Consider the following 72,089-nt stretch of genomic DNA (forward strand, 5'->3'; position numbering starts at 1 on the left):
ATTTATTTTTTGGATATTGTAAAAAATATATTCCCAGCGACTTAAAACCTGTTTTGTGGTCCAGGATCACATATAATATAATGTTCTTATTAGTATCTATTGTATCTAATTAGCTGTTCTTAATGGGTGAAAATATGTATATATATATTTAACATAAGCCTATTTTTAAAATGGCAAAAAGTGTAAGAATATTGTATGAACTACATTTCATGGTAAAACTGTACAAAGTCCTTGAGATGCTTCAAAGGTTGTGTACATTTTTCAGTTCCCAATGCTAGTGAATGGGGAAAAAATCAAAAAGTACAAAAGTTAAAACTTTCTGCTCACGCACACTTTCGCTTTTAGTGAGGTTCATCATCTGAGTCAAACTGAGAGCTGCTATCTTTAAAATGGGCATGTGTGATCTAGTCCGTTAAAATGCAGGAACCAGACACTGATATCTTTCACATAATAATGGGTGAGTCAAACAGTAAACGTAAAACAAAATCCCATGTCATTCCCATAAAATGACAGCAGCACAGTGTACATGGCCTGTTTTTAATTGACTATGCCATTCTTAGACACTGTCATCTAGCTCTATTTGAGTTGGTAATTGTTGAAAGAGGCACCAGGAGGCAGCACGATGATCAAGCAGACATTGTGTGTTCAGTATGGATCTATAGCGCACCCTGTCGCTAAAAGTAGTTCTGTTATTAGAGATGTGAAATTTTGCTTTGGCCACCAGCAGGGCGATGATGAGCTTGTGCTACTTTTGCTAACAACAGAACAAACCGTGATACAGGAACAGTAAATGGCAGGTAAATGACAGAAGGTGTAATGAGGTAAATTCCCATGTGATAAGATAAAGAAAGAACATTTACTTGAGTTTTTGGATGATATGCTGCTATTGGTAAATCACTAATTTAATTCAAATAACATTTTAGAAATTACAGTAACGCCAAATGATATGATACAGACAAAACAGTGACATCCTAGAAGATAATGAATGTGAATGAAAAGGTGAGGTATTGTCCAGTATGAGCTCTAACAGCACAAATCCAGTAGATACAGTCTTTTTGATCACCGCTTTTTGGGGACATTTTCATACACAGCGTCAGTCTTTGATTTCTGCAAGGAAACACAAAATCGATCAATCAGGAACCTTGCTGATGTAACAGAACTACTTTATAACTGACTTCAGTAGGACTACTTGTAAAATCCTCAGTAGAGTACGATTTTAGTTAATCTCGTACGTTAAGATGATTTTTAATGTGCAAACAACATAAGCTAACATAGACCAGTAAGAGCATATGAAGTCAAAAAATCTTAAGGTTTCTTACAACAGCGAAATGGCTTTGAATGATTGTTTTTCACACAAACGCAACACCAAAGATACTTGCTGCAGCTCGTCTACACATCAGCCAATGCCTGCTGAAGCTGCTTTTGACCTCAGATGATCATGAACCGCAGAGCAACTGCAGCTTGTGTCAATGCAGCAGGTTACAGCTTTGTGTTCTTCTTTCCTTAATGTGCAAATCTAATGGTATAAAACTGATTTTGTAAAGGAAAGTTCAGAATGACAAACTAATTTATTTATAAGTAGAACTGTTTAGAAACCATGATTTAAATTAGTGGGCCACAGACACATCAGGAGCTGGCTTTGTAGCGGTTTTACATGTACAGTAGGTTACTAGTTACATAATTAATGATGTGTGTAAATAAATCCCCTCTTGGTGAGACAGCAGCAGGTCAAAAATATAACTGGGCTATCCAGAAACTAAAGATGGCAAACTACACAACACACTGATTATAATGGAAAAACTTAGACCGAGGAACAAAGTACACAGGCTTAGTGTACACAGCACAAAACAAAACAAAAAAACCCTTTCTTAAACTATTCTTTTGATGTGCTCTCTGTCTTCTGCAGGTAACGGTCGGCTGATAGTCCACCCACGTCTGCTCACTGACCGTCTGATGCTGCAAACTTCAATCAGATTGACTGCAACACGTACTTTTTGCAACACATAATGTTCTTACCGTTTTTCCTTTTGCTGGTTTACACAATGCTGAATCAGTTCTGTCTTCCTCTTGGGTCTGGGCTGAATTAACAATAAAACAGACATGTTAAAATGACAGTTGTATCAAAATTTGTGTCTTAAAGATAAATATTCATGCAGCTTGTTCTCCTGACCTGTTTTTTTACATTTCCTGCAAATGCAGCAGATCACGACTGAAAAAATCAACAGAGATCCAGCAGCAGAAGGAATCAGCACTGTGTAAACTAAAGGAAGGCCCTGATCTGTATCAGAAACAGATAACATGTTTTGTAACTTGGCAATGTTTCTAAGATGGAAAAATGCTGTTTTTGTAACATAGGAAATATGGTTTTCAAGAGACAAGTTGCTGTCTAATATAACACCCAGATTTCTGACTGTAGAGGAAGTAACAGTACATCCGTTTAGTTGCAAATTGTAATCTACAAGATTCGGTGTAGTGTTTTTTCGGTCAAATAATATCTCTGTCTTATCCGAATTTAATTGGATAAAATTGTTGGTCATCCAATCTTTTACATTTTTACACACTCTGTTAGCTTAGATAATTTAGAAGTTTAATCTGGTCTCGATGATATATATAGCTATCATCAGCATAACAGTGGAAACTAATCCTGTATTTTCTAATAATATTACCAAGGTGCAACATTTATTTTGAAAATAGAAGGGGATCTAGGACGGATCCTTGAGGCATTCCATATTTTACTGATTATAATTGAGATGACTCCCCATTTCAATAAACAAAATGCTACCGATCAGACAGGTAGGATCTAAACCTTGATGATCTATGGTGTTGAACGCAGCACTAAGATCAAGTAAAACTAGCAATGAGATACAGCCTTGTTCTGATGCAATAAGCAAGTCATTTGTAATTTTAACAAGTGCAGTTTCTGCGCTATGGTGGGCCCTGAAACCTGACTGAAATTCTTTATACAGATAATTTTTTGCCTGAAGCAGCTCAATTGAGCAGACACAAGTTTTTATAAAATTTTAGACATAAATGGAAGATTTGAAATAGGCCTATAATTTGCCAGTTCACAATGATCTAGTTGTGGTTTCTTAATAAGAGGCTTAATAACCGCCAGCTTGAATGGTTTTGGGATGTGACCTAAAGACAAAGACGAGTTAATAATATTGAGAAGCGGTTCATCGGCTACAGGTAACAACTCTTTCAGTAATTTAGTGGATACACGAGCTAATAAACATGTTGTTGGTTTAGATACAGTGATAAGTTTGTTTAGTTCTTCCTGTCCTATATTTGTAAAGCACTGCAGTTTATCTTTGGGTACGATGGATGAAACTGAAGTGTTAGACGCTGTAGAATCTACATTCACTATTGTATTTCTGATGTTATCTATTTTATCAGTGAAGAAATTCATATAGTCCTTACTATTAAATGTTGATGGAATATTTGAATAAGGTGGTGTCTGCTATTAATTAATTAATTAATTAATTTAGTCACTGTGGTAAATAGTTGGATTGTTTTGGTTATTTTCAATGAGTTATGCATCAATACTGTATAACTAAGAGATAATCTTAATCACCAACATACCTGGATATGGCAGACAGAGTTCACTTATATTCAGGTGTTGAGTCTTGTTGCTGATGGGATTGTAGATCACACAGCTGTAGCTGTTTTTCTCCTGATATTCCACCTCCAGAGGTAGAGAGAGACTGATGCTGAGATCAGACACACTGATGCTGGACAATAAACTGTTTCCTTTGTACCAGGAGAGAGTCACATGACCCACATTCACCACTGAACACAACAATGAACAATATGATGATGAAGAAGAAGAGCTTTCTCTGGTAATGTTGGGAGTGGGCAGAAGAGCTAAAAAACATTAGTGAAAGAAAAATTCTAAAATTCAGTTTTTGCTTTGGTGTAGTGTGTTTATAATCTGTGAGTTTTATATTTCAGGCATAATGCTGAAATATGACATATAACATACATGAAATATAAAAGAGTCTGGGTACCAGGGTGACTAGTAAATGTTAACATACAGTAAAAACTGTTTAAAAAGTAGCTAGAGTAAACCTGTTGTGTGTGAAGTTGTATATAATTGTACAACTTATTTGCCCCGACTAATTATTTTGTGTTAATCAACAAAGCCACAAATATTAATCGAGTTTAACTTCTAAATATGTTCAGGATGAGACAAATGATCGCCACCTACCATAGACAGAAACACTGAATGTTTTTGATGTCAGTTTTGCTCCATTTATCTCTAGTTGATATTCTCCAGCATGTTCAGTTCTGATGTCTGAGATGGTCAGGGAACCAGTTTGATTATCCAGCTTCAGTCTGTCTCTGAATCTCCCATCAGGAACATCAAATGTTGAAAAGATTTTTTTCTCATTGCTGATTTTAACTATGAGAGACTTTTCAGCTCCAAATGTCCACAGTATATCATCGTCATATTGTATATCAGTTTCACCAGTCTGTAAAGTGACAGAATCTCCCTCCATCACAGACACTGACTGGATTTTATTTTTTTCAGCGGCAAACACACCTGATGAATATACAATAATAGATTAAGACTTCTATTGGTTTACTGAAATCAGCTGTAGTTGGAAATTATACATTATTTGCTTTTTGAATAATACATTTGTATTTTGTTGTTGTTCAATTATTTTTCATATATAAATCAGGTTAAACCCTGACATGCAACATTTCTTTGATGTTTTCAGGCCTGTAAATCACAATGCAAAGTAGATCTTAATTATTACTTTGATTTGAAAGCAATCTTTGATCTATCAGTAGCTTGTAATGCTGTAATTAATTATTAAGCTATAAAAAAAGTTTTCATAACTTACCAGTCAGACTCCACCAGCACAAAGAGAGTAAAATACACATGTGAAACATTTTCTTCAGTTGTTTGGTGAAAGGTCTGAACTAAGAAGACTATCCACTGATAACAGTCAGACTGGTGTGAATCCTCCCACGACAGAGTTTGAACCTCCTATTTTTCATGATCTGAACACATGTTATTTAGTTACATAAAACATTGTTCTGGCTCTTATTAAGACTTTAACCATTTTAATAGTGTTTTATTATTTATATTCTTTAACATTAATAATGTAGTTGTCTGATGTTATGTAATGTTAATTAAATATGTAAATGCAGAAGAACATTGTGTGAATCTTTAATGAATAAATCGTAGAAATTATCTTTTTTGTTTGAACATTTAAATTAATTATCTATATATCGATCAGTGTATGTATGTAAAAACTAAACAGAAACAAAGTTAAAGCAATCTGCAATCTCTCATTGCCAGTCTTACTGAGGTGTGAAACAAGCAGCTCATCTTCTGAGTCAAACTGAAACCTGCTGTGGTGGGTTTTCTTCAGAAGAGTGGATTGATCTGCAGGGCAGACAAGCAGCTTGTATGTGGCCAATTGTTTGATATGTGTTTAGCTTGTAGGTGGAGGGCTTTTTCCTTTCCTTCTGTTATGAACCTCACAGTCTGACGTCCTCTCTACATAAAACTGAGTGTATAAACCAGCCCGTGCCCCACCCCTCTCCTTTTTTTTTTTTTTTTTTTTTTTATACATAGCATTGGCTTCATTGAAAAAAGATGATAATTAGCATCTTATACACAGATACTGTAAACTTTCACTAGCACTTGGGAAACTCGTCCTCCACTCTTAAACCATCTCTGTCTTTCTAAACAACCGGGATAATGGTTTTGGCCAAAATCACACTACACACTAAATCTTACAGTCATTATTTAAGGAAGCCATAAATTCAACATAGTACTATAAAGCTAAAAGTAATTATTCCTTGTAAAAACAGCATTAATGATATTAACATATTATTATAAATTACTTTTGAAAACACTTTTGAAAGTACCTTTTGATGACATTCAGTCAAGGTGAGGAGAGGTGAGTTGTCCAAGTCACAACGTCTAACTACTGGGGTGCCTCAGGGCTCAGTTCTTGGACCACTTCTCTTCTCTGTCTACATGGCATCATTAGGTTCTGTCATTCAGAAACATGGCTTTTCATACCACAGCTATGCTGATGACACTCAACTCTACCTCTCATTCAATCCTGATGATCTGATGGTAGCTATACACATCTCAGCTTGTCTAACAGACATTTCTAGCTGGATGATGGACCATCACCTTCAACTCAACCTTGCCAAACGGAACTGTTTCTGGTTCCAGCAAACCCACCGTTTCATCACAATTCCACCATCAAGTTAGGCACATCAACCATAACTCCTTCAAAAACAGCTAGAAGCCTTGGAGTTATGATTGATGATTAGCTGACTTTCTCAGACCACATTGCTAAAACTGTCCGATCCTGCAGATTTGCTATATTCAACATCAATCAAGCCCTTTCTTTCGGAACATGCTGCACAACTCCTTGTTCAAGCTCTTGAGGGCTGGACTATTGCAATGCTCTCTTGGCAGGTCTTCCAGCCAGTTCTATCAAACATTTACAATTAATCCAGAATGCGGCAGCAATATACATTTTTAATGAGACAAAAAGAATACATGTCACACCTCTGTTTATCAATTTGCACTGGCTACCAATAGCTGCTCACACAAAATTCAAGGCATTGATGTTTGCCTACAAAACTACCACTGGCTCTGCACCCATTTACCTAAATTTGTTACTTCAGACTTATGTGCCTCTAGAAGCCTACATTCTGCAAGTGAACGTTGCTTGATTGTGCCATCCCAAAGAAGCACAAAGTCTCTTTTACTGACTTTTAAATTAAATATTCCTTCCTGGTGGAATGACCTCCCCAACTCAATCTGAGCAGCTGAGTCCTTAGCTATCTTCAAGAATCTGCTTAAAACCCATCTCTTCCACCTTTATTTGAGCCTCTATCTTTAACACTCACTATTCTAATTCTATTCTTAAAAAAAAAAAAAAAAAAAAAAAAAAAAAAATCTAACTACCTTTCTAATCTTTTTAATTCTATTTTCTTCCCATTTATTGTGCAATTATGTGTGTGTATACACACACACACACACACACCTTTTTATTGTATTATTTAAAATCCCATGCTGCGTGTACTGTGTTAACCTGAGACTTGTTATAGCACTTATATATCATTGCTCTTTTTGTTGTTTTTGATTGTTTCCACTGTCTTCATTTGTAAGTTGCTTTGGATAAAAGCGTCTGCTAAATGAAAAAAATGTAAATGTAAGTACCTTCAAAACTTCATGGCGCTGGTTACTGACGTCATCACTGCCGCAAGTTTAGGTCTTGATTTATCAATAATCAATAATCAAATATAAATTACAATTATTTTTCAAGAATACAAACTTCTCTTAACACAGTTAACACTAGCTGTTCTTAAGTTAAAGTCAAAAGTTGTATTTGTTAACAGTAGTTAATGCACTAGTGTCTGTGTTAATGGATGGCGCAGAAGCAGTGGCTTTGATTATTAACCATAGACAGTAAAAGAAATGGACACATGCAACCCCATTGGATTCAACGGACTCAAACTGAGCTTGATGACATACATGTCACGTGAGCAACCTGTCTGACAACTGCAAGTCTTCTAATAGCTTTGCCAAGGGAAATCTGAAACTTGCACCCACAGAAAAAAGTGTCTGCTAAATGCATAAATTTAATTTACCTTTTTAAAGCTTCTATGACATCATCTATTATTCAGTTTGAATATAAGAGCCACAACGAGTTTGTGTGCAGCAATGCCCACTGCTCTGTGTGTGTGTTTGTGTGTTCGTGTGTGTGTACACACACACACACACACACACACATACACACACACACTTTGAATGGGTTAAATGCAGAGTACAACTTCTGAGTATGGGTCACCACACTTGGCTGTACAGTATGTCACTTTAATCAAGTAAATAAAATACAGTGTACATGCCATGTTATATTTTAGATACTCTTTGAGTATGGTACAATTTTTTTTTTTGTTTCCACAAAACATTTTACATACTCTTGAAGATTTATTTAGGTCTTGTCTCAGACCCAATCTCTCTGGTCTCGTTCTTGACTCGGACTAAACCCTTTCTGAACTCGGTTTTGCCTGAGAGAGAAAAATAAATATTTGACTAAACCACTAAATTATCAAATTAAAAAATGAGTCAGAAGTGTTTAGTAACCTTATTTTAAGTGACATTAACCAGTTAAGCAAACAGACAACATTTATTTAGCTTTCAGTTTCAGTCACCAATTCAAGTAAAAAAAAAAAAATAGATGGCTAGATAGATAGATCTTGGTCTGAATAGAAAGCTGTGAAGACGCCCTTCTTTCCAAGACCATAGTATCTACAGCCATCACACATCTGCTGAGCTCCAACCTCACATCTGGACTGACAGACTTCCAGTCAACAATACCTACACAATAGAAAAAAAAAAACAAATGTTGAGAGATTCAAACAAAAAGTAACCAATAAGTAGAACAAAATAAAAAATAAAAAAGACTGCAGGTGTTGTCACTAGTGGAAGCGCAAGAGTCTGAGAGTGCAAGTCTGCAGCCAGACCCTTCTATTATAATACAACTGTGCTGCTGACTCTTCATTGAGTACCAAAAGTACATATGCTTCCTGTACATGGTTTCTAAAAGGATGGAAACACAAAAAAAGTTGAATGCCACTTATCTATACCACAGGTTATACTAAAATTTGGTTAATGTGCATGTACAACTCCAACATGTTGGGTTAACTTCAAAAGAGTGATTGTGCTTCGAGTGCACTTTGGGCAATGGTACAGTCGAGGCATAAGGATCTAATAAAAGAGGCAAATCATTCAGAGGAAGGTTACTGGCGGTGCTTGTCTCCATCTTCTAATGTTGACAGTGTGACTCTGAAGGAAAGTCAGTGTCTTTCTCAGGTGTGGTGGATATGCAATGTTGAAAACAGAATAGATCCAGAAGGCTGTTATGAAGGCTTCATCAAGGCTGGTGCACTGGCACACATCTGTTCCATCTTCTGTCACCACACTGAGACCTCGAACTATGATTGCCATTTTACAGTCAGTATCCATCAGGTGTGTGGTAGGAAAGGGTGTAAATGGTCCCCCTACATAAAAATTTAAAATAAAAACATACATAAATAATAATAATAATAATAAAGAGGGAAAAAATGAAAACACTTTTCAAATTCATTAGATTCTGTTGGATCCTCTTTGGCTCAGACAGTGTAGCTATTGCAGAACTGCAGAAAGAATCAGAAGCTAATGTATAAGGTTCCCAATATACAGTGCATTTCATGTTCTTGTATACACTGATAAATCTTGCATTGTTTTTAAAATGATTGTTTTACATTTTTAACAGATGGGCTAAAAGGGTACAGAAGAATAAAATATTACCTGAAAAGATTTGAAACAAGATATATATATATATATTTTTTTTTTTTTACTGTACTCACTCCAGCAGGTGTCCTTTAAGTATGTGTATTTTGAGTACATCCTCCACAGGCATTCCTTCCGTGCTTTCTCAGCGTCTCCAGGAGAATGTTTCTGTCGTGTGGTCTTTGACAGTCCATGTGTCTGGATGTGTTTCTGATACTCACTTTATAACACATTCACATGTGCCTCAACAGACACTGAATCCTCCCCAACACAAGCTTCCTTCATCAGAACAACAGAAACAGATCATGCTTAGACCGTGTCGGATATGAAAAACATCTAAATATTACTGAACAAGGTGCTTTAGATATAAAAAATTATAAAAACATTGAACTGCATAAACATTAAGATGATGGTCAGGCAGTGAAAAAGTGGAGTACATACAGTACAAAAAAAATTTAAATATCTGTAGAACAGTCTCTTCCTTACATTGACCTGCACTAAGTGAAAATGTCAAATTGATTAATAGTGCAAAAATAAATTATGCATATGGCAGTGTGCTTACATATGCTATAATAACCTGCAAAATGTACATTTTCTATAAGCAGAGTTGAGAAAACCTGTATTATTTTCTTGTAATTTATTAAAAGAAGTTACACCGCCATCTTGTTCCGAATTAACTGACTTGAATATACTCGACGTCGTAATTACGACTTGTCAATAAGTACAAACTTCCCAGGAGGACTTGAACCATAGATTGTATAAAAACGACTTGAACTCAGCCTTAAGCCGCCTTTCCACTGCACACGAAATTCGGACACGATTGTCGCATTTCTCCCTCTAGCGGCAGTCGCGCAGAACTTTCAAACTGGTCGTGCAGCAACCGTTTACCTTGGCATATTCACCATGGTAAAATTAATAATTTTGATGAACATAGTTAATTTATGAATGCATCGTCACAAATCAGGTGACCCCCAAAATAAAAACAGTAGGTTTTATGGGGCTAATCAACGTAAATAATGGTTTAATAATTATTAAATAATTATTTCTGCCATAAGTATTATAAACCACCATTTTACAGAAATAGTGTTTAAAGGATAATGTTAATGTTAACAAAATATTGGTAATTCTGACCTCGCACCGATAGTTTTGATTAGAATACATCACATCCGGTCAGGCGTTCGCATACGGTCTAGTCGCAGAAGTTCAAATATTTGAACGTTTTGTTTTTGTTTTGTTTTTTTGTTTTTTTACAAATTGTACAAGGGATACAGGATCAAACACAAAAAAATAAATTAAAAATAATACAATACACTCAGAGTAAAGCAAGGCAGTAGATAAGGGATAGTCTACGAAAAAAAAAAACAATTCACAAAAGATTAATAGACATTACAAATACAAAAGATGAATAAAATTAAATAGAAATAAATAACATTGGGAATACACAAATAAATAATAAATCTTCAGAAATTCAGGAAGTAACTTATAATAAACCATAATTTCTTTAAGCAGCAAAGAAGTTTTAGCAGCTTTCTTATTAGCTGATAAACAATGAGAGTCATAAAATAATTTTAGATCAACACAAAAAAGTTTAAAATTGGGCTTCGAAAAAGTTACTTTACACTTATGAAGATGAAACTCGCCACATAAAGTAAGCAATTTTGATCTGTCATCCATCTCCTTTGACCCGGTGTCCCAAATCAAAAACAGCACATTCACAACCTCAAATGTAAAGAGTTTGTAATAAGCAGAAAATATAAGCCAGGCTACTTTTTTCCAGAACTCTTTTGCATAATCACATTCAAAAAAACAGATGTGGTATTGTTTCAAGATTAGAGTTACAGAATGTGCAGTGAGAAGATATGTTGAACTTAAATTTAGAAAGGAGAGAGTTACAGGGATAGTAATTATGTAGAATTTTAAAGTGAAGCTCTTTCCACTTGTTAGGTAACAGAAACTTATTAATACCAGTCCATATATTAATTGTAGAAAGAGAAGGATCATTCAATTTCCATTTGAAAAAAGCTTTGGGATGATAGCTAAACTTCCTAATAAGACATTTTCCAAAGGTTATTACATTTGACATTGGAAAGCTCCAAACCTCCAATAGACAATTGGGGCTTTTCACAAATGGATACTCTGTAGCGACAGAATGACCTCACCATATGCAAAAGTTTAGGTGAAATAAAATTAGTAACCCAGTTATACACTTTAGATGATGAATCTACTCCAAAAAGGTTGATAAATTCACTGTAGGAATAAAAGCTATACCATCCTTATTCAATAAATCCAAAATAAAAATAACACCTTTGTCATTTAACCCAGTCCTTAATAAAGATAGATTTGTTTCCACGCAGCACATTCTGATTGTTCCATACAATACTCCTATGAGGGGAGAAATTGTGGCAAAAGGCAAGCTTACAGGCCTCCAAGGCTTGCTATATTTGAACGTATCCGAGGCTCAAATCGGATCCGAAATTTCCGCATACGCATGTGATCGGAACTCCACGCAGCTCCAGCATTACTTTCCATTGGAAATGAATGACTTCCGGTCTGTCGCTTGTCGTTCGTCGGAGACAGTGGAAAGGCGGCTTTAGGGAGGCTCCTACGCGTTTACGTCACCGCGCTGTAGTGCTTTCACTTTCACTCGCGAAAGGTCGTACTGTTTAGTAAAAAGCAACATGTCACTTTACAAAAGTCAGCTTTTTTCGAAAACCTGGGGAAAATGAAGATTGTCTTTATTTCGCTTCTCGTATTGTTCTGGTGTTTACTCGACCATGGTAAGACATCATTTATCTCTTTCGGTGTTCTTGTGCTAAACGCAAAGTGCGGTCAAACGGTCATGTTTTCGGTAACAAAATACTATTAAACATACGTAGCTTGTCACAACAACAGCTGTCAGATTTCATATAGCGCCTGTTTACACCTCACTTAATGCGTTATTTTCTCTGATCGGACTTCCAATCGAAAAAAAGTCAAGACGCTCTCTAAAACACTTTCGATTCTGTAAGAAAGAAAAAAAAAAACAACTATAACAAGTTTAAATTCGAATTTATTGTGGAGCAACAACATCTTTAACAAATGCGGGGCTCAGTTTATTTGCTGGTGGTTCAATTCGAATGTAATCAGGGCTGGATTCACTGTAAACCCTAATGTTGCCTTGACTTAAAAAATCAAGTAATGTTGACTAAACATTACTTAAAATTTTGCATTTTGGCCCTGTCACTTAAAAATATGAGTTAATTTAACTAATTTACCTTAAAAATGCATAAACTTAAGATTTCAAGTGTTGTGAGCTCAAAATCATGAGTAATCCTTTCGAAAAACTCAACGTCACTCTGTTCTTCCTTTAATGTGATTGGCCATGGGAGAAATTCTGCCTAGCAACAAGAGAACAAAAGCACTGATTGGTGGGTTACAAAATTCGTCCTTTTGGTCTGTTTGGTTGCTGAACTACAATTCAAGAGGAAGTTTTTCTTTGTGTACTATGTTCGGTGACTAAAATTATGTAGATATAAAGTTGTTTTGCATGATTTCTACTGGTGAAATATGTTAATTTAAATCCTTGTGGTACGTGATTTTGAGATGATTATTGAAACTACAACTTAAGTATTTGATGAAGTGGCCCAATCGTTTTCCTTTGAGGGAAAGAACATGGCAGCTAAAGTTACTGCTTAACTCGTTAGATCGAAAACCCTAATAAGTTGAATGAACTAAATTGATTGAGTAAACTCATTGCCTCAATTTAATTGAGTAATGGCGTCCCTCAAAACTTACATATTTAAGTTTATTTAACTTGACGGTTTTGTAGATTGTACACTGAAAACCCTAATAAGTTGAATGAACTAAATTGATTGAGTAAACTCGTTGCCTCAATTTAATTGAGTAATGGAGTCTCCCAAAACTTACATATTTAAGTTTATTTAACTTGACGGTTTTGTAGATTGTACTTAAATGACTCAGTTCACCAAACTTGATGCTTATTTAATGTACTTAAACAATTATGTTCACTTAACTTGGTACTAATTTCAAGTGTACTTACATATTTAAGTTAACTCAACATGTAAATTTAACTGAAAATGATGTTCTTATTTTTGACAGCACACTGAAGTAAAACAAATAACAGCATATTTTGACTTTGACCTTTTGACAAACTGTCACTATATTTATGAAAATACAGTAAACCCTATACTGCACTTTAAAAAAAAAGAAAAAAAAGTATTTTTATGTCTTTGCAGACATTGAAAAGACATCCACTGAGGAGAGAAAGTTTTTATGACGTCTTTTTTAAATGTTTTTTATGTCTTCTGTACATCCGATATAGATGTTCACATATCCTCCTTACAAGGTTCTGTGACTTTATTTCTGTCAGACATCTAGAGAAGCTCTTATTGAGAATTAACAGAGGTTTAAATGTGCATACTTGATTCATTTGAAGTCACCATTGTGGTGGAAAATGTTTGGTTTAGTTGGGATCTTGGTCCAGATACTTCTTATGTTCGCTTGTGTCTTGCTGCTATAACAGTATATTTTAAAATGCTGTTTTTGTGGTGAAGAAAGACAAAGTTTAAAAGAGCTCAGGTGTTATCAGCTCTTTGTTGGTGTTAGCTTGTCTCTTGCTGCTGTAACTTGTGTGTTGTAAAACACTGTTACTGTGGCAAAGAGAGTTGAGATCTAACATACACATATCTTGCTTTTAATGGTGACTAATTATAGTAAAATAAAATGTATTGCTGCAACTATGGATATACTTTTATGGATATAAACTTTGTAGATAAAACAATGTACGTACTTTTAGAAAACCGATCATGTCGTCACAAACAGACATCAAGATTTTGGATATGCATCACATCAATGGTGACAATCAGAACAAAAAAGGCTGGAAAATTAGGATGAGTTTGTGCTATGGAGCTCTTTTGTTTGTCACCATTATTGTGATGCATATGCTACATCTAGAAGTCTGTGTGTGTGAGTACTTGATTGAATCTTTTACTCAAATTATTTAAAACACATTCATTTCATCCATCTTTAAAATAAGTATTTTACTCCTGGTGCCTGTTAAAAATATCAATCAAAACGTATTTTATGATCTCAAATACATATTATGTGATGACTTTCCCATCAACAAAAAAACATCAAATAACACCTGAGCTCATTTAAATTTGTCTTTTTTTCACCACAAAAACAGCAGCAAGAGACAAATTAACACAAGAAGTAACTGGACCGAGATCCCAACTAAACCAAACACTTTCCACCACAATGGTGACTTCAAATGAATCATGTATCAACATTTAAACCTCTGAGGGATTTAGGTAGTCTACAAAACCGTCAAGTTAAATGAACTTAAATATGTAAGTTTTGGGAGACTCCATTACTCAATTAAATTGAGGCAACAAGTTTACTCAATAAATTTAGTTCAGTCAACTTATTAGGGTTTTCAGTGTTGGTAATCGAGGTAGGCCTACCGGAAGGGGCCGACAGAATGAGTTTTCGTTTGTTTAAGTGTTTAAGAAGCTCAATTTCTAAGAGAATTGAATAAAACAAATTTGGTGTCTATATAATTTTGTTTTATTCAATATATATATATATATATATATATATATATATATATATAGTATATATATATATATATATATATATATATATATATATATATATATATATATATATAGTATCCAGCTATACAATACATGACATGGCATACAGCCAAGTATGGTGATTCATACATGGAACTGGTGTTCTGCATTTAACCCACCCAAAGTAAACACACACCCGGAGCAGTGAGCAGCTATTTATGCTGCGGCATCCAGGGAGTAGTTGGGGGTTCAGTGCCTTGCTCAAGGGGCCCTAATTTTTTTATTTATTTTTTTACTGAAGGTGGAGAGAGCACTGTACATTCACTTCCCCCACCTACAATTCCTGCTGGCCTGAGACTCAAACTCACAACCTTTGGTTTACGAGTACGTCTCTCTAACATTAGGCCACGACTTCCCCACCATTTAGGTGTGTTTTTAAGCATGGCTGCTGGCTTGAGCTAGTCATGAGTAGGCCTGTCACAATTAAAAAAAGAATTGTTGTGCAATATATTGCCCCACAAATAATTATATCTATATATTTTTTATTATTATTATTATTTTAGTTTGTGCCACAGAATATATAATGATAATGTAACGGCATAATGCAAGAAGGCCCACATGCATCTAAATGACAAACTTATTTTTTTTTTTTAAGATAATTTAGATCATGAAAATCAAGTAGGCTATCTAAATATTATATATCTAAATAAAATAAAACCCTAATAAATATTAAATAAACATTTTCTAGCAAAGAGTGCAAAGTAACAAGAATAAAACAAACAAAAAAGGTGTATAGAGATTTTTCCATCTACAGATTTTTATTTTCCTGACCTTCTTTTCTCTGTAAATTAAGGGTGCACTGTATTGCTATTGCTATAAATTTCTACTTAGCAGTCAGATGTTATTATTTTTATTACATTTGAATAAGTAAAAAATAATTAAATTAAATAATTTAATTTGAAATTAAAAATAAGGAGCGATATACTGCGTCACAAAAAATTATTGAGGTCATGTAAATATATTGCGCAATAAGGCCATAATCATGAGCTGGTCATGAGCAGGAGCTAGTTGTGTAGGACCAGCTTAAACCAGCAGTCATGCTTCAAAACATCCCTAACCAGCATATGCTGTTTTTTTTTTTTTTCAATAGGGTCTTTAACATTCATATTGCTGACGTACTTGTGCTATCTGAGTTCTTCCAAATGAATACAAATGTAAATGAAAACATGAAATAAAAACAATGTTTTCTTCATTCTATCTTAATGTTGTGGAAACAGCACAATTTTAAAGGTCTCATTTTACGTGTTTTTGAAGCTTTGATTGTGTTTGCAGTGTGCAATATAATATGTCCATGTTTCGCGTGTAAAAAAAAAACAGTATTTTTTACACAATTCACCTATCTGTATACTGCTGTTTTCACTGTCATAAAAACAGGCTGATGACTGACTTGTTCTATAAAGTCCCTCCTTCAGAAATACGTAATGAGTTGTGATTGGGCCAGCGGTTCCTGTGTTGTGATTCGACAGCAGCTTAGCGCAGGCTGCCCTCTTGGAAACGCGATTGGGCTAGTTTTGGATTAGTTTTGAGAAGCAAGTGGGCAGGAGCATGTGCTGGAGATGTCCTTTGAGGGCAGTTCCTGTGAGGGCAATCACAGGAGCGTTTTTACTGACGAGATGCGCATGAAAATCGCATTCATTTTTTTTGCACAGCCCTAACATCTATTTAACAAAGCTAAACAGTGTTGCCCTTTGTGTAATAAGTTACAGAAACTGTTAAACGCACCAACTTAAATAATAAAATACACTTACCGGTTGTGGTCCATAAACAACGCCTTCTCCAGACAAAGAGGGAACTGCTCCATCTTTCAAGAATAATCTTTGTGCGAATCCGGCATTAAACTGATTGAGATTGAGCAAGCTGTCCTCAGCAAAATGTGCTGCACATAGTTTTACATGTGCATTTTAATTTTCGGGAACCGAGTTAAACATAAATTTTAACCATTAATCTCTAAGTACAGCGTCCCTGGGAAGGTCAAACAAAGATGATTGGACACAGAGATGAAAAAAGCAGCGTTTCGCTGACATGGCGACAAACACAAACGCAGCTGTTCCTTCTACTCCGTCGGAGCGCAACAAGACCATGCCCCTTTTTTGTGTATTCCTGTGGGCGGAGGTTAGACAAAAAACTGTTTTAGTGATGTCATTACTGCAGGAACTAGAGGGGTGTAGTCCAAACGGGTCGTTCGATGTAGGCGAATTCTGTTAAATAAAATATCTTGCTTGGCATTGAACTTTGAGCTTTACAATTTTACAGATATTATTTATACTCTAACAACAACATTACACACTAACTAAAGTTTAAAACATGGGATCATGAAGAACGGGACCTTTAATAAAGTTCAATATATACATTTATGGGAAAATGTTAAACTATTTAATATTCAGAAGAGATAATATTATGTTTACACACACATTTGCTGAATATGCAAGTGACAAAATGATTGTGACAATGACTTCACAGGACTCAAACTACTCAAACGCTGAAAACATTCACTGATGCTCAAGAAGGAAACACAATGCATATATTGCATAGAAGATACATAATATATTTATGCATTTAGCAGAAGTCAAAAGTAGCTACAATTTACCCTGAACATCCAGTTAAAAAGAGGCTCTTAATTAGTGCTGTCAAACGATTAATCACGATTAATCGCATCCAAAGTAACTCTTAATGCATTTTTTCATTTATTTATTGAGGAGTAGTAAATGTTTTCACCCTTTGTATTAGTTGCGTATAAATCTCTCAGTCATCATTAGTGTGAAAAGATGCATCTCAGAATCATACTGTAAATCGGTTAGCAAAAATGTATATTGGTTGACAACTACTCGGGACAAACTGGGCCACATGAGCAACTAGTCACTGATTATCTGGGCAACAATGTAATTAAGAATCGTATGTGCTTTTGAACTGATTCATTAGTGTCAATTAAATTGTTTTATCTAGTGAACTGTATGTAAATATCTGTTATGTTAAAAATGTTATACAGTAGGACAAGCACTAAATCAAACAAAAATAACATGCAAATTTTTTTATGAATAAAACTGTGCATATCCTGTGCAAGGATTATGTAAATTTGTGCCCAAACTGTATATTAATCGTGATGTGTGTTGTATGATGTTCATAAGGTTGATAAAAATCAAAATCAATGAGACTCATGGATTAACCTTGCAAAAGTGTTCATACCCCTTAATATTTTCCTGTTTTATTGCCTTATTTTATGGTATTATATTAACCCCCCCCCCCCCACACACACACACACACACACACATCAACTACACTCTATACACCATGATGACAATGCAAACATGTGATTTGTGTCAACACTAAAATTTTCGACATTTGTGCAGAGCACTGTGATGAGCACTGTCTGGTTCTCCATACATGATGTTGGGAATTTTTGTCAGTTTTTAGACCTTTTATTGAGGGGTGTGTGCTTTTACAAATCATACCCATTCAGTTGAATTTGCCACACTAACATCCACTCGAAGTGTAGTAACATCTACAAGCGATAAAAAAGCTCCTGAGCTAAATTTCAAGTGTCACAGAAAAGGATCTTAATTAATGCAATATGTTTTTTTTCTTCTTCTTTTTCATTATGGTGCATGGAGTGTAGATTGACATAGAACATTAGCCAGCAACAAAAAGCAGGAACAAATGAAGGGATATGAATACTTTGACAAGGACCTGTATTTATCTACCCTCTTTATCATCTGTAGAATAAAATGTTTACAGCACTTCACTGCTGTATCATTTTGATTGGCTTATGATTAACAGTCCATTTCTTCTTTAGGTGTATCTGGTGTTGGTCCAGATGGAGTGGGGGTGAATGTGATGGAGGGAGATTCAGTCACTCTAAACACTAGCGTTAAAACAAACCAAAAAGAAAAGATTAGATGGTATTTCGGTGACACTCGCATCGCTGAAATCAGTGGAGATCTCAGTAAGATCTGTACAGATGTTCAGTGTAATAAAGGTACTGAGAGATTCAGAGGCAGACTGAAGCTGGATCATCAGACTGGATCTCTGACCATCACAAACACCAGAACCACTGACTCTGGAGATTATACACTAAAAATCAGCAACAGTAACAACAGCGACATTGGCAAAACCTTCTCTGTTGCCTTCCATGGTGAGTCATTAAGTTTAAAAGCAAGTATTGTACATTTAAATCACAAAAGCAATCTGTTTAGTGATGTGTTTAGATTTGAAGGGTGGTGACAGCCACCTTGGAAAATAAAATAAAGAAAGAATCACCTCTATTACCCCCTCAAATTCAATATGTATGATGATTAAGGAACTGTAAACAGTAATTTGCCAATCAGAAAAAGCATGCTCATATTCAAGCAAACTTTCATTATTTTCCATCCTGTTCAAAATGGCCAAGAGAATGAAGTGCATCTTTTGGCATTATTTAAATTTAAGAGATTAGCAAAAGGCAATAATCCCAGTGAAGTTAACAGTAGTGCCCCTGTGTGCATAAAGTACCATCTTATGTAAAGAATTTGCTTGCTTACAAAACTTGTAAGAAAATTACTTGACTTGAATTTATAACAACTGTAATTTACTTTTATTTTTTTATTTAAATGTAATATTTGTATATAAAGTGTTAAATAAATTGCTACATGCAAGCCATGGAACCAGCAGCATCAGTGACCAGAGTCTGTGCAGTTCACAGAAATAGTGTTCCAAATAGAGAGTAAGAGAATCACCCAAATAATTTATTTTGGAATATTCATATTTGTCATAATGAGATTTGCTGTATGTACAATTCAGGATATCAACACTTCAAAAGGGAAAGGCATTTAAACCTGTTCGTTAAAATACAGTATATATATATATATATATATATATATATATATATATATATAGTATATATATATATACAGTATATATATATACAGTATATATACAGTATATAGAGAGAGAGAGGGAGAGAGAATATTGTAAAAAAAAAAAAAAAACCCGATAAGCATATATATATATATATATATATATATATATATATATATATATATATATATATATATATTTACGACAACATTTTAATGCCACATTGAAAAAATATTGTATTCGACTCTATTCTCGCAATATTTCGACTTTATACACTAAATATTTTAATTTTATTCTCGAAACATTTCAACTTTATTCCTCGTAATATTTCTACTTTATTCTTGAAACGTTTTGACTTTACTTTCGTAATAATTTGACTTTATTCATCTAATATTTCAGTTTTATTCTCAAAACATTTAGACTTTATTCTTGTAATATTTCGACTTTATACTCAAAATATTTAGACTTTATTCTCGTAATATTTAGACTTTATTCACAAAATATTTTTATTTAATTCTCAAAACATTTCAACTTTATTGCTGTAATATTTTGATTTTATTCTTGAAACATTTCGACTTGTAGGCTTGACTTCACTTGACTCTTAAATCATCATCAGTTCACCTAATTTATCAGGATTTAGTTTCAAATTTTCTACCTCTGTGTTCAGTCTGACTTAAATTGTAGGTGTTTATTGAATGAAATTGTGGAAATAATAAAAAAAACTGATCATAATGTTTGTTGTGTTTTAATTAAATACCTGATTATTCCGAACTTACTATACTTCAATTCAATTCAATTTAAGTTTATTTGTGTAGCGCTTTTTACAATACAAATCATTACAAAGCAACTTTACAGAAAATTACTTTTCTACAATATTTAGTAGTAGCTTATAAGTGGTGACTGGATTTTTCAGAAAAATTAATACAAGACGTAGTCAGCCAGACGAAGAACATTATTAATATTATTAATTAATAATTATTATATGACGCAGTCACACTTGTAGCAATATTTGTTAGTTCTGTTGTTGATTCAGGGTTAGCATCATCTGAGGTCCTCTGATGCTCAGCATCATCTCTTCTCAGGTGTTCTGGATCCAGACTGGAGCTTGTGTAAATTATAGTTACAAAACATAGAAACAAATAGAGAAATCAATAGCATAGCTGCTGTTCCAACAAAGTAAAATTAATTAGTTTAACCCAAGCTAAAGAATAAGAATGCGCATTTGATCAGATGCAACTACACTCACAATTTAAGAGATACATTATTTGAATGATTGGTGAAAGAGATGCGTTTTTAATCTAGATTTAAACAGAGAGAGTGTGTCTGAACCCCGAACATTATCAGGAAGGCTATTCCAGAGTTTGGGAGCCAAATGTGAGAAAGCTCTACCTCCTTCAGTGGACTGCTATCCTAGGAACTACCAAAAGTCCAGCGCTTTGTGACCTCAGGGTGCGTGATGGATTGTAGCGTGGTAGAAGGCTAGTTAGGTACGCAGGAGCTAAACCATTTAGGGCCTTATAGGTAAGTAATGATAATTTGTAACTGATACGGAATAGGTAGCCAATGCAGAGACTGTAAAATTGGGGTAATAAGATCATATTTTCTTGACCTGGTAAGGACTCTAGCTGCTGCATTTTGGACTACATGTACCGTATTTTCCGAACTATAAGTCACACTTTTTTTCATAGTTTGGCTGGTCCTGCGACTTATAGTCAGGTGCGACTTGTTTATCAAAATTAATTTGGCATGAACCAAGAGAAATGAACTAAGAGAAATGAACCAAGAGAAAACATTATCGTCTACAGCCGCCAGAGGGCACTCTATGCTGCCAGAGATGCTGCTCAGTGCTCCTGTAGTCTACAGCAGCATAGAGCGCCCTCACGCAGCTGTAGACGGTAATGTTTTCTCTTGGTTCTTGGTTCTAAATAAATGCAACTTATAGTCCAGTGCGACTTATATATGTTTTTTTTTCCTCATCATGACGTATTTTGGGACTGATGTGACTTATACTCAGGTGCGAATTATAGTCCGAAAAATACAGGAGCTTGTTTATTAAAGATGCAGGACAACCACCTAGAAGTGCATTACAATAGTCCAGTCTAGAGGTCATGAATGCATGAACTAGCTTTTCTGCATCAGAAACATGTAACATGTTTCTTAGCTTGGCAATGTTTCTAAGATGGAAGAATGCAGTTTTTATAACATGGGAAATATGATTTTCAAAAGACAAGTTGCTGTCTAATATAACACCCAGATTTTTGACTGTAGAGGAAGTAACAGTACATCCGTTTTGTTGCAAATTGTAATGTAATAAATAACAAGATTCTGTGTACTGTTTTTTTTTTTTTTTGGATTAATAAGTCTGTTTTATCCAAATTTAATAAGAGAAAATTATTGGTCATCCAATCTTTTACATTTTTAACAGACTCTGTAGAAATTTAGAAGTTTCATCTGGTCTCGTTGAGATATATAGCTGAGTATCATCAGCATAGCAGTGGAAGCTAATTCTGTATTTTCTAATAATATTACCAAGGGGAAACATGTATATTGAAAATAGAAGGGGACCTAGGACGGATCCTTGTGGCACTCCATATTTTACTGGTGATAAATGAGATTACTCCCCATTTAAATAAACAAGATGATAGCGATCAGACAGGTAGGATCGAAACCATCTTAAAGCCTGCCCTTGAATACCTGTATAGTTTTGTAATCTATCTATGAGTATGTCATGATCTATGGTGTCGAACGCAGCACTAAAATCAAGTAAGACTAGAAATGAGATGCAGCCTTGTTCTGACGCAAGGAGCAGGTCATTTGTAATTTTAACAAGTGCAGTTTCTGTGTTATGGGGGGGCCTGAAACCCGACTGATATTCTTCATACAGATCATTTTTTTGCAGGAAGGAGCTCAAGTGAGCAGACACAACTTTTTCTAAAATTTTTGACATAAATGGAAGATTTGAAATGGGCCTATAATTTGCCAGTACACTAGGATCTAGTTTTGGTTTCTTAATAAGAGGCTTAATAACCGGCAGCTTGAATGGTTTTGGGACGTGACCTAAAGATAACGACGAGTTAATGATATTGAGAAGCTGTTCTTCGGCTACGGGTAACAAGTATTTCAGTAATTTAGTGGGTACAGGATCTAATAAACATGTTGTTGGTTTAGATACAGTGATAAGTTTATTTAGCTCTTCCTGTTCTATAGTTGTAAAGCACTGCAGTTTATCTTTGGGGGCGATGGATGAAACTGAAGTGTTAGACGCTGTAGACTCTACATTCGCTATTGTATTTCTAATGTTATCTATTTTATCAGTGAATAAATTCATAAAGTCATTACTATAATTCCAATTATCCATTCACAGGAGACCATTCTTGATACTTCTATGTCATGTCCAGGGGGGAAGGAGGGAGCCTAAGCATGGGTGAAGGGACAGATGAGAAAATGTTAATGTGTGTTATGACAGTTCCTGAGTTTCGGCTTCACAAGGAGTTAATTTCATAAGGAAATAATTTCACAATTTCCTTACAATCTGTAGAAAAACATTATGCATCAGAATAAACTGTACATTTCTTCTTCAGGTGTGTCTGGTGTCATTCCAGACAGAGTGTCAGTGTTTGCAATGGAGGAAGATTCAGTCACTCTACACACTGATGTTAAAGCAAACCAACAAAACAGAATCAGATGGTATTTTGGTGACACTCGCATCGCTCAAATCAATGGAGATCTCAGTTTTATCTGTACAGATGTTGAGTGTAATAAAGGTACTGAGAGATTCAGAGACAGACTGAAGCTGGACAATCAGACTGGATCTCTGACCATCATGAACATCACAACCAATGACTCTGGAGATTATCAACTAAAGATCAGCAGTAAAAAGAACAACGAGAGTATTAAGAGTTTCATTTTCGCTGTTCATGGTGAGTTAGTATGTTTAATAGAAAGTCTTGTTCATGTAAATCAAATGAATGTGTTGTTAGGGATCATTTTGCAGTGACAATCAGAGGTGTTTTTCTTTTTACTTGTGTATTAATTGACATACAGTATATACGTAATTTATTTAAAAAAATATTACTGTTGAAATAGAATTTGTAGACAGGAGTAGGATTTTTTTTTTAGAAGTTTCATCAGTTTTGTTCTGGTAAAGATGTCAAAGATGTAAAGATTCTTCAATCAGCTGAGTTGGTTTGTGTTCCAGGTGTTTTTGCTGCTGAACGAAATGAAATGAAGAGAAAGTCAGTGACGGAGGGAGAATCTGTTACTTTAGATCCTTGCGAAGTAAAAAACCCAGATGATTTGATGACATGGTATTTTAATAGCATGTATATGGCCAAAGTCAATAGAGATCTCAGTTATATCTGTACAGACAATCAGTGTACTGAGAGATTCAGAGACAGACTGAAGCTGGATCATCAGACTGGATCTCTGACCATCATGAAAACCAGAACCAAAGACTCTGGACTTTATGAACTACAGATCAACAGCTGCAGATTCAGCATCAGCAGGAGCTTCAGTGTTACTGTAACTGGTGTTACTGTTACTGGTGAGTGAAACGTAGGCCTCACCAATGACTCCATCTATCAAATGTCTGTCCGTATCAAACAACTGTTCACTGAAAGTAGAAATGTGTAAATATCAAAGTATTGGAGTTGATTAACAGTTGATCTCTTGTAATAATGACTGTCTGTCTTTAGGTGGTTCAGATCCAAGGCCAGCTTCAGCTGCAGAAATATGTGCTGCCGTTATTGGGAGTGTTATTGTAGGTGCTCTGCTGGTGGCTGGTGTGATTTACCGCTACAGAAAATATACACAAGATGGCAAGTATTATGTTCAGCTAACTGTCCAAGTTGAAATTATGAGATTTATTGTATAAATATAATCTTTAAAAAGATGTTCAAGTATGTGTTTCTATCTTAATTGATCAAATTAAGAATGTGTTATTGATCAAACAGGAACTCCAGGGCCACACAGTGATCAGCAGGTAAGATACAGTGAGCACAGAATCTGTCTGTTTGCAAATCTGGCTTTGAATTTATAACACTGAGATCTGTAAGTGGTGTGTATCGCTGTGCTTCATTTGGAAATAATTACATAGAAACACTAATAACACCTGCCTAATGTGAGAGAGCACTGCTCTTTGCTGTTTTACTGCCGAAAAAAACTTGTTTACATTCAGAAAACATTATCTTTCTTTTTATGTGTTAATCAGAATGGGATTCAAATGCAAGATGAGGTGGCCCCATATCCAGTCCAAGATCCATTATTGTCCACTGACATCCCCTAATCAGGATGGTGCTTCACCAGGGACTAATGGGACATCACGATTACATCATTTAAATATTTCCACTGAAAGGGAACATAAAGAGAAGGAAGATGAGAAATGATAAAGGGGAACTGGAAGAAGATTGGCTGAAATTCTCATCACTCACAGAGAAATATTGCCATGATACCAGCACTTGAAGTTTATGTCATTATTTAAATGGCTTTGTTTACTCTAAACGGGTGTTTTTATTATTTATTGATTTTTATTGTATTTTATAAGGAATTCTTGAGAAATGAATTCAAAGTCCACAATGATGTTTGATCGTTTGGTTAAAAAAGTGTGGTTAGAAAGGTGGTTCAAATCCAGCAAAGTTTTTTCCATGTACCTGTATATCATCGTTGTGTTGATCAAACTTTATATCTCAGGAACTGAATTTGTAGTACACTAACTGCACTGAAAGACACTGTGGAGAGAAGCAGATGCAAAATGACAAATATGTTTTATAATTCAGTTTTTTCAAGGCTAATTGCAACGTGTAAAAGAAAAATATTGTTTTATACACTATAATAGTATGTGACTTACAAGCTGCTCCTCAAACTGTGTACTGGTGTTCAGCTTCTGAATTAAGGTTTTTTTTTTTTTTTTTTTTTTTTTTACATTTAATGTTTAGTGATAGAAAATGACATGTCTTATAGATTTCAGATGTTTGCTAAATCCACTGAACGTCCTCTGTGTGGAAATGTGTTCTGCCACTTGAGATTCTGATTAGGTTTTTGACTGCCAAGTTTGTGCATTTCATGCCAGGAGGAATATGGAGACCTGTAGGTGATTGAAGGTGAATGTTCATTCTTTCAAATGATCCTTTTTTCTTATATTTTCTTAACTTTCTCAGTTTTTAAAGCATGCTGAGCTGTGCTGTATTCATTGTCATTTCATATAATTTAATAATTTTCCCATTTTGTTTGTATTGCAGAACGTCATCACTGTGATGGAAATAATCGCCTGCACTTGATCAAGAAAAGTGTGTGCGACTCCTGTTTTGATCTTTTTATCTGGACAAAGGAAAATATTTCTAATTGTGCTAATCTCTCTTTCTTTCTCAGGGTTATCAGGGCTGTTTCCAGAGTCATCTGTTCAGACAGTTCATCAGCTGCCTACTGATAACTGAGGTTGATATAAGAGCAATAAGATTGGGAAGTTGTGGCCTAGTGGTTAGAGAGTTTGACTCCTAACCCTAAGGTTGTGGGTTTGAGTCTTGGGCTAGCAATGCCACAACTGAGGTGCCCTTGAGCAAGACACTGAACCCCCAACTGCTCCCCGGGCACCGCAGCATGAATGACTGCCCACTGCTGCAGGTGTGTGTTCACAGTGTGTGTGTGTGTGTGTGTGTTCATGGTGCGTGTGTGCACTTTGGATGGGTTAAATGTTGAGCACGAATTCTGAGTATTTCAGTTCACTTCACTTGTAACTGGTGCCTCTTTTTGTAATGAAAATTTTATAAGAAATTCTGTGTCCAAGCTGAAGTATTAAAAAAGGTCAAACTCTTCAATAGCACACAACAGGAGCTCAGTAAAAGACAATTGTTTTTTGTTTTGTTTAACCTGGTCATTAATTTAAAAAAAAAAGGTTTTGCCTATATAGTCTATTTTCTTGCAATGGGGGAAAAACGTGAAGATCTGTATGTTCATATGACAAATGTAATAAAAACATGCTGGTCCTTCTATTTCAAGTATAATCCTATATGTTACCCCATTAGCTTATGATGCTTTCAAATCCCACGATGGTGCTGAAAACTGTGATGCTGTTTAATTACGGATACGTTTTCTCAAACAACCAACAGATGGCGCCCTTTATCTCTTAAATCTATCGTAAAAGTTAATAGGACATCGTAATCTATATGCAGATATGGGCAATATTTTGATAAAATGATTCAAATATTGTTTTAATTACTTCTGAATACTTTGTAATTTGTATTTTTATTAAAAACGCTTTTGCATTTAAATCCTTTGAGAGAATTATGTCTAAGTACCTGTTCTAAGTGAATATAAACAGCTGGGAGAATGACTGATCAATATACTGGTTCTGTGTATCCGTCTTAAAGTGACAGCAGCCTAACATAGTCTGTTCTACTGTGAGATGTATTTATTGTTTCATGAATTCCAAAGGGCAAAGATTCATCTGGTTGATGTGACCTGTTAGCCCCTACTGTTAGATAATGTAATTAAACTATTATTTGTTTCACCAGTGATGCATTTGAGAAGACTTGAAAATATATAAAATAAGTGTTTTACCCATCTACTGAAAACGTTTTAAAAGAGTGATTATCCAATGGCATTATGGCTATAAACAACTTTGAATTAGTGAATTGTATATGGATTGAATTCCTTTACATTTTCACACTCTAAACTGACATTTTTTTTTTTAATTATTATTCAACATTTGCACCATTGTGTCACTGGAAAACAATTAAATAAAGTTTGTAAGCAGCATTGCTACCTTTTATTTTTCTTTAAAACTGATGAAAACTAAAAGAAATAACAGCCATCAAACATAATTCATAAATTGTAATTCATATTGCATTTATTCTTAAAATGACCCAGACATTGACAAAAAAAGAAAAAAACTAAATTTAAAATGACCTTTAAAATGAGAAAATGTATCAATACATTTTTTGGGTTTTTTTCTGTAGAGAAGTCAAATGGTGTTATGTGAGCATGAATGGAAAAAGCCCTTCAACCACATGCTATTCACAGACATGCTACTTACACCTCAGACACAGTCTCAAACTGACATAAGACACAAACGTCTAGCAGTACATTCTCATGAAAACACTTTGTCTAACAGATCAAAACACATTTCTGTACAGATGTGAATAAATGAATAAAACACAGTCTTCACCTATGAGCATTCTGCATCTGATTCACAAAACTTATTTTTTCTAACAAACCTTTAGTTACATTTTTTTAATTTGGACTTATATATATATATATATATATATATATATATATATATTTTTTTTTTTACAATACAATCATTTTGCCCTTAAACACTGTTTGAGATTGCATAAAAATACAGAAAATAACTCCATATTCAAACCCCTCACGATGATCCAGCTGCATATGTTCATGATGCTACATGTGGTCATTCACACTAATCCCAAAACTTAACTATAAACTCAGAGGTTGTCGCAGGTCACACAGTTCAGTCTTCTTCGAAAATATATTTAAGTTTGATCATATTTTCTTGTTGACAGATGTATATACCACATGTACTTCCTCTGTATTCTCTTTCTGTAAAAAAAATGCACAACAACATAATAATGATAATAATAGTCTCTAATAAAAGTCTCTTCTTTATCTTGAAATAAAAAGTATTTATCATGCTGGCATGCCTATGCTAACTACCTAAATTTAACATACATTGTTCAAACTGACTCGTTCTAGTTTTGTGCTACACACCTTGTTGGCAGAGACTATTTACACTACCTCCGCCCACCAACCTGTGGTTTGACTAGACAACACTATAAATGTGCAGAACTCATCTTCTCCCTTTTCACATCTCATGGTAAAGGCATTTATTTTCAATAAAAATGAAGGAAATAATTGAAAAGTTGAAAATTAAATATTGGGTAGGGTAATGATAGGTTTTATTGTTTATTGTTCCAATAATGAGGCACCCATTTAATAATTATAAATTAAATTATACTTCACACTCAATGTGTATTATTGCTTACTGTTTTATAATGTACTACAATACTGACGTGTAGCCATTTGCCACTGTTTGCCGTTAGTAGTATAAATATAGCAGAAAATATATGCTATTAGTATTTTCACTTAGTGTTTAATGGTTATTCCACCTGTAAAAGCTTTGTTCATCAGAACAAAATATAAGGCTTTGGATGAAATCCAGGAGGCGTGTGACTGCCCCATAGACTGCCAAGTGAAATACACTGTCATAATTGAAAATAATAGCCACTGCCTAACCTTATTGCTTTCATCTGATATTGTTGTGTTTGTAATGTATGCATTTGATCATTATACAGACAAGAAAAAGAAGTTCACAAACATCCATAACTGCTGAAATGACACAGAGATATTTAACAGGAATAAATAATTATCTTACCGATTTAAGTGAATTTCTTTTGTAGACCACAGTGTAACTGATCTCTTCAAGAGTTTCAACTGTTTAAAAAAATAGATGTATTAAAACAAAATTAAATCCTACTGGCAAGCTAAACAGAAGTCATCATGATGTTTTATTGACAAAGTTCAAGAAGAGCAGGCTCAATTTATCAACTTAAGCATGATAGTAAATATCTATATAGCCAACTTACAGCTGTCCCGTGACAGTTCTCCGGCATCTCTCCTCCACCCCGACTATTCCCATCCCAGCTTGGGATATAGGGGAGTTTTCTGGGTTCAGGCTAAAGTATAAGCTCAGAGCCCTCCCCACACAATATGCTAAATGTGCATATTATTTGCTAAATCTGATCACATATACAGGGGCTTGTCACATAATTAGAAAATCATCAAAAAGTTGATTTTACTAATTCCATTCAAAAAGTGAAACTTGTATATTATATTCATTCATTACACACAGACTGATACATTTCAAATGTTTATTTCTTTTAATTTTGATGATTATAATTGACAACTAAGGAAAATCTCAAATTCAGTATCTCAGTATCTGCCTCGCTCTAATCAGCTAATTAACTCAAAACACCTGCAAAGGTCTTTAAACGGTCTCTCAGTCTAGTTATGTAAGCTACACAATCATGGGGAAGACTGCTGACTTGACAGTTGTCCAAAAGACGACCATTGACACCTTGCACAAGGAGGGCAAGACACAAAAGGTCACTGCAAAAGAGGCTGGCTGTTCACAGAGCTCTGTGTCCAAGCACATTAATAGAGAGGTGAAGAGAAGGAAAAGATATGGTAGAAAATAAGTGTAGAAGCAATAGGGATAACTGCACCCTGGAGAGGATTGTGAAACAAAACCCATACGAAAATGTGGGGGAGGTTCACAAAGAGTGGACTGCAGCTGGAGTCAGTGCTTCAAGAACCACTTCACACAGACGTATGCAAGACATGGGTTTCAGCTTCGCATTCCTTGTGTCAAGCCACTCTTGAACAACAGACAGCATCAGAAGCGTCTCTGAGTGGTCCAAAGTTATGTTCTCTGATGAAAGTAAATTTTGCATTTAATTTGGAAATCAGGGTCCCAGAGTCTGGAGGAAGAGAGGAGAGGCACACAATCCACGTTGCTTGAAGTCCAGTGTTAAATTTCCACAGTCAGTGATGGTTTGCAGTGCCATGTCATCTTCTGGTGTTGGTCCACTTAGTTTTCTGAGGTCCAAGGTCAACGCAGCTGTATGCCAGGAAGTTTTAGAGCACTTCATGCTTCCTGCTGCAACTTTATGGAGATGCAAATTTCACTTTCCAACAGGACTTGGCACCTGCACAGACTACCAAAGCTTCCAGTACCTGGTTTAAGGACCATGGTATCCCTGTTCTTAATTGGCCTGTAAAATTGATTTAGATTAGATTTTCTAAGGTCTTAGAAAATATATTTTCTAAGACCTTAGAAAATCTATGGGGTATTGTGAAGATGAAGATACGATATGCCAGACCCAAGAATGCAGAAGAGCTTAAGGCCACTATCAGAGCAACCTGGGCTCTCATAACACCTGAGCAGTGCCACAGACTGATCGACTCTATGCCATGCAGCATTGATGCAGTAATTCAGGCAAAAGGAGCCCCAACTAAGTATTGAGTGCTGTACATGCTCATACTTTTCATGTTCATACTTTTCAGTTGGCCAAGATTTCTAAAAATCCTTTCTTTGTATTGGTCTTAAGTTATTTTCTAATTTTCTGAGATACTGAATTTTGGGATTTGTTGGTCTTAGCTGGTTTTTAGATTTTTTTTTTTGTTTTTGTTTTTTTTTTTGTTTAGTGAATCAACTGGATTACCATTTAGAAACATGCCATTAATTTGCTAATCAGGCTAGGAACATGCTTTTAACATGGTTTTAAAGTGGTTTCGACCACTTTCACACTGGTCTTAGCTGCTTTTGTTAGCACAAAAACATGTCAACATGTTAGTAATTTGCTAATCAGACTATAAACATGCTAATATTTTTGCTTATCATGCTTGAAACAAGATAACAACATGCTAGTTACTCGCTAATCATGCTAACAGCATGCTAGTAACTTGCTAATCATGCTAGCAACATGATTTTCACTTGCAAATCATGTTAATGACATGCAAGACACTTACTAGTCATGCTAGCAAAATGCTAGTCACTTGATAATCATGCTGAAAACAAGTTAATGACACGATAGTAACTTGTTAATCATGCTAGCAACATGCAGGTTTCTTATCCATTTATCTATCTGTCTGTTTATATATTTATTTTTCTAATAGTTTGTATTGCCTTTAAATTAACTTTAAAACTACTTTAAGTTAACCCTCAAACTTTAAGCTTTTAAAACTAATTCAAACTTTCTGGCAAGGCTTTTTCAAGGAAACTTAAAGTTTGTCTACAAACTTTACTATCTAGTTATTATTATTGTGGGATCAGAGTTAATTTTGACAGCAAATTTTGATTTAGTTGCGGTCATAGTCTTTTCACTAAAATGCCAATTCTTTTTGCTTTAGTCTAGTTTAAGTCAACTACATATCATAAGATTTTAGTCAACTAAATCTACAGTAAGTTTAGTCTGCTAAATCTAATGGGTTTTCAAATGAACTAGGTTTGATATTAAGGTTTTATCATGAGATACATATTTAACTGCGGTGACACACAAAATGCCTTAATGTTTAAATTAAATAAAACCACTTCTCATAAACAAGAAGAACACGGTGTTTTCAACGAAATACACATTTTTATACAGGCTAATTTTGCATTATTTATAACAAATAGCAACTAAATAAGCCTGCTCTCCCTTTAAAACCAGATACTGTTCATGGATGCAATGTGCTGATACACGTCCAATATTCTCCCAACTATTAATGTTCACATAAAACATAACCGAGTGAGTTTCCTTGAATACTTCACAAAACAGACAATACGCAATAATATTGTGCTTATCTCTCCATTTCGGAGAAGCGAAATAGTACTTGTGTGTTGTGTGAGAGACATTTACATTTACTCATTTAGCAGACACTTTTATCCAAAGCGACTTACAAATGAGAACAATAGAAGCAATCAGACCAACAAGAGAACAACAACATAATAAAAGTGTACTGCATTTGTATGTGTGCTCAGGAAACCAGACCGAATTGAGTTCTCTTTTGTGCAGTCAGATTTATCCATATCCATTATCCATATGTCTTACTCCCAGATGTCAATATTTTTGTTCATTAGACGTGCAGCAAGTATATTAGCTTATGTCCCACCGGTTCATATGTACGCATCTAATCTCGCAACCATGCAGCAGATTCTTTCCAAACAAATCTCTTCCCAGATTGTTCCTCCCTAACATGTACGTGCCATTTTTTTTGTTAGTTGACTAAAATGTCAATAGATTTGTCAAAGTTTCTTTCATTCAAAACACATTTTCGTTCGTCACGGTCTCATTTTCGTGGCACAAGCTGATTGGTTCATACGCATATGCAGCAAATAAGCTTACTGCCTGGCATTTCTATGGCTGGTTAGCATTCAGTTGAGATTCCTGCAGCACGCTTTCAGAGCTTATCTGAAACCCTTTACCTTCCCCAACTCCACCTGTATAGATATGCTATGGGTTATTTTATATGCTATTTGTGCAGCAGCAGGATGTTTTAAATACTCACGGCACCATATCGCCATATGCATTGACAGTAGCAAGTTCCTGTACTTGCTTGCAGCAGTAGCAATAATCTACAGCTACAACATTATCCAACAGCAGCAGCAATTCAGCAGCAGCATAGCAGATCTATTCCGCCAAGACTAAATTTATATACACACCACATCCATCAACATGCTAAAATCTTCAAAAAGTTATCATGAATCAAATTATATTTATTCAAATAGTAACTGTCAATGGACTATTTAGAATATATTTTCAAATGGTTATTATAATACTTAGTAAAAAATGATTAGTCAATACTTGCCTTCGCTGTCAATTTTTCTACATTTCTCGCAGATGCAGAAGATCCCAACTACTGCTACAATTAACAGATGTCCAGCAGCAGAGAGCAGCACTGTGTAAAACAAGGGTAGGCCTTTATCTGTAGAGGAAAAATATATATTTTAGTCAGTGTGACGAAATCTGATCTACAACAAACAATGTCAAATATCAGCAATATCATGACAGTTAGATTATATCAGAACATCAGATTAGTTCATGTTTATATCATCACCATCATACCTGAACATGGCTGACAGAGTGTGCTGATGTCCAGATGTTGAGTCTGATTAGTTAATGATTGACAGGGTTGAGTGAAGTCCAGATGTGTGGTCTGGTTTGTGATGGGATTGTTGATCACACAGCTGTAGTTGTTTTTCTCCTGATATTCCACCTCCAGAGGTAGAGAGAGACTGATGCTGAGATCAGACACACTGATGCTGGACAATAAACTGTTTCCTTTGTACCAGGAGAGAGTCACATCACTCACATTCGCCACTGAACACACCAGTGAACAATTCTGCTGTGAAGATGATGATGAAGAACTGTCTCTGGTAATTTTAGGAGTGGGAAGATGAGCTGGAAACCATGAGATGAACCGAAATATGGGTAAATCTAAACAACAATGCTATTTTGGGCATTAATGAGTAAATGATAAGCTGTGATTGTGTCCCTCATCTCAAACTATAACTAGTGCTGTCAAAATTAGCATGTAAATGCAAGTGATTATTATAAGTTTTTTTTTTTTTTTTTCAGTTTAATGGGGTAAAAATATTTGACGCAGTTAACAGGGGGCGGAGAAAGGGTTGGCGACCTCACGCACAACAGCTGCTTCTTTCTGGATAGGAATTGCATTTATTTAGATGCAGAACGTCTTTACAATTCCATTAAACTGGAGAATTTTTAATCATGCTCTCTACTTCATCTCAGCAACAGGTGCTAGTCAAACAAGTGCAGATATGGTACAGGTGATGAGGCAGCATCAGTAGAACAAGAGTGAACGGAGGTCAGATGATATTTTGCCATATGTCAGTAAAAACGAATTTCCTGTTCTGTCAGCCATTATTTTTCACTTATAGCACTTGCTCTTCAATTGCATGGACAAATATTGCAGAGCACACTGTAGATTATATCATTTCATATTAAAGCATGAATGAAACTACAAGCATGCATGTTAAATCAGTGTCCAATTCAGCAGCAGCAGCTCTTAATGAACAAGCAGCCAAACAATTAGTCACCAGAGGACAGGCAATTAGTCAGCAGAGAAGGTGGCAGTGCATGAGTGTTTGCTTAATTCTTCATGTCTTTGTCTTTTGACAAAGTTTTTACTTGCTGTTAGGTAGGTAGATTATTTTGTTTACTTTTAACTGTGCTTATTGTGAAAGCAGGCAAAGCTGTTATATAGCGGTTTTATACATATACATACATATATACACATACATATATACAAATACACACACACATATATATATTTAGATACATTTCTGCGAAGTTCTCTTCCGCCATACATTATGGTTATTTTTTTATCCGATAATAAAATCACCATGTTTTATTTTTTGCCATAATTCTTACTTGTGTAACTACTCATCTACCGGTCTTTAAATAGGGAAAACATGGAAGTGTTTGGTGGCTTCTAAATCCATCCCTGTTTGTATGCTAATGAATGAATGGTGCTCCCTGCACTACAGCAATAGAGTACACGAACTGAGACAGGAAAGGTGCTTATCAACTTGTCTAAGTTGAGGGAAGAACATAGTGAAATATGGAAAAATGGTGGCATCTTCCTTTAATGAGCCATGGGTGTTTTGGGCATAATGTGCAATTAATGGGAGTATCAGAGTGTCATCAGAGTGAATGCGCGTTTTGCGAATGCTCCACTTAAAAACAACAACAACAACAACAACAACAACTCCACCATTGATTTTAGACCAGGTATTAGTTGGTCAATGGCGCAATAATTTTTCAGTTGCCTCAAAATAGCAATGCATCAACAATGTGCCCAAACACCAAACTTAATTTACAGATCAGCACACCCATGAGTGAACACCAAGGCCCACTGAATGTGAAAATCATTGCAATATAAAAGTTGAAAACTTTGAATTCTTAACTAACATTAAAGTTATTGAATATACTATTTTATACTTTTATTTTATATGTAAATTTAGGACAAAAAAAAAAAAAGTGTGATTTTTTTTTATTGACAGCACTAACTATAACAATGCAAAAATTTAATCCCAAGCTATTAACACAAGGACAAATTGTGTTTTTACTCACCATAGACAGAAACGCTGAATGTTTTTGATGACCACATAGGTCCATTTATCTCTAGTTTATAATCTCCAGCGTGTTGAGTTGTGACGTGTGTGATGGTCAGAGATCCAGTCTGATTGTCCAGCTTCAGTCGATCTCTGAATCTCCCATCAAGAACATCATATTGGAAGGAGATTTGCTTCTCAATGCTGATTTTAGCTATGAGAGACATTTCAGCTCCAAATTTCCACAGTATGTCATCGTCTTCATGAGTTTTAGTAACAGAAGTGTGCAAAGTGACAGATTCTCCCTCCATCACTGACACTGACTGAATTTCACTTGTTTCTGCACCAAACACACCTGATGAACATAAACAGGTTTTCAGATTAATGCTCATTGGTGTAGAAAACGTAACATTATTTGTAACTTTAGCAGCAGAGACACGCAACTAAATGAAAAGTCGTATATGAAAAAAAAAAAAACGTGTGCACGAATCAATTTGATCAGCTGTAGAGCAATAAATTATATAAATTAAATGCAGCTTGAAAGTACAAGTTTTAAAATGTTGGATATATTCCAAATATTATGTATTGTTAAATTTATATGATGTTAATAGAGGTTTATGATTACTGCAGAAATAATTAAAGTTATTAAAATTATAGTTTAGAAATGTTTAGAGGATTTGCAATTGTAAACACTGAAATTAAGATTTCTTAAAACAGCAAGATGGATTTAATCAATTTAATTTGAGCCACAGCAGGACCTTATTACTCCGAAATGTAAGTCAAACAAATATATGGAGAATAATAACTTACCAATCAGACACCAGGACAAATGGAACAAAAGAAGCATGTGAAACATCATCATTCAGTGAAAAGTCTGATCTAATTAGCCAGCAATGAATGCACAACTGATCTAAAGAAACAACAGATCAAATGTGAATGCTCCCACGACACAGTTTGACCCTCCTAATGCAAATGCAGATCAATCAACATTCAAGTGAGGGATCCACACTCGCTTTTCATCTTCTGAATCACTTTTAGATTTATTTTAATTTTTCAGAAGAGAACGAACAAACATTTCAGCAATAAGCCTTCTTTAGTGAATCATTACAATGCCCCCGCCCCCCCAAAAAAAATTACAATGTAGTGCCTAAACTTTATGGATTTAAAAATGTTTGTCTTTATTTACTCAGTACTCAATTATAGCATATGTGGAAAAAGTACAGTTAAAACCATGAGTGATCACACGGTGTCAATTTACTGACGTTCATCATCTGAGTCAAACTGAAACCTGCTGCATTTGTTTTCTTGAGAAATGAGGTTTGATCTGTTGGGTGGACCAACATCTTGTATGTCTATGTAAAGCGCTTTGAGTGCCTAGAAAAGCGCTATATAAATGTAAGGAATTATTATTATTATTATTATGTAAAAGTGGCTATTCAGGGCTTGTGTGTTTAGTTTGTAGGCTAAGTTTGTATGTGCCTTCATCTACCGTGACTATGAAAAGCTCTGCATTTTAATCTACAGAAACAAGATAAACTGCAATTGGTTCAGAAGCAAAGCAGAAACACAATTCTATTTATACATTTTATCATATAATTTAACATTTTTAGGAATGGAAACTTCTTGGAAATATCAAGTAAAAAAAAAAAAAAAAAAGAAAAAAAAAACATTCCGTTGAGAGCTCCCCTTATAATATAAAATATTGAGTTATTTTACAGCTTTTAAAATGTAATTTTAAAATTGAATACTGTAACTGTATAATGTAGTAAATAAGAGACTATGTAAAATTTACACCCTCACTACCGGGAGCAGAAAGTTCCCGACTTGACGTGTCGGTTTTCAACTCCCTCCTGACTGCTGTCGGCTAGCAATCTCATTGACCACCGTCTGTAGCCGTGGTTCAAGCCAAACACAACTACTGACAGCAGACTGTAGCCTATGAGGTCACATATAGGTCCGGGCAAATCAAATTGGCTCTCTGAATGATCAATTTGCTTGTTAACACTCCTTATAAAAATGTCTGCATGTATAATTAAGTTTAGACAGTTTGTAAGAATGTTTAGCATCCGTGGTAAGAAAATGATCGCTGCAAGACACTGGTGGCGTGAACGAGGCTTGAGAGATCTGTGAGTAGGGCCCTATGAAATCAGTTTTATTTTTTCCCAAATTCAATTTTTTTCCGTTTTAATTTTTCTGGATTCCATTTTTTTCTGTTTAAAAATTTCTCCACTCCTTTTTCATGGTTAAATTAAGTTGTACTAATCAAAAAGCATGTCTAATTAATTAAAATCATAAAATGTATACATTTTCACAATTTATTAAAAGTTTTACAAAAATTACGTTTAGGGACCTATGAAATGTTTTATTTTTTATTCAACACGTTTTTATTTTTATCTTATTCTGTGTTTTTCTCCCTCTGACATTCTGTTTTGTATTTACATTTTTATGGTTATCAAAATAAAGGCATAAAACATTAATTTAATTTATCTTTTAATTATTGAAAATTAAGCAAACTTAATTATCTGGTAAACAAATGGGATTTACTATTAAAAATAAAACACGGAAGAAATGTGTGATTAAACCTTAATGTTTGATTTATTTATTTTTTTTAGTAGTAGTGGTCCATGTACATTCTGCTGAACATTTCTGGCAAACACTTGTCTTTAAATTAAATCGGACTTTTATTTTGACGGGTTGACGTGAATACCTTTACAGGTTCTGTGTATGTGATGTGATGCTAGTTTTAATCAAATCAAACAGTCAAATGCTCATGAAGTTTCTCTCAGAATAGTTCTGGAGATATTGTTCATGTGTTCACGTCCTCATTTAGTGAGACGACAGAAGCTGAAATCACTGTGAGCGTCACGCACGCTTCCGTGTGTGTGATAAACGAAGTCACGCTTCTGCACCATTCATTATCACAGAACATGTAGGATTCATATTTAAAGACTTTTCTGGCTTAATATTTACAGATATAACTCCATATTGAGATTTAATGTTAAGTGCAATGACCTAATTTTGATTAATTCATAAAAAAATTTGAATTTGGATAATTCCATGCCATTCCGAGTTAATCTGTAAATTCCATTTTTATGACTGGATTCCATGATTCTGTCTGTATTTCATACATCGTGGAAATCATAGGGCCCTATGTGAGTGAAGGATCCATCTATTATTACCATCTAATTTTCTGCTTAAATTTACATTTTAGTATGTTAATTAATTGAGTGGGAAGTTGCAGTTTAGGGTCAGTAATATCTTTATTGTATATCATTTACAACGATTTTAAATATTTTATCAAGTTTTTTCGGTTTTCACATTCAGCTCTGCCCAAACTTGATAAATGGCTTGAGTTTAGAAGGATGCAAGATTTTATGAGTCACAGTGTTTATGTATGTCTTCATCGCGTCTACCTGTCTTTGAGCGTGCATACAATCGTGAGTTTCTGTTCGAAGTTGGCAGAAACACATTTTAATTAAACACTGCGCACACGGAAGAGCTGCAGGATCTTGGTCAGCTCTGGAGGCCTACACCATCACCGACCTCCACTACTGCATCTCGCCCACAGCGGAAGTGCCACAAGTGGTGTGAGAGGAAGCAGAAGAGGGATAAGCATGGAGGTTTCTGGGCTAGGCTAATGGCTAACCCACACAAGCCAGCTATCCCCAACTGCAGGCTTTGTGTTTACATCAATGATGTGTGGTGCCGCGATACTGTTGTGGTCTGCAAAAACTGCTCACCCCTGGTGGATATTGAGATTATTAAGTGCCGGCCATTCCAAGGATTATACTGCTCGTTGCTATATACACAATTCTCTCTCAGCTCCAACAAAAATAGGAGTGAAGCACTCAGTGAACTGTAATAGCACATCAGTGCGCAGCAGAGATCCAACCTTGATGCTTTTCTAATCTTAGCTGGGGATTTGTACCATGCTGGCTTAGAGTGAGTTCCCAAAAAAAAACACCAACACATATACTTTTCAACTTGGGGAAACAACACTCTGGACTTTGTTTACCCCCTCCCCCACCTTGATGCCTTAGACCACATCACTGTCAAGCCAGTTTCACACTGCAAGCATGAGCAGTGCATGTTTTTTTTTTTTTTGGCGTGCAAGTTAAGCAATGATAGCATTCACACCAGCAGCAGGAGCAGTACATGAGCGTCAAGCAGGAGCGTTGCGTGAGCAGCAGTGAAATGGAGGTTTAGGTACCGAGTCTATTTTTGCTGTGCTGCTAATGCTCAGTTAAAGTGACAACAGACTTTTGATGAACAAAATAAACATGATTTCACACAGAACATGCTAAAAATGCACAGAATAAGCATGTTGTGTGTTTTAACACAAATTGGAGTATGTAAAGGAAGAAAATGAAGAATAAAAAATATGTATTGAAGGTTTACCCATTTTAAATCGTTTAATTGGCAAACTTATGCGTTTTATTTTTTTTCAGTTCCACAGTTACAGAAATTGAGCTAGACACAATAAATACACATAAAATAGACATCTTCAATATTCAGCCTAATAAAAATATTATGAACACTCAGCATGTTCACCTCGGTTAGAATAAACCTTTTATGTTTTTATTTTTTTATGAATCTATAAACAAATAATTAAATATTATTCTTAGGTAACAATTAGCTAAAATAGAATAATTAATTATATTACTCCAGGTCTTCAGTTACAAAAGCAGACAAGGCAAAAAATGTATACAATTGCATAAATCATAGATCGCTTCTAAGTAAAATACAACTTCAGTTAAGCATTCAACACTATCATACCTCAACAGCTCATTCACAAACTGGTCCAGCTGAGACTCAACACTTCGCTGTGCAACTGGCTGTTGGACTTTCTGACTGAAGACCTCAGGCATTATGGGTTGACAGCAACACATCCAACACCATCACACTGAACACTGGGGCCCCCCAAGGATGTGTGCTGAGCCCCCTCCTCTTCACTCTGCTGACCCATGACTGCACACCATCACACAACTCCAATCTCTTTATTAAGTTTGCAGATGACACGACTGTGGTGGGTCTCATTAGCAACAGAGAAGAGGAGCGAGGTGAGCCGCCTGGCCAGGTGGTGCAGTGACAACAATCTCTCTCTGAACGTGGAGAAGACGAAGGAGATTTTTGTTGACTTCAGGAGAGCGCACACTCAGCACGTTCCTCTGACCATCAACAGTGCAACTGTGGAGAGAGTGGGCAGCACCAAGTTCCTGGTCTTTATAATGAGGGTGGTTTTGGCCCAGTCGATAAGACACATGCCTTTGGTGTGAGAGACCCGGGTTCGAATCCACTGTGCGACACCAATGTGTCCCTGAGCAAGACACTTAACCCCTAGTTCCTCCAGAGGTGTGTGACCTCTGACATATATATATATATATCATATATATATATATATATATATATATATATATATATATATATATATATATATATATATATATATATATATATATATATATATATATATATAAATTCTAAGTCGCTTTGGATAAAAGTGACAGCTAAATGAATAAATGCACCTTCTATGGTATGGTGCCTGCAACGCTTTCTGCCACAAGTCAGTTTTATGCATAGTGAGAGCAGCTGAGAAGATCATTGGTGTTTCTCTCCCACCTCTCCAGGACATTAATGGAACCCATTTAACCTGTAAAGCCCTCTGTATCACAGGTGATCCCATGCACCAATCACACAGCTTCTTCAGTCTGCTGCCATCAGGGAAGAGACTGCGAAGTCTCCAGACCAAGACCAGCAGACTGAAGGACAGCTTCATCCATCAGGCTGTCAGGAACTCCCTCCCAACCTTGTATTTTTTGACCCAGGCACCACTGAACTCTGAAACCCTCTTTTGTCCTTTTTTGTATATTTGTATTTCATATTAAATCTTTATCTATCTATATTTTTATGCTCTACTGTTAGTGTTATCTGTATGTAGCCAAGGGTCTGAGAGTAACACAATTTCAATTCTCTGTATGTATGTGCTGTACACGTGGAAGAATTGATAATAAAGCTGACTTTTCTGCTTGCAAAGGCTTCACAAAACAATAGTAGCTGTAATTGCAGTAGTAGAAGGCTGATAACCTTTAAAATTAGATATAAACACTACATGTGCATTAATATAAAATACATATATATTTCACATTCCATTGAATTCATCATCAACATATTAAATATACTCAGTTAAAGCAGATCAAATACATAGGTTTCATTTATAACAAACTATAATGTTGATGAACTTATACCTTTCAATTCATGCAACTGTTCTTAAATTTCAACATAAATCAAACAACATCAACTTAGCATCAATCATCATCAGCACTGTGACAAATTCCATCAAACAAAAGCCACCTAATTTAAATACAATACTGGCATTTCACTACTTCAAAATTTATCCTTGACATCAACACTGACGAAAATGTTAACAATGTTCATACCACAACATCTTCAGGGTTGAACTGAATGGGAGTTCGGCACTGAAGAACTTTTCACCTCCATGTGCATTTAGAAGTGCAACAGTTCATTGTTCCCCCTGGAAACACACTCTTACAGGTTCCATCTCAGCAACCATGCTGCACTGCCCTCTGCAGGAATTTCTTGACTTAAGATTATAATTTATTTTATTTTAAAAATATATATATATATTTAAAAAAATGTTTTTATAGCATTGTCTGGCCACACTGCATTGCCAGCACTTTCACAAAAAAAAAAAAAAAAAAAAAAACCCATGGACAGATTTTTGCTGACAGTATATCACAATTGGTAAGGGAAACGCAAATGATCATGATATTGCTTGAGCACCTGCCCCTTTGCCCTTTTGTGCCCAAAGTGCCCTTTTGTCAAAGCAAAATTTCCTCTAATTTTTGTTTTTGTTTTTTGTCATAACGTTTCCTTTTGTGAATGCCTGCTCATGCCCAATCTAAATATTAATAAAATTTTGAATAATAATTTAGCCGTCATTTTTGACCTTTGACCTGACGACGACGACGGACCATTCGTCAGGCCGCACGCGCATTTTTTAATTGTCAGAGGATATTTTCAACACCGCGGAAGCTGGTAAGTGGTGTTTCATTCTCAACGAAGTGATTTTGATATTTATTTACTTATTATTATTTTACAAGAACCACGTGATGTGAGAACATGCTGATATGTTGTTTATATTGCGGTGTGTAGCCTGTAGTGTAGAGTAAGTTAGCATGCTGTTTGAGGGAGAAACGTTTCACAGGCATCGAGGGCAGAGGCCCATTCAAAGATTTCTGAGCCAAGTTGATTTTAAATGCAGCTTCCAAACGACCAAAAAAAAAAAAAAAAAAACAGCAGAATAATATTTTTTATATATTTGATATAATCACACTGTTGTGATTTAGATCGTTCAGCATCAGCTGCTAAATTCAAACCTGTGTTCGCTGGCTGGCGCTGAGCCAGAGATGTTCGTACAACGCTTCATGATAACCAATCAACGGTTCTGTTGCGCGAATGCAATGGCCAATAGGAGACGTGCAGAAGAGTCATCATGAAACGCGGTGTTTTTGTTCACTTGCTCGCTGACTGAATTATTTAGCGAATTCTTTCTTCAGAGAGAGAGAGAGAAAAAACTAAAAAAAAATCCTGATGTGCATAATGTAATGTAAAGTGCTTCAGTGATTGTAATGGGAGTTTTTGAGAGTGCCTGAACTCTGGCTAGACTGAATGTAAATGTTATTTGATAATGTAAATGTTCTTTACTCTCTGTAAAATGAAAGTGTTAAAATAAGTAACTTACAATATTGTCATTAAAATTTACATTAAATACAAATTCAGTCGTATAAAAAATATTTTATGGCATGATATGGCACTTAAGTAAAAAGTCGGGGTTTTATGTGTAGTTAATAGATTACACTACCTTTCCATTTATTGATCAAATAACAATCTATAAAGGTGCAGAATGCGTTTACTTACACGTTTGAGAATCAAGATATTTCCTGATATATTAAGCATGTTTGGAATTGTTTTGAATAAAAAAGAAAAATAAATAAAACATAAGCCTATATTAGTCATACAGTGCTTTCATAGCATGACTCAGTTGTTTATTGTTTTGTATCAATATTTAAGGTGGACTTATTGATTAGGTGCAAGAATAGTAGTGATGGTTAAAATAATAGATTGATAATGAAATAGTAGATTGTGCCTTGTTCCTATATGGACAGAGACTGGAAAGTAATAGATCAGATGAGGAGATGGAGATAGAGGAAGAAAAAGAGGCAAATGTAGAGGCACAAGTGACAGAAAGAGCAGGTAAGCAAGCCAGGAGACAGAGGCTGGTGAGAAAGAGGAAAATGTAGAGTGTTTTCTATAGTTTTTACTATAACGGCTCTTCTTAATTATTCTGTAGAACAGAGAATAAAAAGCCATTAGGTTGAGACAATTTAAGACATTTCAGTTTCTAATCCCAGAGTTATTATTAGGTGGATATACTTTTTCTTTTTTTACTTTTAAACTTAAAATTGTCTCTTCTAATCTTTTTCTTTTTCAAAACTGCATCACAGCATTTGCTGCTGTATCAATACATAATCATCCATATCGATACGCAAATCGGCAAGGAATGCATCACAATATATTGCTGTATTGCTATTTTGAACCGCGCTATTTAAAGCCTTGTTCCATGTGCCCCTTTTATACTTTGAGCACCTGCCCCTCCAAAGGTCTCTGCACGGCCCTGGAGACAATGGTTGCTTTAGCAACTTTAGCTTATCAACATTAGCTTATCAGAAGCTCTTTCAAAAAGGCAATTTTGAAACACAATACAATGTGCTTACTTTGTCTGCAGCTGATGTTCACAGATGAAGCTTTATTGATCCTTCTTTCAGAATTAAACTCTGCGAAAATCCAGTGTTGAACTGATTCTTGTTTGTGAGGCAGTCCAGCGTAAAAATGATTGGCACAATAAATGCAGTTTGTGCATGCCAAAAAATTTTTTTTTTATGTAAGCACTAATTCAGATTCATCCATCGGAAAGAATTTATTTCAATTTAACCAAAAATTGTCTGCATCTGTGGCTCATTTGCACTTACTGGTCACCTGGCGGGGTCCACTGTATAGAGCAATACTCTAAAGGAATTATTGGGTTAAAGTCAGTCACACCTCGACTTTCTTCCAAATAATGCACATTTCATTCATAATATTATGAACACAGGCCTATAGTTACAGCACATTTTTGTTTCTCTGAATTGTGTGAAATGGCTAATAAAAATAGCAGTGGTCTACATGTATATAGTACATGAAAGTCATACTCAAGTAAACCTAAAAAATATCTTACCAGAAAAGACTTTGGTATGTGTGTGTGCTTGAGTACCAAGACTATGTTCAGTTTTAACTATTTCTTCCATTTTGTATTTTTGGGTAAGAATAAGAAGCACTTCATCCGGTACTCTTTTATTCCAACATAAGAAAACATTTCTAGAATCTCCATCTGGTGTTTAGCGAATAATTATTATATAATTATTAATTATTATAATAAAAACTCAAAATCATATATTGTCGCAGTCCTGTGTTTTATTAGTCACATTAAATCAATGAAGCAGATAAATCTTGTTTTTTAGCAACCCCTACAGTTCCTGTGGGGCGTATTAGAATTATCCACACGAGAGCGCCCTCTGCCTTTTGAGTGGAGATTTACTGCTGATCACAGAACAATGCTTCACTGACAAGATGTGCGTGACTTACCGCACCTTTTGCCTCATCACGTTTGCTATATCATTGCGATTTATTGTGAAGTCCTTCACAATGGCTAAAAGCACAAGGAAACTTGATTTCAAACTGAATTAAAAAAAAACTGCACACAGTAATAAAAATAAGTTTTAGGAAGGCCATTAGTTTAAGTAACATGAAAGAATGTAGTATTTCTAGCAGTGACTAAGAAAGAGCTTAAATATAAATATATTATAAATACATATTCTAAGACTGGACTCCTGCACACACTTGATCTCCATAAAGTGCCAGAACAAACCAAGGGAAGCAAGATATATAAGTTAGAGAAATGGTATTAAAGCCTGGAACAATTAATGAAGGACATTACCCTTGCAGAAGGATAAAAACACTTTTATTTGACAACAACGCCTAACTTTGGCTAGCTATTGAAGCCTACAAAAGCACTGTTTAAATAAATGCAAGCAGTGATACAGGGCCAAGAAGTGCAAAAATAAATAAAAAATAAAAGGCTGAAATTTATTGATTGTGAAAAACTGCTGAATTATCAGTGAGAATGAATTTAAAATGTACAGAAGTTCAAATAAAAATGTATGCGTCATGGACAAAAACATGTATTTCTAATCCAGGAGCAATAAAGATTTGTGCAATGTTGATCTGGCGTGCGTTTCCCAAAACCAACTTTGTTGGTTGCAATGCAATTTCCCATTGCCAACCAACTAAGTTGCTAACTGTCAGTTTATGTGCACATGACAGGATAATACTGTATTTGTTAGTTCTGTTGTTGATTCAGGGTTGGCATCATCTGGGGTCCTCTGAGGGGTCAGCATCATCTCTTCTCAGGTGTTCTGGATCCAGACTGCAGCTTACCATGGGATGTCAATCAGAGAAACAGATAGAGACATCATTAGCGTAGCTGCTGTTCCAACAAAGTAAAATTTATTTGTTTTTCATTCTCCCAAACAGCTTATACTACTGTTATAGCTACACTATTCAACCTTATAAGTTAAGAATACTCAAAACATTTGAGTATTTTTGCCTCAAAATATTTAAGTAAACAAACTCATTTTGGGTTTTTTAAGTTAATAGATATCAAAAAATGTTTATGAAAAGTGGGGCAGTGCTGAGAGCCAAGCCAAGCCTCACTTTTATGATCCCACCCCCCATTCATCCCAAAGATAATTATTTACAATTTGCTTCCATTAACAGTACTTTCATTCAAATATACTCACAATACTTGCATTTAAATAGTCATATATATACACACACACACACACACATATCCTTCTTTTCCATTTTGCATTTACTTTTACTTTCAATACTTAAGTAAATGTAAGATTAAAAAATATATATATAATATATTATATTATATTTTATATTATATATTATATTATTCACATCCATTCACATTAAAGACTTTTACTTAAGTCATATTCTAAACGGTGACTTCTACCAAAGTAATTTTCTGGTAAGATTTCTGTACTTTTACTGGAGTATGACTTTCAGGTAGCCTACTTTATACACCACTGTGTTTGTATGTGTGTGTCTATCTGTTTTACGTCTGTTAACTTTTTATATAGTTTTCACTTGTCTTGGCGTATGTGGACAGCAAAGAAAGAATTTCATTGTACAGGGAAAATTGTTTTCCTTTCATAAACACATTGAATCCTTATTAATTTAACGCACGTGTTAGTTTGCTGTCGGCTGTAGTCCGTGAGTTGTGTTCGAGCGCAGATTTTTTTGGTCCGACGCTGCAGACGCGAGGCGACAACACAGCAGTCCAAACAGTTCATAGAAAAGTCCACTCAGGAATTAATTAACAAAGTTGTGTTGACGAGTTTAAAGCACAGTGTTTCACAACGCTGTGCTGAAAGATGATGCGATTTTATGCAAAACTATGTGAGTGGCGCCCTGAGTCAACGCGTGCAGTATTTAACTATGTAGCTACAAAGCATTTAATAAAGCAAACTGTCAGCTGAAATATCAACACATTATTCAATCTCAAAAGCAAACTACGTCATAGTTTAGTTTTATTGTCCAGTCTTTGACCGCACCATATAACTCCTCCCAGCAACCTGCTCTTCGCCTACGTCGAGGCAGAGAAAAGCCCAAAAAATAAAATCTGCAATGATTTAAGGAAGAAAATGGTGAAAATTACGCCTTTGTTTAGTTTATCCTTGCTCTGGTGTTTACTCAACATATATGGTAAGAGTTTCTCATTCAGCCGACTAAACACCGAAAGTGACGTCGTTTTGTTTAGTATCAGATCTAATCGCTTTATATTCGATAGAAATTTGTCACTTGTATTTTGCTGTGTGTGTTTTAACTTGGCCACCGTGAGCCATCTCTGACTCTTCATATTAAACGTAAAAGAGCAGAAAAGATTAAGCTAGACTATTAATCAAGATGCTTTCATTTTCGCTTCAAAATTTTCATTTTAGGGTGGCTCAGTCCCCAGCGAGGGTATTATAATCAAATATAATAATAATAATAATAATAATAATAATAATAATAATAAATGTTCTACTTATAGTAACTTGTATTGCATGGTTATAACATTTGAGTACTACTGAATAAACCAGTAGGGGGTGTTGGCATCATCTCTTCTCAGGTGTTATTTCATCTCAGATCTCAGACTGAAGCTTTTGTGTGATCACACACCCAAACACACCTGTTTATTGTACAAACACAGAATTTTACTGTTTGCATTTCTAGTGCAAACCTGTTTCTTTAAGTTACACAAATACGTCAAATGAAAATAGAAACATAATCGTAAAAGAGCTACTTTTTCGCTGGAGGAGCAGCTGTGGTCAATAGGGCTTGGGCGTCGTGACGTCATTACTTGGCGTGGCCGCCACGTTGAATGCCTCCTTTACTGCTACTCGGACTACTGCGCAGTGTTTAGACATACTCCCTCTCATCCGTGTGTCTTAATTTGATTAATTAAAAATATATTCCAACCATGGTAAACCATTGCTGTATTGTGGGGTGTAATACCGCAACATATAAATCGCCATGGGAAAAAAAAATGAGAATGGATTAACTTTACACCGCTTTCCTGCTTGGAGGCGCGACCACAGAGACCATAACATCTGAATATTAATTTATATAGCTTAAGTCAACATTGAAAATAAGGTACATTTCTCAGGTTACTCATCCAAAATACGGGAAATTTCATATTTTTGTTACTATCCCTCTGCTGACAGCAAAAAATACTACAAAACTGCTACATTAACTAACGTTACACGATTTGAGAAGCTAAGTCTAATGTGACTTAAGTTACAGATTGGCATGAAATCGTGCTCTCACAACAACCACGCTATCTTAAAAAGCCCAACATCACGCTAAGGTTGCTTTCATGTAAGCAAAAATATGCTTTGAAAACATCTGTTCACTGGAAGGGCAAGGAGTAGCAACAGGACAACAACACAGATACTTGACAGGTCTGATGGAGGGGCTAACGGGATATTTTACAGGAAAATACTAAAACGGGAAGACAGCGGGAAAAGAGCTCAAATATGTGAGAACCCTGGAAAAAACGGGAGGGTTGACAGCTACTAACTACACTTTTGAAACACCTTGTTAAAAATCCATGTGTGAATGGTTGTTAGCACTAACAGTTACTAAACTAGCAGCTAGGTAACGTTAGAGCGCAGCTTACCGGATTACTGTATACTGTTTGCCGCTGTTCCAGTTCTATGATTTGCAGGGATGAACCCATCCTTTTTCTGAACTTTACATGAGACTTCAATGGCTTGTAGCTTCGGAACTATTCTGAAGTGTAGGCGCTCACAAAACAAACAAGGTAGCCAAAGATATCTGTAATGCAAAAGTGCGGCAGCAAGTCTCCGTCGGTACTGCACTATTTGTTGGGAATTTTATATGGATCCAAACCGTTAATAGTGCCGATTTTGTCCACATACCGGTCCCTGGCATCCCTATTTAGCATATCCCTATAAATCCCTCAAACTTTTAGCGATTTTGCTCAGCTCTTCTCGTTCAACTTGCTGTATGTTTACATTCGCGAGGCTAGCAACATGGCCGCCACGTCCCAGAATGCAACTCGGCGCCCAAGCCCTATTGAAAGCGCGATGAAAGAATGCGAGGAGCCAAAATCTGCCATCATTTTCTTATGAAATATAAAGGGGGCTAAGGCTATCAAGTTTATGCACCTAAATCACATATTTTTAGGGGGAGCTGAATGGGATTTGTAGGCCTATATTAAGACATCAGAAGTGAAGGTGGGGCACATTAGGCTCCACCCCCACTCATGTCTGGTTGATGAGTGAATCTGTGATTTGACGATCTTCTTCTGCTGTTTGTTTGCATGTTACATTATGAATCTACACAGATTTATGTACTCACATTCTATACAATATGTAGGATAATATATATATTTTTTCCAGTTGATAAAAATTGACAAATGACTGCTGAATTATTTTCTTATAATTTGGCTTATAATTATTTGTTCATTTCTTCTTTAGGTGCTTCTGGTTTTGGTGCAGACAGAGAACCAGTGTTTGTGATGGAGGGGGATTCAGTCACACTACACACTGGTGTTAATACATACAAACAAGACAAGGTTATATGGTATTTTAATGTCATTCGCATTGCTCACATCACTGGAGATCAGAGTAAGATCTGTACAGATGTTCAGTGTAATGAGAGATTCAGAGACAGACTGAAGCTGGATCATCAGACTGGATCTCTGACCATCATCAACATCACAAACACTGACTCTGGAGTTTATAAACTGAAGATTATCCAAAGCAACAGTGACAGTGATAAGATCTTCAGTATTTCTGTTCAAGGTGAATGATCATGTTTGAAAGTCTTTTACATCACATCATTAATGTGTTTTAGTGATGTTTTGCAGTGACATTTAGGGGTGTTTTTTTCTGTTAAATCTATATATTTTCTATTAATTCACATATACATGATTTCTAAAAAAAAAAAAAAAAACACATTTCCAAAAGCAGCATTTGTAACATTAATTTAGTTAAATTTGATTTATTAATTTTTATTTCTTTTTTCCATTGGTGAGTTTTATCAACTAGTTTTGTTCTGTGCAAATGATCACCTTCTATTATCACCGGGTTAAAATGCATCCATTATTTCATACAGATTTTTAGTTCACCAGCAATCCAAAATGCAGAGGATTTGATGTAAAATATTTTCACAAAATGTGCATAAATAAATAAAAAAGCTTAAAGTCAAGATAGCATGTTTTATTGTTTTCAAATCTACAGTTCTTTCATGTTGTGTGAGAGAAAAATCCTCCCAGAAAAATCCTTCAGCAGCTGTTGGTTTGTTTTTCAGATGTTCTTGCTCTTGAACGAGATGAAATGAACAGAAAGGAGGGAGATTCTGTCACTTTACATCCTGGTGAATTTAAAAACCAAAATTATTTGTTGACGTGGTATTTTAATTACATTCCCATTGCTCAAATCAGTGGAGATCAGAGTAAGATCTGTCCAGATGTTCAGTGTAAAGAGAGATTCAGAGACAGACTGAAGCTGGATCATCAGACCGGATCTCTGACCATCATGAACATCAACATGCCAGACTCTGGAGAATATACACTACGAACCGACAGCAGCAGATTCAGCACCACCAGGAAATTCAGTATAAATGTAACTTGTGAGTATTTTTTATTATTATTATTATTTTAATTTTAATTCTATTTTTCATTTAGTGCCTTTTCCCCTAGAGCATTTTTAGAAAACAATTGAAACACTTAAATCCACTCAGTAATTAATTAATTTATGTATTTATTTATTTTTATTGTTGATCACATCCATCATATTCTCATGTACATTAAAGAAACAGACAGTCGTCACATTACACACTATTAATTGTAAGATTTTGAAGTGCATATTTAATAATAATGTTGTGTGGGTACGAACACTCACTATAAGGTCCCCCAGATATGACGTGCATATCACTACCGGCAATCACTCAAACCAAAAATAACAAACTCAAATAAGTTCAAAATAAGCAAAATCTAAAGAATGAGAAAAAATTAAATAAAAAAATAAAAACCATGGCAATTTATCCCAAAAACACACAAAATACAAACATTAACAAAGCCAAATCACTTAGAGCACATCTAAATCAATTCCTTTTCAATAATCCTTCAAACATAACTGATATACACTTCGTACCTGCAATATTCAAATTAAGCCACTCTGGTTGATGAGGGTCACGGGGCCCACACCAAATCTATGAACACATCAAATTACGATTTCACTCACCCTATCACAATTAATGTTTAGTGTTCTCTGTATGTAGGTGTCTAAATAACCCATATATAGTTCCTCCCCCCACCCTGCTTAACCAGAGTGCTCAATACTACATCAAGAATAAGGCACAATGTTTGGTGTTTTTCCACTGCATGGCACTGCTCGATACAGTTCACTTTTGGAGGGGTTTCCACTGTGTACTGTATCTGGTACTTATTTCGTACCACCAAGGTTGGGGTTCAAAGTGAGCCGTACCAATACTGAAATCACTGATTGGTCAGAGAGAATCGTCACTATCAGCATCATTGGTTTTGCGACATGTGACAACAAACCTGCTAGATTTAAACAGTCAGCAACAGCCAACGCATTATCATTTGTTCTTTTTTAAATGATCATTGCACACAACTTCAAAAAAGAAATCGCTATATCATGGTCAATAGATGAGGTGGTGGTGCAGTTATAACTATCAGCCTATAATAACACCCATTTGGGATTATAGTGATACCCAAGTGGTACTAAAATGCAGTGGATAAGCAAACCGAGCTAAAATAAAGTGAGCCGAGCCAAGCAGAGTCGTACATAAAGTGTCTTTAGTCAGTTGTTCAACTTATTTAGCTGCAGTTTTAAAAAAAAAGAGCACACAATGGTTTCATTTAGTCATACCATACAATGCTTTACACAAATCTGCAAATGTAAAAAAGAAATATTGGTAAATTTGATTATCAATTATTCTCTATTAATAATAGTTGGGATGCTGCTATGTGTTCTGGGCCCCCTGAACAGCAGGGGGATTAGGGGGATTGGTCCCTCTTTGTAAAAATCACGTTCCGGGCCCCTTCTCCCTCGGCGGGGCCTTGGAATCGTCTTAACCATCCCCCTGTTACAGCGCCCCTGATAATAATGACTATATTTATCTGTTCCAGATTCAGGTCTGTCCTCAGCTGCTATTATCAGTGTTGTTGTTCCTGTTGTTCTGATGCTGGCTGTAATTGCTGGTGTGATTTACTGTTGCCACAGATCAAGACAAAATGGCAAGTATTACAGCTGATTTTATTTAATACTTTATTGTGCAATAAAATATTTAAAATATGAAAAGCGATGCATTTTTATTTTTATTTTTATTTAAACTCTTAATTTTAGCTAAATTAAGAGTTTGTTACTATTGCTTAAACAGGAACCAGGATGGAGCACATTCATGACAAGGTGAGATATTATGACCACAGTGCCTGTCTACAAACAGAGAAAAGAGATTTGTACATTCAGCAAACATCAGAGGAGATAAAAGCATATTTGTGTTTGTGCAACTGAATCATCAATTCATAACATTTGTTTTACTTACTGTGAATCTGTTTTCTTTATTTTAGTGTAATGATGAAGAAATACAGCCCCTTAATCAGACAGGTGTCGCTGATGTGACATCCCAGATGTGTGTTGCTTATGGGATATACCTTAATCAGTCTCCACAGATGGATGTCACTAATGAGACGTCTCTTAATCAGACAGAGTCTCCACAGATGGATGTCACTAATGGGCTGTATCTAATTCAAACAGAGTCTCCACAGATGGATGTCACTAATGAGACGTCTCTTAGTCAGACAGAGACTCCACAGATGGATGTCACTAATGGGATGTATCTAATTCAAACAGAGTCTCCACAGATGGATGTCACTAATGAGACGTCTCTTAGTCAGACAGAGACTCCACAGATGGATGTCACTAATGGGATGTCTCTCAATCAGACAGAGTCTCCACAGATGGATGTCACTAATGGGATGTATCTAATTCAAACAGAGTCTCCACAGATGGATGTCACTAATGGGACGTCTCTTAGTCAGACAGAGACTCCACAGATGGATGTCACTAATGGGATGTATCTAATTCAAACAGAGTTTCCACAGATGGATGTCACTAATGGGACGTCTCTTAGTCAGACAGAGACTCCACAGATGGATGTCACTAATGGGATGTATCTAATTCAAACAGAGTCTCCACAGATGGATGTCACTAATGGGACGTCTCTTAGTCAGACAGAGACTCCACAGCTGGATGTCACTAATTGGATGTATCTAATTCAAACAGAGTCTCCACAGATGGATGTCACTAATGGGACGTCTCTTAGTCAGACAGAGACTCCACAGATGGATGTCACTAATGGGATGTATCTAATTCAAACAGAGTTTCCACAGATGGATGTCACTAATGAGACGTCTCTTAGTCAGACAGAGACTCCACAGATGGATGTCACTAATGGGATGTATCTAATTCAAACAGAGTCTCCACAGATGGATGTCACTAATGGGACGTCTCTTAGTCAGACAGAGACTCCACAGATGGATGACACTAGCGGGAAGTCTCTCAATCAGACAGAGACTCCACAGATGGATGTCACTAATGGGACGTCTCTCAATCAGACAGAGTCTCCACAGATGGACATCCTTAGTTGGACGTCTCTTAATCAGACAGAGACTCCACAGATTGATGTCACTAGCGGGACGTCTCTCAATCAGACAGAGATTCCACAGATGGATGTCACTAATGGGACGTCTCTTAGTCAGACAGAGACTCCACAGATGGATGTCACTAATGGGCTGTATCTAATTCAAACAGAGTCTCCACAGATGGATGTCACTAATGAGACGTCTCTTAGTCAGACAGAGACTCCACAGATGGATGTCACTAATGGGATGTATCTAATTCAAACAGAGTCTCCACAGATGGATGTCACTAATGAGACGTCTCTTAGTCAGACAGAGACTCCACAGATGGATGTCACTAATGGGATGTCTCTCAATCAGACAGAGTCTCCACAGATGGATGTCACTAATGGGATGTATCTAATTCAAACAGAGTCTCCACAGATGGATGTCATTAATGGGACGTCTCTTAGTCAGACAGAGACTCCACAGATGGATGTCACTAATGGGATGTATCTAATTCAAACAGAGTTTCCACAGATGGATGTCACTAATGGGACGTCTCTTAGTCAGACAGAGACTCCACAGATGGATGTCACTAATGGGATGTATCTAATTCAAACAGAGTCTCCACAGATGGATGTCACTAATGGGACGTCTCTTAGTCAGACAGAGACTCCACAGCTGGATGTCACTAATTGGATGTATCTAATTCAAACAGAGTCTCCACAGATGGATGTCACTAATGGGACGTCTCTTAGTCAGACAGAGACTCCACAGATGGATGTCACTAATGGGATGTATCTAATTCAAACAGAGTTTCCACAGATGGATGTCACTAATGAGACGTCTCTTAGTCAGACAGAGACTCCACAGATGGATGTCACTAATGGGATGTATCTAATTCAAACAGAGTCTCCACAGATGGATGTCACTAATGGGACGTCTCTTAGTCAGACAGAGACTCCACAGATGGATGACACTAGCGGGAAGTCTCTCAATCAGACAGAGACTCCACAGATGGATGTCACTAATGGGACGTCTCTCAATCAGACAGAGTCTCCACAGATGGACATCCTTAGTTGGACGTCTCTTAATCAGACAGAGACTCCACAGATTGATGTCACTAGCGGGACGTCTCTCAATCAGACAGAGATTCCACAGATGGATGTCACTAATGGGACGTCTCTTAGTCAGACAGAGACTCCACAGATGGATGTCACTAATGGGATGTATCTTAATCAGACAGAGTCTCCACAGATGGATGTCACTAATGGGATGTATCTAATTCAAACAGAGTCTCCACAGATGGATGTCACTAATGAGACGTCTCTTAGTCAGACAGAGACTCCACAGATGGATGTCACTAATGGGACGTCTCTTAATCAGACAGAGTCTCCACAGATGGATGTCACTAGCGGGAAGTCTCTCAATCAGACAGAGACTCCACAGATGGATGTCACTAATGGGACTTCTCTTAGTCAGACAGAGACTCCACAGATTGATGTCACTAGCGGGACGTCTCTCAATCAGACAGAGATTACACAGATGGATGTCACTAATGAGACGTCTCTTAGTCAGACAGAGACTCCACAGATGGATGTCACTAATGAGACATCTCTCAAGCAGACAGAGACTCCACAGATGGATGGCACTAGTGGGACGTTTCTTAATCAGACAGAGACTCCACAGATGGATGTCACTAGCGGGACGTCTCTCAATCAGACAGAGATTCCACAGATGGATGTCACTAATGAGACGTCTCTTAGTCAGACAGAGACTCCACAGATGGATGTCACTAATGGGACGTCTCTTAATCAGACAGAGTCTCCACAGATGGATGTCACTAGCGGGAAGTCTCTCAATCAGACAGAGACTCCACAGATGGACATCCTTAGTTTGGACGACTCTTAATCAGACAGAGACTCCACAGATGGATGTCACTAGTGGGACGTATCTTAATCAGACAGAGTCTCCACAGATGGACATCCTTAGTTGGACGACTCTTAATCAGACAGAGACTCCACAGATGGATGTCACTAGTGGGACGTATCTTAATCAGACAGAGACTCCAAAGATGAATGTTGTTAATGGGACGTCTCTTAATCAGACAGAGTCTCCACATATGGATGTCGCTAATGGGACATCTCTCAATCAGACAGAGTCTCCACAGATGGATGTCCTTAGTGGGATGTCTCTTAATCAGACAGAGACTCCACAGATGGATGTCACTAATGGGACGTCTCTTAATCAGATAGAGTCTCCACAGATGGATGTCACTAATGAGATGTCTCTTAGTCAGACAGAGACTCCACAGATGGATGTCACTAATGGGACGTCTCTCAATCAGACAGAGATTCCACAGATGGATGTCACTAATGAGACATCTCTCAAGCAGACAGAGACTCCACAGATGGATGGCACTAGTGGGACGTTTCTTAATCAGACAGAGACTCCACAGATGGATGTCACTAGCGGGACGTCTCTCAATCAGACAAAGATTCCACAGATGGGTGTCACTAATGGGATGTCTCTCAGTCAGACAGAGTCTCCACAGATGGATGTCGCTAATGGAACGTCTATTAATCAGACAGAGTCTCCACAGATGGATGACACTAATGAGACGTCGCTTAGTCAGACAGAGACTCCACAGATGGATGTTGCTAATGGGACGTCTCTTAATCAGACAGAGACTCCACAGATTGATGTCACTAATGAGACGTCTCTTAGACAGAGATTACACAGATGGATGTTGCTAATGGGACGTCTCTCAATCAGACAGAGACTCCACAGATGAATTTCACTATCGGGACTTCTCTCAATCAGACAGAGTCTCCACAGATGTATGTCCTTAGTGGGACATCTCTTAATCAGACAGAGACTCCACAGATGGATGTCACTAATGGGATGTCTCTTAATCAGACACTCCACAGATGGATGTCACTTATGGGACCTATCTAAATCAAACAGAGACTCCGCATATGGATGTCACTAATGGGATGTCTCTTATTTACACAGAGACTCCACAGATGGATGTCACTAATTGGATGTCTCTTAATCAGAAAGACACTCCACGGATGGATGTCACTAATGGGATGTCTCTTAATCAGACAGACACTCCACAGATGAATGTCACTTGTGGGATGTCTCTCAATCAGACAGAGACTCCACAGATGGATGTTGCTAATGGGACGCCTTTTAATCAGGCAGAGTCTCCACAGATGGTTGTCGCCAGTGGGACATCTCTCAATTAGACAGAGACCGTGCAGACGGATGTTGGTAATGGGATATCCCTTAATCTTATCAAGACTCTAAGTGGATTTTTACATTCAGCAAACCTCAGAGAGGATGTAATCACAGATCTAGATAAATTGGTTTACTTTCTGTGATTTTTTTTTTTTTTTTAGTGTAATCATTGAGAATCACAGACCCCTAATCAGAATGCCGTTACATGGACAGGTGTCACTGATGTGACATCCCAGATGTGGCCCATTTAGTGTCAGATCACTAAATATAATATTAAAGAGGTGTGTGAACTTATGATATGTCAGATACTGTAATATACTCTGGTGCGCTCACTGCTTACCGTGGTGATGAGATACATAGTGAAATGACAGCTGTATACTGTGACCTCTCAGTAGTTATTCCATACTGTGATTAATCAGTATGCTCCTGTAGAATTACTGAATTAGAATTAGAGTGTAACTGTTAAATTAATGCAACTAGAAAATTGAATTGTATAGTCAGCAACACCAAAGCCCCATCAACAATGTAAAAAAAAAAAAAAAAAAAAAACGTTCATGTGCGTTGAAGTGTTTTTTCTCCTTTTTTTTCTTTTTTCATTTTTGTCTTTTAATTTACTATAAAATGTATTGTTAATTAAAAAAATTATTTTTTTTTTTTATTTAATGTTAACTTATTATAAAAAACTTATAAATAATTTATAACACTGGAAATATGTGTTCAATGTGTTTTAATAAAATCTAACTTTCCAACAAAGTTTAGACGGTCATGCTTCTCTCCACTTACCAGGACACACTATAGAACATCTTCAGTGATCACTGCATGATTACATATAGCTTAACAGAAAGCCAGAGTTTGCTTACACACTAGGGCTGGGCGATATATCTAACGATATGATCATGCGCATCTAATCAGCTGCTTCCGTGATCACCTCTAAAATCGCCATCACATAATTGGAGTGGCATTTAATAGACAGCAGAGGTGGGACTTTCAAGTCACAAGCAAGTCTTCAAGTCATTTCCAAGTCCTCAAAGGGTTAAAGTTAATGAGATAATTAAGTGACTAATTAAATGATGATTGTACATTAGTGATGAACTTCTGCTGTTAACAATCAACATCACTGAAGTAAAGCGAAACACAAGAACTACAACTGAATTTAGCCACAGCCTTCAACAGAAAAAAAAAAAAAAAAAAAAAACACTATGCCACCATAATTGTGGTCAGGGTTTGCTTTAGGTAGTCTCTTGACCCTTTTACTAATTCAAAGCAATTTGGTTCAAAACAATTGCAATATTGTTTTTGCAACAAACATGTATGCATTGCTGAATCAAACCTTGTAGTGACAGATGATCTTATGCTTTTTCTGCTTATAACTCATGTTGACTTGGACATCAGTCTTATTCGGATTGTTGACTGACATTCAGCTTTTACCAGAGTTGGGACTTTCAAGTCACAAGCAAGTCTTCAAGTCATATCCCAAGTCCTCAAAGGGTTAAAGTTAATGATATAATTAAGTGACTAATTAAATGATGATTGTGCATTAATGATGAACACCTGCTGTTCTTGAGAATTACAGAGGATCAGATGTTGATGTTTTATTGGTTAAAGTGATGCAACCATAATGGAGATCAGTGTTTGCTTTAGTGGGGCTCTTGACCCTTGACTGTCATGTTAGATCTCTTTATGTAGCATTGCATGAGGTGCTGTAAAGCAGAGAGAAGAAGTTAATCTGTATGTGATAGGTGGTCAGATTACAATCAAATTAACATTAGCTCTATTTAAGTTTAGCATAATCAACCCAGTAAAACTACACTATGGAAAAAAAAATGAATTTTAAATCTACTAAGTGCATACAAAATTTGAAGACACACACAGAAATCAAGAACCAGCATATGACTCTCAACAGTGGTGACAATCAACAAAATGTTGCATGCTGGGTAAAACCTTAGTAAAAACTCCAGTCATGCACTGCAGTATGAAAAATTGTCACCACTGTTGAAGATCGTGTGATAAGTGTGTTTGTCTAAAAACCTGAACTGATTGTCTCCTTTTGTGTCTATCAACATTGAGATTTTTTTTTTTTTTTTTACTTCAGTTCAGTAATAGCTGAGTGTCAGTCTACTATCCAAAGATAAACACAATTCCATGATGTTTAATCATCATGAGTTATAAGCAGAAAAAACATAAGATCATCTGTCACTACAAGGTTCGACATGTTTGTTGCGAAAACAATATTGCAATTGTTTTGAATCAAATTGGTTTGAATTAGTAAAAGGGTCAAGAGACTAAAAGCAAACCTTGACCACAATTATGGTGGCATAGTGTGTTTTTTTTTTTTTTTTTTTTTTTCAGTTGAAGGCTGTGGCTAAATTCAGTTGTAGTTCTTGTGTTTCTCTTTACTTCAGTGATGTTGATTGTTAACAGCAGAAGTTCATCACTAATGCACAATCATCATTTACCCAGATAGCAAATGACATGTGGCCCAGTTCTGGACCACATCTCCCCTATTCTTCTGGCCCACATACCGCGCGGAATGACGGCGATGACTCAACCTGAGTCTGGCTGACATATGTCAGCCTAGGGCTGGGCGATATATCTAACGATATGATCATGCACATTTAATCAGTAAAGCTGCTTCCGTGATCACCGCTAAAATCTCCATCACATAATTGGAGTGGCTTTAATAGACAGCAGAGGTGGGACTTTCAAGTCACAAGCAAGTCTTCAGGTCATACACTGTTAAAAATCGCTGTAAAAAAACGGCCAAATTTCGACAGTAAAATACTGTTTTTCATTTAAACAGTGCATTCTGGGTAATATTCATCGTTTTCGGGAAGTAGCCTGCTGCTATATATCGTAAAATAACAACGTTCAAATTCGACACTCAGCGGCTGTGTTTCAAATCACACCCTACAACCTCATTCACTATTCCCTACATGAGTTTACTAATATAGTCCACCTGACAGAGAGAATGAACACTAATGAGTGAATTCAGACAATGATCAACAGCTGCTGTTAATGAGTAGAATCACTGAAGAAAAAAAAACATAACAAGACAAACACATGAAATACAACTGACTTCAGCCACAGCCTTAGATGAAATCAACTGAAGATTTAAACGATCAACAAACAGCTTCACCAACTTCACACATTACTAACCAGACTGACTTTATTTCTGTCAGATCAGAGAACAGAGATCAAAAGATCTTATTGAGAATTAAAGAGATTTAGATGATAATGTTACTGTTTCGTTTAGCGTCACCATTGTGGAGATCAGTGTTTGCTTTAGTTGGGCTCCTGACCATTGACTTTTACACTTTACATTTTGTTTTATTGCTGTATTTGTATCTTTATGATGCATCTGTTACAGCAGTATTAATTTTGATAGTCAAGTGATTATGGTTGTTTCTAACAGGCATGATCTACTAGACTGACTTAAAGTGTTGCTATAATAATCAAATATTAATTTGGTGTTGAAATATTTGAGTGAATGACACTTCAATTTAGTAAGATTGAAAAGTAGTGTGATAACCAGTATTTATGGATTTAACGACTAGTTTTAGTTAAAAAGTATTTCGGGAAGCAGTCCCCACAAAACTCAAAGAGAGAAATCAACAATCAGCATATGAATATATATATGTTTCTGTCGTCTCCACAACACCCCATGCAGAGCTACGGAGAGAGATCTAGCACAACAAATCAAGGGTCAAGAGTACAACTAAACCAAACACTGATCTCCATGATGGTGGCATAATTTTAACCAATAAAACATCAACATCTGATCCTCTGTAATTCTCAATAACATTCAGCCATTCAATAGTCACTTAATTATCTCATTAACTTTAACTCTTTGAGGACTTGAGATTTAACTTGATAGTCGTTTGTGACTTGGAAGGAATGACTTGGTTCCTCTGGTGAAATCAGCTGCTGGACTTTTGCTCTTTGGCCCCTGGACTTCCCACCTCTGTACAAAACTGGTCTCTTAAGGTACAAATCACAAGGGTACAAATTTGAACCCTATGCCAAGGGTACAAAGCTGTACCCTTGAGGGTACAGCCCCAGTGACAAGCTATTGTACCCCTAAAGGTACAATTATGTACTTTGTTTTCTGAGAGTGTACCCTCAAGGTTACAGCTTTTGTACCCTTGGTATAGGGTACATTAAACATCAACATCTGATCCTCTGTAACGCTCAATAACAGCAGGTGTTAATCATTAATTCACAATCATCATTTAATTAGTCACTTAATTATATCTTTAGCTTTAACTCTTTGAGGACTTGGGATTTGACTCAAGACTCGTTTGTGACTTGGAAGGAATGACTTGGTTCCTCCTCTGGTGAAATCGGCTGCTGAGTTCATGGGTGGAACAAAAATATGGCAGGACTTTTACTCTTTGGCCCCTGGACTTCCCACCTCTGGTTCTTACAGGGCTTTCAACCAAGGAGGTCCTTCAAAAAATATCAGAAGCAGGCATAGAAGTAACCGACGTCGAGTTGTACTGCATTCTGAGTCTATTCCATTGTTTTGGCAAATCAGTTATCTCTTTAACAAAGACAACATGTGGATCCTTTGTCCTATGAGCGTCACTTTCATGCATGCTGTGTCAAGGCTGTTAATAAAAGGATTATACTGAAACCAGGAGATGAAATGGATTTTCAGGCAAATTGCACTCACTCATTAGATGATCATTTCTATGTTATAATTAGACATTGTTTTTAAAATGAAAAGGATTTAGTAAATTCTGATTTTAATCAGCGTGTGTGTTATATATATATTATAGTCAACGATTGTACCGTTTTTGAAGGGTAAATTTTTGTACTGTTAAATAAAGGTACAAAATTGTCACCACAGGTACAAAACTGGTCTCTTAAGGTACAAATCACAAGGGTACAAATTTGTACCCTATGCCAAGGGTACAAAAGCTGTACCCTTGAGGGTACAGCCCCAGTGACAAGCTATTGTACCCCTAAAGGTACAATTATGTACTTCATTTTCTGAGAGTGTAGTCACCTACGGTATTACCGATTTATTATTTAATTTCTGTCTTATTTGATATGGTTTGAACCAACCACAAAAGGTTGCACAGGGATGTTTATTTTATATCTTACATAATATAATATATTACATTTTACCATCTCTGTGTGAAATAAGTTAATGTTAAATAACTGACCACCTCTGAAATGGGCTGTAGGCCTACGGTTGGCATGAGCTGGTCCAAAAATGTATGAAAAACCAAAGACAATGACTAAAAGGCATTAATACCATAATATAAGTGATGGATTCTGAATAGAAATACTAATTAATGTAAGCAGTGTTTTGTTTTAATGTAAATTCTGTTTAGCCCCGGAAAAAGCTTACGCTTCTGTTAATGAGACACATGTAGACTGAAAACAGTGTTATAACCATAGCACACTGCCAGAAACACCACACGAATCCATAAATGCACACAGTATTGCAAGGGACACATGCAAGGGATGCACAAAATATATGACATTCTGTACAATACTGCAAATGCAATGACTACACAGGCCAAGCATGTAACCTTGTACAAACAAATCACAAAATGTTTATAAAAAGTGTAATCTATTAAATGTAATCTCCAAATCATGCAGTACTGTACCTGTTTAATATGTTTCTTCATTAAAGAAAGTTAAATGATGCTGCTAAAAAAAAATTATTTGGTGTATTTGGTGTAATGAAATGTTTATGCAGTTTATTTTCCACATACTTTACATTATTGTTTCTCCTCTATGCCCCGTCTTCTGAAATGTGTCGATTTTTACAAAGCTCATCGCTCTGAAAAAGTGAGGTGTGCTGTGACTGGCCAGCTAACCAGTGCATTGTGATTGGCCCAATGCCTCAAACGTGTGACGGAAATATAACTCACCTTCACATATTGTGAAGCCTTGTCCAGCCGAAGTGACGAGACATTAACATAAAACCGATTATAAATGTGATATAAAAATGATTTCTAGTTGTGCCTTCTTTTGGATGGCCAAACAAAGTAGTTTTGCTTTCTCAACGAAACAGCGTCATGCACCATGAGTGAGCAGAGGCATAGAGTGAGCTGCGGTCGGCTTGAGTGAGTGAGGGCCGGCTGCTTCAGAACGATGTTGCAGGCGGATTCTATGAAGGAGTGCACCTTGGGCTTGAATCTATCACATGTGAAGACCCCGGGCTGGACTCCGCTTCATCCACAGTGCTAAGTTGATGTATTTCCTCAGCGACCAGCATGGATCAGCTGCATGCATGACAAGAGTGCATACCTTCCTTTTTTGGAAGGCCAAACAAAGTAGTTTCACAACCAAACACACAGCATCTATACGACATGGTGGCGGCAGCAATAACAATACAACAGGCACTGTTATGCAAATCTTCCCACACAGTGACAATGAGATGTGTGGGCATGTTAAAACGAGACGTTTTAGTGGGTGTGGACAAGTTTTACATTTTATAAAGAAAATCTCTTTGGATTTGAGACTGGTGAAGCAAGTGAAAGACATTATGGTAAGTAAAGTTTCATAATGTGAAGTTATCATTCATTGTTTATGTCCTGGAGTGTTTTCATTGAATGAAAGTAGGAAATAAAGAGCATAAATTGTTGGTTTTCGCCTCACCAACGGAGGTCTTAATGGTCTCTTTTACAGAATGGAAGAAGTAACATTAGTTTTAAAATAACATCCGTGAGTGTCTTATGTCATATTTACATAAGATTTTACAATATATGCACTTTTTGAGTTGTTAATAGACGGTTATGGTTATGGTTACACTCATGTTAATTGATCATATTTTCTCACAGTTAAACTGAATGTACGTTAGTAGATGTTGAAAGCCAGAAAAGAACTTAATTCTTTTGAGACTGATGCTATTTATTTTTAGAAAATAAATGTTCCTGATGTGTCCTGCCTGTTTACTTAACATTTTGATGCAACAACGGTATGATTACATGTGAGGAGGCGGTGGTCTTCTCAGCTTCTTTGGAAGAGAGGGAAAGACAAGAATAAAATAATGTTTGTATTTCTGGTTTCGATTCTGGTTATCCCTGACACACCTGACGCCATTCCTGATTTCTGCCTGTCTGACCATTCTCTAAATAAATACTGCATTTGGATCCGAACGCCTCTGACTCTCTTCATAACATATATATTGGAGTCAGTTGGTTATTTTATTTTATTGGTGTTCATTTATTATATTAAACTGGATAAAATGTTACACTTTTTTATATTTTAATAAGTTATGATTTACTTTTGATTTTAACAAAATGATTGTTTATTATTGTATGTCCCTTTGGCATTTCATTTTTTGTTACTTTTAAATGTTCTTATTGAGAGAACAGCAGCAGCAGTATGGTGTAACATTTATTTAAAACAAGTATTTGGCACTTGCTACCTTATATCTTTACTCTTTCCTTTCATTCTTTTCATGGCTTTAGAAAAGGGGTGATTTTAATCTTGGATGTTTCTCTGCGTCGCTTTTTGCATATCTCCGGGTCGAAGCTTCGTTGCAGTTTTTTTCTAGGAATGAATGCTTTCTCTGAATCTTTAAAGTCTCTCGGTGACTGATTGTACAGGTTCAGATATATCTGTGCAGCTCAGCTATTCGACACTCCAGTGTATTCATGTTGCTAGTGACTAGAGAAGAACTGCTACACTGCTACCTTCAGTAAATTTTTCTCCCCACAAGAACTTTGGTCAAGCTTACTTGTTTTATGTATTAGAGAAATCTAGTACATTGGCAAGCCACCCAAACTACTGCTAAGCCAAATACAGTAAATTCTAACAGTTTCTATCTGCTGATTAAAATCAATCTGGTGTGAGTCCTCCCACAATCCTCCTAGTTCACACACGCATAGTGTAACAAGACTTCACTCGAAGTGGCATCAATAAGCAGACTTTATTAACAATAATCAGGGTCGTACAGGCAGTGGTCAGGATCAGCAAACACAACAGCGTGGAACAGGCAGATTTGTGGTCGTTAAACAGGCAGAGTGTCAGGGTATCAAGCAGTGTATCAAAGTCCAATAATCAATATCAATAGTCAGAAGGCAGGCAGCAACAATCGAAGACGGGGAACAGACAATATCAGCAACAGGATATGAACGCTCAGAAATGTACATCATAGTAAATACAAGAGCTCACGATGAACACAAGAGAACTGTCAGCTTTATACTGAAGTCTAATAAGATACAGCTGTAGCATAATCAGAGTCCAAGGATGGGGCTTGTGGGAAATGCAGTGTGAGTCAGTGTAAGTGAGTGAATGGATGTATGTGTGCTAGTATTTGGGTGATGGATCCCTCTGCTGGCCAGTACAATAGAGTCTGGGAACATGACGTCAGCAACGCAATGCATTCTGGGACTTTGGGACACGGACGCTGCTGTATGTATTGTATTGGATTGATAATAGACTGTTTTGTTTGCTATCTACAGCTAAAAAATAAGTTGCAATGGTAAAAGCTTGTTGTGTAATTAACTGCCATACTCGTACTCATGACCGGCATGGAAAAATAATTTGAATGGAGTGCGATTTTTCAGCTTTCCCGCTGAAAAAACCGCACCTTGATCTCAGGTCTCCGAGTTAACAAAGCGGCGTCACATGGCTTGGTTAGCAGCAGTAAGAAGGAAAAGAAGGATTGTCCCTTTGGTCTGATATATACACACGTATGTATGTGCATTTATATATACAGAGGTGGAGAGTCCAGGGGTCAGAAAGTAAAAGTCCTGCCATATTTTTGTTCCACCCATGAACCCAGCAGCTGATTTCACCACAGGAGGAATCAAGTCATTCCTTTCAAGTCACAAACAAGTCTCAAGTTAAATCCCAACTCCTCAAAGAGTTAAAGTCAATGAGATAATTAAGTGACTAATAAAATGATAATTCTGCATTAGTGATGAACACCTGCTGTTAACAATCAACATCACTGAAGAAAAGAGAAACACAAGAACTACAATTGACTTTAAGCACAGCCTTGGATGAAATCAACTGGAAGAAAAAAAAAAAAAAAAAACTTTGTCCCCATAATTGTGGTGAGTCCACCATCATGGAGATCAGTGTTTGCTTTAGTTGGGCTCTTGACCCTTTTAATAATTCAAAGTAATTTGCTTTTTAAACACTTGCGGTTGTGTTACATAGTAAACATTAACACATTGCTGAATTAAAAGCTTGAAGTAGAAAACTTAATTGCCCTTTTTTCATCTAAAACATTTTAATTAACTTCATGAAGGTGTCTCTCTTTGGTTTGTTAAATTATGTTCAGCAATTACTGAACTACAAAAAAAGTCCTATTAAACAAATATTATTGTAATGCTTAGATATTGGGGGAAAAAATTATACAGGCTCGGGATTTTAGACATGAGCACTTATCATATGATCCTCAACAGTGGTTACAATAATTATTCATGCTACAGTGCATAATCTGAGTTTTTACTATGGTGTTACCCAGCATGCACTTCAGCTTGAAGCGTTTTGTTGATTGTCACCATTGTTGAGATTCATATGCTGGGTCATGATGTCTGTGCGTCTTATTAGGATAAGATTTAAAAAATGTATATTTATTACATACATTAGGAAATGTATTCATTATAGTGATTAAACCAACGGTTCCACAAGGTAGGTTATTTAAAAACTGAACATTTGTTAATAAATACATAAAATTGTTTTGGAAATAAACAGACTGATGCCTAATAATTACTTCATCATGTAAAACCAGCTAGTAACGGTTTTCTGCACAGCACTGATCGCACTGTTTTATAACAGCACATGTACTTTTACAGAGAAACATCTAACATAAGAAACCAAAGGTCAAGAGCCCAACTGAAGCAAACACTGATCTCCATGATGGTGGCATAATTTTAACCAATAAAACATCAGCATCTGATCCTCTGTAACGCACAATAACAGCAGGTGTTCATCACCAATGCACAATCATCATTTAATTAGTCTCTTAATTATCTCATTGACTTTAACTCTTTGAGGACTTGGGATTTGAGTTGAGACTAGTTTGTGACTTGAAAGGAATGACTTGTTTCCTCCTCTGGTGAAATCAGCTGCTGAGTTCATGGGTGGAGCAAAAATGTGGCAGGACTTTTACTTTCTGACCCCTGGACTCTCCACCTCTGGTCGCAACACTAGCCTTCTGTGCCCATCTTTGACTCTCAGATGGAGACAGGCCAGGACCCCTATGTTGTTCGGGCCCAGACCTGGACCTTCGAAATCTGAATCGGAGCACGCTTTAGTCTCCCTGAACTTCCCGATCACCGTCTCAACGGAAATACTGAAGTTCAGAAGGCGAATCCTGAGCATAGAGAAGAAAGACCATCGTTTTTATTTGTTTTGTGTTTATTTTTGTCATTAAAATCTTCAATTGATTTTCCGCCGGTTCCTTCCTCCTTCTTCCCGATGATTATGGAGTTTTTATTATTACAGTGGTGCCGAAGCCCGGGAGAAGGAGGGACGCGCTGCTGAAGATCCCTCGCCGCTGTGGTGAATCCGCGGTGCCATCGAGCAGGCGAGGAGTGTGCCGCCATGGACGCTCGAGGCAGTGGGCTGGAGCGAGTTGCCGGGGACGGGCGAGCTCGCTGCCGGCCGCCCACGATATGGAGGGGCGGCTGCTGTCCGTGAGGGAGCGGAGGAGTCGGCGCCGTTCGCCAGGGTGCCGGAGCCTGCTGCCTCCGTGAAGGAATCTGGAGGAGCAGGGAACGGGGGACTCCTGCCGGCTGCCCAAAACCGGAGGAGCCGTCGCCGTCCACCGGGCGGCGGAGGAGTGTCGTGCCGTCCGCCGAGGGCCGTCCAGTGCCACCGCCAGGCACCGCGGAGGAGATCACCCAGCTGGTGGAGGGCCGAGCAGCAGTGCGTCTGGGAATTTTTTTTTTGTCCTCTCTCCCCTCTCTCGTCTCTGTCGCTCCTCCTTCCATCTCCTTTTCTCTCGCCTCGTCTGTCCTACCCCCAGGTTCCCGCAGGTCTCCGTCAGCGGTCCCCCCAAGAGGGAGGGGGGGGGGGTAGAGCGCAGTCTCGAGGGTACCCCCCGGCCTGTGAGGGGCGATGGGGGTATGTGGCGAGTGGGGCGTGGCCGAGGGACTTGGAAACAAGGAGTGATGCCAGCGGAATGATTGAGAAATCTGCGACACCTGCGCCCCATCGCCGGTCTCGAGTCCCACGTAGGAGATGGAAGGATATAAAACTGGAGCGACGATACTGAAGGACGAGAGAGGATCAGGCCTGGGCCTTATTTTATGTTTTGGTTTTTATTTGTGCGCACCAGTCGTCCGTGAGGTACTGGTGCGCTGTTTAGTGTTTATTTTTGTCATTAAAATCTTCAATTGATTGTCCGCCGGTTCCCACCTCCTTCTTCCCGATGATTATGGAGTTTTTATTACACAGTACAGAGTGTACACAGTACAGAGATACACAGTGTATTTCAGCGCAATGACAATACAGTACAAATATTTGTTTAAGACTTAATGTATTCATTTAAAGAAACATCCAATATTTAAGATGCAGTGTTTGGGAAAAGAAACCACCAGTATTATTGATTTCACTCACCTTCTGTGAATCTGTTTTCAGGAGCATCATGTTGAACATTCATCCACTAATATGGTTGAGATGCCATTGATGACTGTTGCCAATGAATCAGCGCCTAATCAGACATCAATGTAACATTAATTATTACATTGTTAATTTCATTGATAGGTGATCTGATGTTTCTATACCATGATATTTTATGTTCTCGTAACAATGTTAAACTGTTGTCTGTCTACTAGAGGGCTGCGCTGACTGGACAAGTTTTATCACATGCCTCATGTGTCATGTGTCCTGACCTATTTGAAAAACAATTCAATGTGAGCTAGCAGAAGGGCTGTGCAATGAATCATTCGACTTTGGGTTCCAGCGGATATGAAAACATGATAAGATAAAATGATAATTTAAAACAGTGTGGTTTCGCCCCTTAAAGTGTGCTTTGATCTCTTTGTGAAAACAAAACTGGCATATGGTCCAGGTCATTGAAAGTTGAAATAGAAGTGTCAAGACCTCAAGTTAAGAATTAATGATCTTAACCGTGTCATGTTTGGTATCAATTTTACGGTCTCGGTGTGATTAGAAATATGATCTCAGTTTCATATCAGTAGAACAGATCAAAAATAAAGAATCAGAATCTGAGGAAATTCTGTTCTACTGGTGTGGGGTGTGCCCCTGATAAGGTCTTTGTCAGATGTTGTTTTTCTACTTCAGGTTAGATTTGGCTTTCAGGTCACCTCAGGTCCCAGCAAAAGTCTGGTAAAGCTTTTATTATGCTAAATGTATGATTGTTTTGTTCTGATTTGGGTATTTAAAGAGGAATAAGGAGGAAACATTCAAGGAAGCATCTGTAAATAAAACTTCCCGCACAATACCCTTGCGTCTTTCTATTTGCCAGGTATGCTAACTCTTTGAAGTTATTTTAGTATACATTTCTATTCTACATTTTGTGTTTCATGCTGATAAATTTTGTAACCAAATTGTTATGCATTTTCTCTGATTGATGTATTCTCATTATGGATTTATTAAATTTATTCTTTGCGATTATTATTTGTATATTCCTGGCAAAATAAATCTATTTTTTTTGTGTGTGTGTGTGTTTCCACAAATCTGTGTCCAGGACGGATCATACTGAAGTATCAATAAATGTAGCCGGGCTCATCATTAGGGACCTTCTGATTTCTGACTGTCACTGACTTGACAAGTTGTAGTTTTCGTGGTCATAAACAGACTGGATTGGATATGTGTCAGTGTATTAGATCTGTGCATTCGGTCGTAAATGCAGATACCTGCTGCTATCTGTGACATTAATGTTAATCAAACAACAAAACAGAGAAAATTACTCACTGCTCTTCACTTAATCACTTTAGTATCTTTAATACAAATCAATGTACATGTAATTTATACATTTAAGACAATGCAGTGTTTTAAAGTTAGCACAGTATTTTATAAATGTTAATCAATGGTTTTAATGACCATTGATTGTTTAATGCAGTACTGTGTTTTAAATGCAAATCTCAAGAAGTCAAGTCAAGTCTACTTTATTTATATAGCACTTTAAACAAAAAGGATTGCGTCAAAGCAACTGAACAACATTAAAGCGATAGTTCACTTTGAAACACAATTTTGGTATGTTTTAGCTTACCTCAAGGGCACCCAAGATGTAGGTGTCTTTGTTTCCGCAGAAGTTTCAATTTTGATATTTTTAGGTCAAACCGTTCTTGTCTGTGACTCATATAATGCAGGTCTATGGTCACTACCTCAAAGAGCATGCACAGAGAAGTCCAAATTAAACAATTTCCCATCATAAGTACACATTGATGACCTAAGACACAAAACAAGCGGTTTCCTGTATTCACAGTCGAGACTCTGGTTGAAAATCTGTTTGTGTGTGGTGTGCTGTCTTTGTCACATCATGGCATGCCACAAACACTATAGGAGCAAAACGGTTAAATCTAGGATTTTCTTATCCTCATGTTTGTGGTCTATCACATTTCGAAAATATTAAAATATGTAAAAAATATTTTGGTGTGTACCCAGCATAAGTGAAAAGTCTGCCACGTTTGTTCTGACCAATTGAAGAAAAAAGCATTTCAATATATTGTGCTACCAATGGTGATTTAATCTAAAGATTGGTTAGCTCATATCACATCAAACCATGCAAATGATTATTATTGTTATACTTTATTCGCATATTATTAATGTTGACAATATCAGCATTGTGTGACTATGAGTATAATGTGTATAAGCATGTATATTTCACTTTCTGTACAATCTAATCTCTAATTGTCATACCATTCGAATTTCATATTAGTAAATTATTTTAACCCAAAAAGCAAATTATGCTCCCTTCGAACTGCCCACACAGCAAAAGGATCCGCCGCGGAGGTATCGCGGCTTCCGGAATGGACCCGCGAAACGGACCCGTATCGGCGTCCACTTGCGCGCAATGACGGATCCGAAACGAAGGCGGATCGCGGACCCGTCGTTGCTCCGCGCTGCATCCGCTCCGCATCCGCGATTAAAACCTTACCTCCACGGCGGGTCCGTTTTGGACCCGCACATTGAAACATATATCCGCCACGGACCCGCAATGGAATCCTAAAAATATACTGTATCATCTTGCCAAGTAACCATCTTAGAGATCAGTGTCTGCTTTAGTTGGGCTCTTGACCCTTGATTTCTGTCTTAGTCTTTTCACTGGCTGTTATAACAATGTGTTTCTAAAACACATTTTTTGTAACTTAAAAGCCCAGAAGGAAAAAGTGTTAACCTGAACCTAGGTGTAGGTTGCTACACTTTATGTTGGTGATGATAATCATCAGTTATTGAACTGTACAGAGTCTACTCTCCGATGAAATAAGTGTTGTGTAATTTGATTGATTATAGTAAAAGTGATTCTAAGAGCCAGTGCTTCTGGGATAATCAGTTAATCTGAACAATTTTTCAAAAAGATTGGTCTTCTACAGTGTCAAACAGTCACACAAAGACATCAATAATCAGATTATGAATCTCAACAATGGTGACCATAAAAAAATGTTTGCAGAGCATGCTGGGAGCCATGGATGAGTTTTGTTCTACAATAGTACCCAGCAGCATGTTTTTTTCGTCACCATTGTAGAGGTTCATATTCTGATTATTGATGTCTGTGTTTGACCAATTACTGGCATAGAAGAAGAATGTACCTGTACAAAATGTTTAAAAAGTCATTTTTATATTAACTAATTATCGCAGAGTCACTGGCTCTTAGTGTCATTTTACTAGAACCACTTCTACTAATTACACAACACCTACTTCATCAGAGATTAAACTCCATACAGTTCAATAATTATGAACAATTATCATCACCGATATAAAGTAGAACAACCTACACCTAAGTACAGGTTAACACGTATTTCTTCTCGGCTTTTGAGTTACAACAAATGTGTTTTAGAAACACACTGATATAACAGCCAGAGAAAAGACTAAGACAGAAATCAAGGGTCAAGAGCCCAACTAAAGCAGACACTGATCTCTAACATGGTTACTTGGCCAGATGAGACAGTATTTTTAGGGGTCCATGGCGGATATATGTTTCAATGTGCGGGT

General features: G+C 36.5%; 2 protein-coding genes and 2 long non-coding RNA genes across 5 annotated transcripts; 2 read left to right on the forward strand and 2 right to left on the reverse strand.

Moving 5' to 3' along the window:
- Nucleotides 1-892: 892 nt before the first annotated feature.
- On the reverse strand, nucleotides 893-2,272 carry LOC113040471 (uncharacterized). The gene is made up of 3 exons (XR_003275250.1): nucleotides 2,171-2,272; nucleotides 2,017-2,078; nucleotides 893-1,107 (listed from the first exon to the last, which is right to left on the reverse strand). It is a non-coding gene; the product is annotated as an uncharacterized LOC113040471 (long non-coding RNA).
- A 6,453-nt stretch (nucleotides 2,273-8,725) lies between these two features.
- Nucleotides 8,726-24,728, forward strand: LOC113040598 (uncharacterized). Its single transcript, XM_026198900.1, has 5 exons — nucleotides 8,726-8,924; nucleotides 18,737-19,075; nucleotides 23,358-23,696; nucleotides 23,975-24,319; nucleotides 24,471-24,728. Exons 1-5 carry the CDS (start codon nucleotides 8,726-8,728, stop codon nucleotides 24,647-24,649), a joined length of 1,401 nt encoding a protein of 466 aa, XP_026054685.1. The 3' UTR covers nucleotides 24,650-24,728.
- Nucleotides 24,729-25,041: 313 nt separating this feature from the next.
- LOC113040468 (uncharacterized) lies at nucleotides 25,042-26,297 on the forward strand. Its single transcript, XR_003275247.1, has 3 exons — nucleotides 25,042-25,874; nucleotides 26,013-26,060; nucleotides 26,143-26,297. It is a non-coding gene; the product is annotated as an uncharacterized LOC113040468 (long non-coding RNA).
- Nucleotides 26,298-28,059: 1,762 nt separating this feature from the next.
- LOC113040447 (SLAM family member 5-like) lies at nucleotides 28,060-41,936 on the reverse strand. 2 transcript variants are annotated; one of them, XM_026198796.1, is made up of 6 exons: nucleotides 41,842-41,936; nucleotides 35,424-35,759; nucleotides 33,393-33,728; nucleotides 33,136-33,252; nucleotides 29,162-29,220; nucleotides 28,060-28,329 (listed from the first exon to the last, which is right to left on the reverse strand). In XM_026198796.1, exons 2-6 carry the CDS (start codon nucleotides 35,713-35,715, stop codon nucleotides 28,273-28,275), a joined length of 861 nt encoding a protein of 286 aa, XP_026054581.1. In that variant the 5' UTR covers nucleotides 35,716-35,759; nucleotides 41,842-41,936; the 3' UTR covers nucleotides 28,060-28,272. The 2 variants fall into 2 exon arrangements, with proteins under 2 accessions (XP_026054581.1, XP_026054580.1); XM_026198795.1 differs by lacking the exon at nucleotides 41,842-41,936 and having other exon boundaries at nucleotides 35,424-35,831.
- Between the last annotated feature and the right edge of the window lie 30,153 nt (nucleotides 41,937-72,089).

Source organism: Carassius auratus, chromosome 22, assembly GCF_003368295.1.
Source record: "Carassius auratus strain Wakin chromosome 22, ASM336829v1, whole genome shotgun sequence".
Classification (NCBI taxonomy): domain Eukaryota; kingdom Metazoa; phylum Chordata; class Actinopteri; order Cypriniformes; family Cyprinidae; genus Carassius; species Carassius auratus.

What these genes read in the sequence shown, in the direction of transcription:
- LOC113040598 (XM_026198900.1), top strand. Translation starts at nt 8,726, where the DNA reads ATGGTACAGTCGAGGCATAAGGATCTAATAAAAGAGGCAAATCATTCA. An exon ending in TTTCATTTTCGCTGTTCATG is followed by an intron (nt 23,697 to 23,974) that starts GTGAGTTAGTAT and finishes TTTGTGTTCCAG; the next exon opens with GTGTTTTTGCTGCTGAACGA. An exon ending in AACTGGTGTTACTGTTACTG is followed by an intron (nt 24,320 to 24,470) that starts GTGAGTGAAACG and finishes GTCTGTCTTTAG; the next exon opens with GTGGTTCAGATCCAAGGCCA.
- LOC113040447 (XM_026198795.1), bottom strand. Translation starts at nt 35,796, where the DNA reads ATGAGCATTAATCTGAAAACCTGTTTATGTTCATCAGGTGTGTTTGGT. An exon ending in ACTCTGTCAGCCATGTTCAG is followed by an intron (nt 33,253 to 33,392) that starts GTATGATGGTGA and finishes TTTCCTCTACAG; the next exon opens with ATAAAGGCCTACCCTTGTTT. An exon ending in TAGAAAAATTGACAGCGAAG is followed by an intron (nt 29,221 to 33,135) that starts GCAAGTATTGAC and finishes TTTTTTAAACAG; the next exon opens with TTGAAACTCTTGAAGAGATC.